Here is a 72,089-nt window from a genome sequence, read left to right as displayed (position 1 = left end):
AAGAGAGCTACGGTCATCACAATGAGCATCATCGCGATGAAACTGGTCTTCATCCGGTTCCTCCTCCACTCCCTCCTCTCTCTCGCTAGATAGCGCGCGTATCTAGCTTCCGCCTCCGCCCTAGTGGTGTACCCTTTATAACTGTTACCGCTGAAACGGTGAACCTGTCTCCGACACTCCTCCCGGTCGTCGTAGACTCCGGGAACCTTACCCTTGTACACGACATACGACGACATCTCTATGCACTAGCCAAACAAAACATTAGTAGCAATTCACAGACAATACATAAGCAATATATAAGTATGCAACAAAAGGATCGGAAGAGAAAAGCAAGACATTAATAGCACGATTCATGGTCCTGCTAATAAATAGCATCGATTACATATAAGTTGAGCGACTGTCCAAACCAAAGAGACATACAAGTTCATTAACGTTTAATTACAACATGAGCTAACCGATATTTCAGAACTACATAGCATCACTACTTTCGACTCGACTCAGGGACCGGAGCTTGGATGAAGCCGCCGTCTGTCGTGATGGTCATGAAATCGCGAGCGTTGTCAGCCTGCATTTGTAGCGTTGTTTCTATCTCACTGTTGGACGGTTGATATCTGAGGTAGAACTGCCCCGAGGTACGAAGGACATCTTGATGGATTATTTCCGCAAACTCCGACTGGATGCGAAAGAATTCTTGTCTGATGTCCGCATCCTGGATTGCCGACAAGCATGCGGCCCAATCTTTGAGATTATTTGGTAGCAGAAGGTGATTATGGTCCCGTACGATCGCCCGCATGTGATGGAGGGCATAGTAGGCATCCTTCTGACCGCCAGGCGGCTGCTTGACGCAGGGGAACGTCGTATTGTGGGTGAACACGTGCTTGCCGTACCTGCGAACTGGCCTGCTGAAGGTGCCTCCAGATCTGGCGTAGCCGGGGAGAACATCATCAAGAACTTTCTTGATATTTGTGTAGTCTTTCTTCGACTGACGGTCTGAGTCAAAATACGTGGCCATGGAATATTTCGGGCTTAAGAGGATGAGTGTGCAATGTGTGTCACTGCACGAAACACGGAATGTTAGAAAAAAAAGAACGATCGAAATCTAAGAAATCATATGTTACGAGGCGGTGAGGGGATGACTTACTCGGGAAAGTAAGGCACGAGGAAGTTATCCTTATCTGGGTTTGCCAGAATGACGCCTTAGAGGTATGAACTCGCGACTTGCCGGTCCCCAGCGCTGCCCAAGATCTTGGCACGCATGTAGAAGGGGTCGACTATCACGATGTCCGGGATCTTGTCTCTAATGATCCACATCTCCATACTCAGCGAAAATAGCCGAACGAAGGTGTAGTGCAGCGGATGAAGGTTAAACATAGCGAAGATGTCATCAAACCGCAGGACGATCGTACCACCGATGGCGTTATCCACAAGGCCCTTGCCCTCTGGCACCTTGGCCACGAAAACCGGGTATGCCACATCATTCTCGGAGAGACGCCGCTTCTCCAAAGAAAGAACATTGTCATGCAGACTCCACATAGCACCGGTTGCAGCATTGAGCAGATTAGTCGGTAGCATCGGCCTACCCGCCACATGCACCCTCCTCGAGATATCCTTAGGTGAAGGTGGACCGTCCTGAGCACGGATCGTACTCGGTGCCGGCTGGCTCGCACCCTTGTTAGTCTTTCTTTTCCGTCCCTTCTTCTTCTGCTGTAATGGGATCGAGTTCTGCTCAGAGACCGCCTTCTTGAGTGTGTTGGGGCTGATAATATTTTGCACCTCGGCTATCTGAGGCTCGGTGACGGCGGCAGCTGGAGGCGTCTCCTGAGAACTAAACGCCAGACGACGCGTGTTGCAATTGGGTTTCTCCGCGGTACCATCTAGATCGCGATCGTCTTTTGCAGGGTTGGGTTCTTGAGAAGGAGGCCCCAAGAATACGTCATCGTACCCATGTTCGTTGAAGTACTTATCGACGTTGGTAAATGTACCGTCGTCGTCGTCGTGCGGATCTTGTGCCATATGCATGTCCGGATCCTGTGCCATATGCACGTCCGGCATGTCCGGTAGCGTTGCGGGGGTCTTGCCATGGCTTGGCACCGGCACAACTGGCGGTGTTGTCTGTGGGGTGGTGTCCCCCGGCCCCCAAACGAATCTGGCTCTTCGGCCAAAGCATGGGCCAGCTTATGCAGGCGCTGAGGGTCATCACATCATCTTCGTCGGCCCCATGGGGTCGATACGGAGGTAACATGTCGTCGAAGCCCAGCAGCACCCTAACCAGTTGAACCCTATAAACGGTGGGTGGCATCGGATTACCGTGGAACACGCGGCTGCCCGGTTGAATGATTCTGCCCTTGGCGACATCGACCAACTCGTCGTTCACGAAGTGCAGGAGAGTGCACGGAACGTCGGCGGCGCCCTACGAAAACATGTAGGGCGTCAGGGATGCCCAGTCAAAGGCAAGGAGATGAAGTCATCGACCAAGAGGCTTAATTAGTTACCGTGATGGCGTCGAGCTCAGCTAATGTCGAGGCACCGCCAACGACGGGCGTGCAATTGACGGAGGGGCCGCTTGCTGCCGAGGTGCCGGCCGGCTTATTCTTCCCACACCCGGGTGCATTAAGCTGCAATGTCGGCGCCGCCGCGGGAGACACCAATGCCGCCTCCGCCGGAGACACCAATGGCGCCGCCGCGGGAGACACCAATGCCGCCTCCGCCGGAGACACCAATGGTGCCGCCGGCGCGTTGCGCGAGTTGCTGCCCGTGAAGCTGGGAATCGGGGGCGGCCACTGTTGGCTGCCCGCCACCCACGCCTGCAGCCCAGAAACCAAGGTAGGTATAATGGCGGTGATCGTCGCTCCCAGTTGGTATTGCACTTGCTCTTCGACCATCTCCGGAATCCGCGCCACTTGTGCCTTGAGTTGTTCAACCTCGCGCTGCTGGCTTTCCGAGTTGGTCTTTCTCTCCTTTCGCCCAGCGGTATAGTATTCCGACCATTTCCTGGACAAGCCTTTGCTGGCCACACGACCAGCTGACGACGGCTTACTGAGCTTATCCTTGTTTTTCATTATGTTCAACGCCCTATTTAAAGGGGTGTCGAAAGGGGAGCTCTGAGACAACCCCGCGCTACTGCTTTCAGTGTCCTGCGGAAGGAACGTGAACCATTTAGAAATTTGGCTTCATTAACTAGAATGCAACCATATATGGAGCTAATTACGTGGGGGTGTATTCCTTACCAGAACTTTCTCAAGCGCCTTGGTCTTTGGATCTGTGGTAAGCTCCTTGGTTACCGGGTCAATCTTGTACCGGGCCCTGATATACTTCCTGGTCTGCTTGTCACGATATTTCTCGAAGCGGGGCGGTAGGCCTTGCTCGGCACGCTCCGCGTCCTCCTTGTCCCATATAGGTTCCGCCACTCTGTAACCGCCGGGACCGAGTTTGTGGACCCCTAAGTTCAAGTCCCGCATATCTTTCCCCCACTGACTTGATTCCTCGGATGCGTTGCTCTCTCACTTGATCTTGAACTCCCGGTAGTCATCTTCGCTGATCGAAGGATTTTTCTCCTTGATCTTCTCATAACTATCACCTTTTTCAATCATGCTCTTCACCGCGCCTCTCCAAGTAGCGAGGGCCTTCCTCATCTTCGTGAGGGCGGCACTGTTCACTTTATTGTGACACCCCAAAATTTTGACCTTGTTTTATTTATTAAAATTTTGCCAGGAAATAAAACTTTCCCATTTGTCAAGATTTACCCTTTTTTGTTACTGTGGATTTTTACTTCAAGTGGAAAACTTTCAAAAGGCATTGTTGGACTTATATGCCCTCTTTATAAAAATAATTCTTTATCAGGGGATTTATTTGCATAATTGTTTCTCAGAGCTTTATTCTTTTAAAATGATCTTTCAAAAAAAAATTGGAGCCTGTTTTGCACTGCAACCATTTGACAAATATATTTAAAATTTCCACCAAAATTTGGGGATGTCATGTGATATTTTCACATAACTTTTATGCAAAAATATCTTCTGGTTATTGGAGATTTTGAGCTTTACATCAATTTTTCAAATCTGGTCCAGTAGGCATCTTTGCACTACAACCTATTTAAATATTCCTTTAAAAATTCTTCCAAGTGTTTGGAGATGTCAGTGGCTGCATACAATTCAACTCTATGCAGAAACCCAGTGTTGTTCTTTGGAAAATTTGAGTGAATCACCCTCTTTTTCATTCTGGTCCAATCTGGTGATTTGTACTGCAGCCCTATTTTGTTTTGCTCTAGTGACCCTGAGCTTTTTCCTGCTTGTAGCCCTCCCTACCAAACCCTTATGTCCAGGAGATTGGACCCATTGGAGAATTTTAAGTGCATGCAATGAGCTCTTGTTTTTCGTGTCCAAAACTGGAGTTTTGCAAAACTTGCACTACCAAGTTCCTGGTTCTGCCCAAATGATCTTACCATCTTCTTCTGGATCTAAAGAGACCCTGATGTGCACAGTCAGTTTTGGGCATGTTTCCTAGTTTGCACTGTGATCTTGCTCCAATGACCTGGCAACCCTGTCCACTAAACTCCCAGCTATCTTTATCCTAGTTCTGTAAATTGCCAGCTCCACCCTCGCGCTCTAGACCGCCCTGGCATTTCGCCGAGCATGTTCCGTGCGTGCTCTGGAAGCGCCCAGAGCGCATGTTTTGCACGCGCGCGTACTAAGCCGCCGCGTCGCACTGCTGCACTCGACGCGACCCGTCCCTGGCCCCTGCTCGCCCGCTGAACCGCGCACTAGCGTCGCCCACTCCCCACGCCACCTCTGGCGCCCTGCAGCGCTGCTGGCAGAGCGTTTGGCGGCACGCCGGCGTTGGCAGCGAGCCTCTGCCATGGTCGGCGCCGCCCAAACCACACCAACGCACCAGCTGCCCCCATGAACAGCTCGGTCTTATCCCGAAGCTCGTCGGCACGCGCTCGTCGCCGCCACGTCGCCCTGCAGTTACAGCACGGCTGTCGCCGGCGATCTTATCCCCAGCCGCCACGGTGCAACCTCGAGAGCCTATATAAGGGGTCCCCGAACTCGTGCAAGACCTCAGGCGACCTCAGACTCTTCCCCTAGTTCTCCCCAAGCAGTGGATTGGCCCGGAGAGGCCCTCTTCCCCAACTCCGGCCGGTTCGGCCGCCGCTGCGCTTCGGTGCAATACGCCGCAGCCAGAACCTCCCCCGCCCAACCAACGCCACCAGTAGCTTCCCCTTGTCCTTGCGGAGCTGCCCAGCAACCCAACCTCGATCGGAGACCACCGGAGCCCAAAAACCACTTCACCACCGTAGCCCCCTCTGTCGCGGAGCTCGCCGCCGGCGACTCCTCCCACCTCCGACGACCCAGCAACCATCGAGAGGACCGCCCCAGTCTGGCCGTTCCATCCCCGCCCTCGGGTGCCCGTGTGGAGCTGCCGTTCGTCGCCGGCGATCGCCGGAGTCCCGCTCCCGTCGGGCAGAGGAGAGGAGGGAGAGGGGAGAACGGTCAAACCTGACCAGTGGGCCCTCTGGACCCACTGTCAGTGACCCACGCGCCGTCTCCTCTGTTTAAGTGATAGCGCAAAGTCCCGAGTACGTCTCCTCTGCTGCGAAAGCGTATTTCTTCCGAAACGTTTTCTTTTCTGGTTTTATTTAAAAACAGAAGTTTGACTGATCTTTGACTGGCTATAACTTTTAAAATAAAACTCCAAATGAGTTGATTCTTTTTCCTACCTCTCTCAAATTTCATCTAGTTTATTTTAAGATTTATTTCAAAAATATTTGAGACAAATTTTTGTACTGTGTTTGAAATATTTGTCATTTGAATATTTCTCAAAATAGGATTTTGGAGAGAAGGGAAAGCTTTCAAAAAGTGCATCCTTTGCATACTCTTGAAGGCAAGCATTTCTAAACTCTGGCATAATATTTTTGTGTGGTGTTTTGATACGGTTACCACACCACTTGGACCTTGGAGTATGCGTTATCTTTATGTAACGATAAAGTCTCGCGCATGAGTGCATTTTGGAGATGCTTTGTGATTAGCAATAGGTATGCTGGTGATTTTGATCACCCTCGTGAGCTTCTCATGCATACCGGGAGGAAGCCGGGAAAATCGTGGTCTTGGGTAGACACGAGCTTGTCCCTAGTTCCTCGTCGAGACGAGTATGTCCGGTATGGCATGGTGAGGCTTGATGAGTGGTGATTTTATCAGTTAAGGGTAACATTGTTGGTTATGCTGATCATTCGGAGAATTCTTGGACCACCTGAGTCGGTCATAGGACGAGTCTTGATCAGTAACTTCCCTTTTTGTTTGTACCACCACTTGTCCCCGTCGCAGACGGGGTATGGTTCAGTAAGTTGTCAACCCCTTACCAAAGCACACACCGTACAGAGAGGCCATGGTGGAAGATACCGGGTGCATCCGGTAGGCATGCCGCCTGGTCCGGGGGCATGGGTGTTTTCGGTTGGGACCGAGAGGGGGGCACCCCTTAGAGCGCGCGTATATAATTTGATCCCATGCTACGTCGAGGTTGTAGCCTCCCCACTTAGAGTTTTGCTTGGCAGGTGTCGTGGGTGATTCCAGACACCGGTGAGTTGAGCTGGTGTGTGCAGGTCAGGCGTGTTTTCAATTAAAAGGCCGTAGGCGGAATTAGTCCCGATGGACTAAATAAATCCGTTACTCGTGGGAAAAGAGTACACCCTCTGCAGAGGTCATATCTTTTTGGATAGCCATGTTCATGGGTAAGGACCACAGTCTGAGTTGAATCTAGTAACGGTATTCGGATGGAGAACGAATTAGCTAGAACTCAGTGACGGTTTTCGGATGGAGATACGTCTAACTGGATCATAGTAACGGTATTCGGATGGAGAACGAATTAGCTAGAACTTAGTGACGGTCTTCGGATGGAGAAACGGCTAGACTAGATTTTGTTTATGACCTGTGACATCGGAGGATAATGTTTTATTTTTATTGTTATTATGGACTAACCATTTACATTATAAATTTTTATTGTGTATCCCTGGGATGGTTCTACCTCCTGGATATTCACTGTGATTATTCTTATATAAGCCCTTTATGTGTTGTCGCTCAGACGCCCGACTGCGGCATGCTTGTTGTTTATTTATCCTTTATAAGCCCTTTATGTGGTGTCGCTCAGACGCCCGACTGCGGCATGCTTGTTGTTTATTTATCCTTTATAAGCCCTTTATGTGGTGTCGCTCAGACGCCCGACTGCGGCATGCTTGTTGTTTATTTATCCTTTATAAGCCCTTTATGTGGTGTCGCTCAGACGCCCGACTGCGGCATTGTTAATTTATTTGCAACCTTCCGAGGAGTCCTTTCAGACACTCGGCCAGTGCATTCTATTTCTACCACCGTATTGCATGTTCATATTCTCTCTGCATACGAGCATCACAGACTTTCGTGGCAGACGTTGTGATCATAAATATTTTCAGAGCAGGATTGCCTCTTATTATATTATACCCGCGTTTCTTAATGTTTACGAGTGCATTCAAACGTACTCACTGGCTTGTCCCTGGCTATTGTCTTGGCCAGATTCCTTGCTTGGATATAGGCATCGCGATGACAGCCCTGGATCCTACGCTACGACGATAGCAGCCTCGCGAAGATAGGAGTTATCCTGGTCAGCTGTTCTTGTGGGAAATGGAGTCCCATAGACGCAGATGAACCTCAAACCGCTTCCGCCATCAACCTCTAGAAAACCAAGTGTTGTACTCCCAGGCCACAATGGTCTTGTACTACATATTTTGTCCTTGCTTGGAATTCTTGTATCAAGTTGGTGCCTCATCAGCTAACAGTAATCCTGGGGCTGGTGACCACAAAGGCCGTTTTTTTTCTAGGAAATTATATCCCGAAAATTCGGTCGTGACAGACTTGGTATCAAAGCCAGGTTGACCATTGGCTAACCCTACTTAGCCAGGTCGATAAACCTAGGTTAACTGAACCACCAGACCTTAGCCTAACCCCGGTCAAGCTTCCCGCGTAAGATAGCTCCACAGTGACCCGACGCCTTTCGGCGGACGGTGCCCAACCTATCAGCCTAGCCCGTCGATCACGCGCCAGTAACCAACACCCAACCCGTCTCTATCGCAAGCGTGCCGAGGAAGACTCCGTCCCCTTTCCTATAAAAAGGGCACGTTAGCCTCAACCCAGCACAGCACAGCCCCTTCCCCAAAACCAAGCCACGATGCCTGGTCCCATTGTTCACAATGAGACCACAGGAACCAACCTTGGAGGTTTTGTGACCGTGCTCGCAAACCTCACCCGCCGTGCCTATGCGTTAGAGGAGCCTCTTGAGTATGTTGTGTACCAAGGACCCATGTACGGTGAGAGCCGTCAGTACTGGGCCACTGTGGATATCTATGGTAGGGGTCTGTCGCCAGAACGCCCCTACAGGTTCACTGGAAGGACAACTTCCTTTGAGCCACAATCCATCCAACTGGCAGCCCGAGAAGCTATGGTTCAACTCCGGCACTTGTCACCCAGAGTTAACTGTCGCTCGTTCTACTACTACCCCAGTCGTGACGGGTATGGTAGGCCGCCCCAGGTTGCCAACGAAGATCACGAGATAGATCCTGCACTGTTGCATCTGGTGCGCTATGTAAGCGCACTAGAGCAACTGTTTGATCAGGTCACCCTCGATCTGATCGCAGCTCGTGGAGAACTGGTTCGCCGAGCCCCGGCAAGGAGAGAAGCGGAGCCCGACGTCGACAACCTAGTCGTGCTGTTCGGACACCCGATCGATCCCTTGAGGTCTGCGCCAGCCATCAACCAGAGTGCTTTGGTGACCCCAGAAGCGCTTCATCGCCTATTGGGAGCTCAATCCAACGGGATTGTGGCCAACAACCCCCGCGATGGTCATCACCACTACCCCGACCCTACAGCCCCTCAACCTCAACCAGCAAATCCCGACGGTGAGACCCGTGGAGAAGCATCGGCGTCCGCAAGGCCAGCCTACTTAGACATTAACGAAGTGGACTAAGTCGCTCGAGTAGTATCGAGCCTTAGTTTTCCTACGCTTTGTAATGTTGTGTGGTCTTGTATCGCTTTCATTAAATGATGTCTGCTTGAGCACCCCTGTTTTGAAGTAGTAGCTATGCATATGTACGTTGGCGTACCGTGCATTTCTTTAAATCTCGGGCGCAGCTACCAAGGCCAACCCCGACAACACCCACAGTATTGCGTCACATTTATGTGATATGTATATCTGTGGCTTTGACCCGAGAACAGGATCGACATCCAGTTACCCTTCATCCCGGTAGGTAACCCAGCCCCAATGCTATATAAAGGCCACCTCGTGACCTTGCCGAGCACCCCTCACCTTGTGCACAACTCTCACAGCCATTCCTTTGCCATGCCGACCCCTAGTATTTATCTGAGGACCCCAGATGCAACCCCAGGAAGTTTCGTTAAATTATTGTGGGACTTTACCTGCAGCACCATGAGTGCCACCCATCCACCCCAGTACGAGTTGCTCAAATCGAGGATCACCCCTTCCACCTCGAAATATTGGGCAGTGGTGCACATCCCTCCCGCATACCCAAACCAAGACCCAACGGAAGTCTCCTTCGTGGGGAAATCCATGCCGACTCCGCATATGGCCATAGAAGCTGCTGCGTACAAGGCCCTCACTCGCCTTCGATTCGCGGTACCCTATGCCAGCGAACAAGGATATTATTATTTTCCGAGTCGTGCAGCACCCGGAGAAGTGGCATCTTTTCCCGGTGGGCGAATTGAGAGAGATCCAGTACTAGCCAACCTTGCCCAATACGTTATCGCTCAGGAGCGTCTGACTCAGCGGGTAATGGGCTATCTCCAGAGCCTCGCTGATTTAAATCCTCGGATCGCTATTGGCAGACCACTGAGGCCTGACCAGGTAGAGCGCATTCATCGACTGGTCAACCCGCTTCCCCCGATAGCAGAGGAGTGTGCCCCAGTACCAGAGGCATTTTCTCAGGACCCTGTCTTTTTGCCGTTTTCTTTGTAAACGTCACCGCTGTGTTTATTATCCCAATGTTTATTTGTGAGTTGTAACTTGCGCGTGGCATCCAAAAATTTGTGCGTTGGGTCAGTTTTTCTTTGTTTTCATATTTTTGAGCAGTTTTTCTGCTGTTAAATTTGTTTAAACAAATTTTCGCTCGCGATAAATTTGGTAATGAGTTTTCTTCCCCCGAGTTGCTGCAGCGCATATATCTTCGCGACATAGATTTTTATTCGCGCAGCATCGTAACAGCAGACTCACTGCCTCAACCACTCGCCCTCATGCACATGTTACAAATCCTCGTACACATTTTTGCGCCTAACTGATCACACCCGAGGACACCACAGTGTCAGTGAGAGAGATTTGTGAGTGATCATTCGGGTGCAAGCTGCCCCAGCGCACCAACAGCAGTCCGCCCTCGACGCCGCACCTAATCCACGTGATCGCCGCCACCGTGAAGAGCTAACACTCGAGCGGCAGCATCACGACGATCATCCAGGATCATCGCGCACAAGAGCACGGATAACCCCAGCAGCACCGCCAAACCTCCACTCACCAGGACCACATACCAGTCCGGCATCGCCTCCGCCATTAGAGCCTCGTCTCAAGCTCCTTCTAACAGCAATGGAGGAGAAGGAAGGAGGAGTAGGAGCGAGGCCAGATGTGAGGAAGAAGAGAGGAGCACCACGATCATTTTATAGCTCGAGATCGGTGTACGGTGGGCGAGGTCCACCAGCGCCACTCGTCACTCGATCGCCGGTGTTCGGAGGTGAGTCCGCGAGCAGTGCCGACAGCGCACTGGCCCGCGAGGTGAGTGCACGTTGCACCGGCAGCTAGCACGCCGCGCACTACCACGGTACGGCCTAGAAGCCCTACGAGCTAGGCATCGCCGGTGGAGGAAGCGCGGGAGAGCACGCGAGAGAGAAGAGAGAGCCAGAGGTAGAAGAAGAGGCCGACAGTGGGCCCTGGGCCCACCTGTCAGCCAGAGAGAGCACTGTGCTCTCGCGTGCGACCAGCGTATTTTAGTAATTTAGAATTTATTCTAAATTAATGTATCCTCGTAGAAATATCTCGTTTTCCCCGACCTTGGATTTTGCCACGCTACACCAGTGTACCACCCTGTGGTTTTTCACCACTTATTGCCCTCTCACTGTAGCCGCTTTGTTTTTGCACAGTTGAGTGATTTCTTTTGATAAAAACAATATTTGTTCAAAACAGTTTTTAACAAATCTCGAGGACGAGATTTTCCTTAAGGGGGGTAGTGTTGTGACACCCCAAAATTTTGACCTTGTTTTATTTATTAAAATTTTGCCAGGAAATAAAACTTTCCCATTTGTCAAGATTTACCCTTTTTTGTTACTGTGGATTTTTACTTCAAGTGGAAAACTTTCAAAAGGCATTGTTGGACTTATATGCCCTCTTTATAAAAACAATTCTTTATCAGGGGATTTATTTGCATAATTGTTTCTCAGAGCTTTATTCTTTTAAAATGATCTTTCAAAAAAATTTGGAGCCTGTTTTGCACTGCAACCATTTGACAAATATATTTAAAATTTCCACCAAAATTTGGGGATGTCATGTGATATTTTCACATCACTTTTATGCAAAAATATCTTCTGGTTATTGGAGATTTTGAGCTTTACATCAATTTTTCAAATCTGGTCCAGTAGGCATCTTTGCACTACAACCTATTTAAATATTCCTTTAAAAATTCTTCCGAGTGTTTGGAGATGTCAGTGGATGCATACAAATCAACTCTATGCAAAAACCCAGTGTTGTTCTTTGGAAAATTTGAGTGAATCACCCTCTTTTTCATTCTGGTCCAATCTGGTGATTTGTACTGCAGCCCTATTTTGTTTTGCTCTAGTGACCCTGAGCTTTTTCCTGCTTGTAGCCCTCCCTACCAATCCCTTAAGTCCAGGAGATTGGACCCATTGGAGAATTTTAAGTGCATGCAATGAGCTCTTGTTTTTCGTGTCCAAAACTGGAGTTTTGCAAAACTTGCACTAACAAGTTCCTGGTTCTGCCCAAATGATCTTACCATCTTCTTCTGCATCTAAAGAGACCCTGATCTGGAGATTTTGGCCACTCCAAGAGTTGCCTAGATGCCTTTGGCATTCTGTCGAACACTTGGTGTGCACAGTCAGTTTTGGGCATGTTTCCTAGTTTGCACTGTGCTCTTGCTCCAATGACCTGGCAACCCTGTCCACTAAACTCCCAGCTATCTTTATCCTAGTTCTGTAAATTGCCAGCTCCACCCTCGTGCTCTAGACCGCCCTGGCATTTCGCCGAGCATGTTCCGTGCATGCTCTGGACGCGCCCAGAGCGCACGTTTTGCACGCGCGCGCACTGATCTGGCAGAGCGTTTGGCGGCACGCCGGCGTCGGCAGCGAGCCTCTGCCATGGTTGGTGCCGCCCAAACCACACCAACGCGCCAGCTGCCCCCATGAATAGCTCGGTCTTATCCCGAAGCTCGTCGGCACACGCTCGTCACCGCCACGTCGCCCTGCAGTTACAGCACGGCTGTCGCCGGTGATCTTATCCCCAGCCGCCGCGGTCCAACCTCGAGAGCCTATATAAGGGGTCCCCGAACTCGTGCAAGACCTCAGGCGACCTCAGACTCTTCCCCTAGTTCTCCCCAAGAAGTGGATTGGCCCGGAGAGGCCCTCTTCCCCAACTCCGACCGGTTCAGCCGCCGCTGCGCTCCGGTGCAATACGCCGCAGCCAGAACCTCCCCCGCCCAACCAACGCCACCAGTAGCTTCCCCTTGTCCTTGCGGAGCTGCCCAGCAACCCAACCTCGATCGGAGACCACCGGAGCCCAAAAACCACTTCACCACCGTAGCCCCCTCCGCCGCGGAGCTCGCCGCCGGCGACTCTTCCCACCTCCGACGACCCAGCGACCACCGAGAGGACCGCCCCAGTCTGGCCATTCCATCCCCGCCCTCAGGTGCCCGTGTGGAGCTGCCGTTCGTCGCCGGCGATCGCCGGAGTCCCGCTCCCGTCGGGCAGAGGAGAGGAGGGAGAGGGGAGAACGGTCAAACCTGACCAGTGGGCCCTCTGGACCCACTGTCAGTGACCCACGCGCCGTCTCCTCTGTTTAAGTGATAGCGCAAAGTCCCGAGTACGTCTCCTCTGCTGCGAAAGCGTATTTCTTCCGAAACGTTTTCTTTTCTGGTTTTATTTAAAAACAGAAGTTTGACTGATCTTTGACTGGCTATAACTTTTAAAATAAAACTCCAAATGAGTTGATTCTTTTTCCTACCTCTCTCAAATTTCATCTAGTTTATTTTAAGATTTATTTCAAAAATATTTGAGACAACGTTTTGTACTGTGTTTGAAATATTTGTCATTTGAATATTTCTCAAAATAGGATTTTGGAGAGAAGGGAAAGCTTTCAAAAAGTGCATCCTTTGCATACTCTTGAAGGCAAGCATTTCTGAACTCTGGCATAATATTTTTGTGTGGTGTTTTGATATGGTTACCACACCACTTGGACCTTGGAGTATGCGTTATCTTTATGTAACGATAAAGTCTCGCGCATGAGTGCATTTTGGAGATGCTTTGTGATTAGCAATAGGTATGCTGGTGATTTTGATCACCCTCGTGAGCTTCTCATGCATACTGGGAGGAAGCCGGGAAAATCGTGGTCTTGGGTAGACACGAGCTTGTCCCTAGTTCCTCGTCGAGACGAGTATGTCCGGTATGGCATGGTGAGGCTTGATGAGTGGTGATTTTATCAGTTAAGGGTAACATTGTTGGTTATGCTGATCATTCCGAGAATTCTTGGACCACCTGAGTCGGTCATAGGACGAGTCTTGATCAGTAACTTCCCTTTTTGTTTGTACCACCAATTGTCCCCGTCGCAGATGGGGTATGGTTCAGTAAGTTGTCAACCCCTTACCAAAGCACACACCGTACAGAGAGGCCATGGTGGAAGATACCGGGTGCATCCGGTAGGCATGCCGCCTGGTCCGGGGGCATGGGTGTTTCCGGTTGGGACCGAGAGGGGGGCACCCCTTAGAGCGCGCGTATATAATTTGATCCCATGCTACGTCGAGGTTGTAGCCTCCCCACTTAGAGTTTTGCTTGGCAGGTGTCGTGGGTGATTCCAGACACCGGTGAGTTGAGCTGGGGTGTGCAGGTCAGGCGTGTTTTCAATTAAAAGGCCGTAGGCGGAATTAGTCCCGATGGACTAAATAAATCCGTTACTCGTGGGAAAAGAGTACACCCTCTGCAGAGGTCATATCTTTTTGGATAGCCATGTTCATGGGTAAGGACCACAGTCTGAGTTGAATCTAGTAACGGTATTGGGATGGAGAACGAATTAGCTAGAACTCAGTGACGGTTTTCGGATGGAGATACGGCTAACTGGATCATAGTAACGGTATTCGGATGGAGAACGAATTAGCTAGAACTTAGTGACGGTCTTCGGATGGAGAAACGGCTAGACTAGATTTTGTTTATGACCTGTGACATCGGAGGATAATGTTTTATTTTTATTGTTATTATGGACTAACCATTTACATTATATATTTTTATTGTGTATCCCTGGGATGGTTCTACCTCCTGGATATTCACTGTGATTATTCTTATATAAGCCCTTTATGTGGTATCGCTCAGACGCCCGACTGCGGCATGCTTGTTGTTTATTTATCCTTTATAAGCCCTTTATGTGGTGTCGCTCAGACGCCCGACTGCGGCATGCTTGTTGTTTATTTATCCTTTATAAGCCCTTTATGTGGTGTCACTCAGACGCCCGACTGCGGCATGCTTGTTGTTTATTTATCCTTTATAAGCCCTTTATGTGGTGTCGCTCAGACGCCCGACTGCGGCATTGTTAATTTATTTGCAACCTTTCGAGGAGTCCTTTCAGACACTCGGCCAGTGCATTCTATTTCTACCACCGTATTGCATGTTCATATTCTCTCTGCATACGAGCATCACAGACTTTCGTGGCAGACGTTGTGATCATAAATATTTTCAGAGCAGGATTGCCTCTTATTATATTATACCCGCGTTTCTTAATGTTTGCGAGTGCATTCAAACGTACTCACTGGCTTGTCCCTGGCTATTGTCTTGGCCAGATTCCTTGCTTGGATATAGGCATCGTGATGACAGCCCCGGATCCTACACTACGACGATAGCAGCCTCGCGAAGATAGGAGTTATCCTGGTCAGCTGTTCTTGTGGGAAATGGAGTCCCATAGACGCAGATGAACCTCAAACCGCTTCCGCCATCAACCTCTAGAAAACCAAGTGTTGTACTCCCAGGCCACAATGGTCTTGTACTACATATTTTGTCCTTGCTTGGAATTCTTGTATCAAGTTGGTGCCTCATCAGCTAACAGTAATCCTGGGGCTGGTGAGCACAAAGGCCGTTTTTTTTTGGGAAATTATATCCCGAAAATCCGGTCGTGACATTTATTCCCTGAGAGGCGTGTGTTTGCGAAGTCACCGGGGAACTTGTATCATTTGTGCAGCTTCGTGAAGAGGAGGTTGCGCAAATTCCCTCGGTCACGATGCCTTAGGTTCTCGGTGTTGATCGAGACGGTGCTCCGGAGAATGCACCCGAGCTGTCCCGCGTACCCCTTGACTATTTCTTTGGACGCCGTTGGATGCCCCTCGGAGGACACTTTATTAAATTCCTCCTTGACAGTGCCGAGCATGTTCGGGCACCGGTCCTTCCGTTGCCTCTTCGGTTGGCTGCCATCTGTGCGTGCGCTGCCATCATCAGTGGTGGCATCCTCGGCGGCACCATCAGTGGTGTCATCCCCGACGCCACTAGGGGTTGTGTAGTCAGGATCGGTGTCTTCCGCGACGTCCTCATAGCGGTGAGGTTCTTACTCCATCTCCTGGGACAGCTCCCAGAATGCCTTGCCCGACCCGCCGGCCTCATCGTTGTGGGCCATGTTTCGCTCTAAATAGGAAAAAAATTGGTCAAAAAGTTGGTTATTGTCAAGGAACAAGATCATGGTCTCATCATTTAGGGTTTTTTGACACCGAGGCATCCTAAAAGCTAAGCTTTTATCATTTAGGGTTTGTCGACGCCGAGGCACCCTAAAAGCCTAAGCTTTCATCATTTAGGTTTTTATCGACACCGAGGCAATCTAAAAGCCAAGGTTTTATCATTTAGTGTTTGTCGACGCTGAGGCCCATGCATAACACAAGAGGTAGTTGATCCTAATTAATTAAGTACTAAGATACCCCGGTCCATGCATTACTCGCAAGTACCCCATATGTCCTATTTTTACCAAAGTCATGCTAAAATTCACGAAAAAATTCAGCATGACCTTTGCTGAAAATACGACATATGGAGTACCCGAATTTGCCGGAACGGAAGTTAATCGACATTTCGGCAAAATCAAGGGCCTCTCGGGGTACCTGCAAAATCATCACGACACGATGGTCAGAGACAAAACCCAGCAAACTAGCACCACAATGTGCCTCTACTTTCATATGGATGAAAGGCCACAGACCATATGGTCCTCTGCTTTCATATGGACAAAAATCAGCTCAACTTATGTGAGCTTCCATTCCAGATCTAATAGGTCACCCAACAAAAAATCATCAATAGTTTAGCAAGTATGTACCCTCAAGAATGAACATATAGCAATATCTGTTGTCCCCCCATAACATACGGAAATCAAAATCAGCTCAACTTAGATGAAAATTGCCTTTGCTGCATGGAATAGAACATAACGTAAGGAGGTGTTGCAACAACGTATATACTTTATCACATTATAAGTCCTCACACCATCAACTATGACAAAATCTGAGAGTATAAGTCTGGTTACATTCACCCAAGTCCAAACATAAAATTCTGTCCAACATAGTACAACCCACTTTGATAATTTCATAGGATTTAATATACCGAACGAAACCTGACAAGTGATATGTGTTTTAAGTATCTACAGAACAGCCTCTAAAATTTTCATGTTGTAACTTTATTTTAATACCACCTCTAACAGGGCCTAATCTCCCATATCAAAATACTGTACCCAGGAACATATATTTCGGGACAGCAAACTAAACTGATAGCTGCTCTCAAACCGTACATCCAAATGACACAAATAAATACTCTAAAGAAACCTTGAAACTTTATCTAAAACTTATGTAAAGGGGCCAACTCAAAATTCTGAGCCTAGCTAACTCATTTTTCAGATATAAGCTTGCTGTCCAGATTTGACAGTGCAGTTTTTAACCGAACCAAGTTCAGTTTACAGCCAGAGTCACCCCACGATCCAGATTTTCTCTAAAAGGCAACCAACATCTCGCAATATTGCTCATGAATGGGTTATCATCCCTAACTAATTTGGTTAAACAAAGGATCTAGCATAAAATAGGGCTGCTATGCACCTTACATGGATGTTACAAAAACACCGGAAATCCAAGTTCAGTACATGAAACACTCACTAGGTACTAGTTTGAGCTCACGTAACAAGCCAAGGGTTGAGTTTAGCTCCTATTGACTTAGCTCCCCACTTCTCTCATGTATAAGTAGAAGGCTAGTGAATTAAAAATACAACTAGCTGTAGATTATTAACCCAATACGAATCACAGATAAATAAATTCTGGAGTTATGCTCACAACAGAAATATATGCGCCGGTGTGCAATGACAAAATTCTGGAGTTATGCTATGCAATCTAGAATGTAGTCTAAGGGGAACTAACTAGTAGCAGCTCATTTAGAACACATGTGAGTACTTCAATGGAAATAGCAACATCAGGAAGAAAAGAAGGAACATTGTCCCACAGTAGCAACAGCAGGTGTTCAATTAGTCAAGCAGCAGGAACACAAAAGCAAAGCATGGTAATTAAAAAGAAACAAATTGGAAAGAACATAAGAAGTATACACCATCAGAACAATCACCCCGTCTCTGCATCTAGGATAAGAACACACACGCCTAATCGGTACAACAATAAGTCAAGAATTAACGGACCCTGGAACTCAAGAATTGACAGAGGGCCAACAAGAAGTGGCAGAGGGCCAAGAATTGACAGAGTATAACAAGAGAGCAAGAGCAACGCAGGTGACAGAACAGAGGAACCGATCTGAACTAGCACGATAAAGTAACATTGCTCCCCATCTCCGGCCGTAATCCAAATTGGGCGATACGGCTGGGCGCGGCCCGAGCGTAGTGGAGGTGCGGTCGCGGTGCGGTGAGCGCGCCAGGGCGCGGCCAGGGGCCGAGGGGAGCACAGCCACGGGGGCGGCAACCAGGAGCTGGGGCGCGGTGGTGCGACAGTCTACGGCAACGAAATCGAAGGGGGGAAAGGGGAACCGGTGTAGCTCACCGAGAGGAAGACGATGGCGAGCTCATGCGAGGCCGGGGTTGACGAGGTGACGCGGATCGACGGTGAGGCCGCGGTGGCCGGAGGTGGAAGAAGACCTCGATCCGCACGACGCAGAGTCGTCGAGCTCGAACGCGTGGCCGTAGATGACGTAGAAGAACACTGCAGAGCTCCTGGACTCCTTGGTGGGGTGCGGGGACGATAGTGGTCGCGGGGACGATGCGGTGACTGCGACGACCTAGTCGGGTGAAGTAGCGCGAGGGGAGGGGAAGTGGGGAGGTGCTAGGGTTTGCACAGGGGTCTGGCTCGGCCTTATCCAACAGGGGAGCCGGAGCGGGTGTGGAGCGGGCGCGAGGGTCGTCGGAGCCGGCGGGGGGGTCGTCGGAGCAGGTGTGGCGAGGGAGGGAAGGGGGATCTGGCGAGGGAGAGGGAAGGGCGATCGGGCGAAGGGGTATCCAACTAGAGGGGGGAATGTTAGTAATGGCGCACCATCTAGGGGTGCGCCATAAAAACACTGATAGCAATGGCGCACCATCCTCTGGTGCGCCATTAGTAACTTTTTTTCTGATAGCAATGGCGCACCCTCCTCTCGTGCGCCATTAGTAACTTTTTTTTCATTATTTTTTGTTGCATCTAATAATTTGTTTTTTATCAAATTTGTTATTTTCATGAGGACTAGAACAGAAGATATCATCAAATTTGTTTTTTTTAATATCATCAAATTTGTTTTTTTATTTTTAATTGAAAATATCATCAAATTTGTTATTTGAAAATATCATTGAATTTGTTATTTAAAAATATCATCAATATTTTTTTTAGATTTTTAGTTGCATTCATTTGTGAATTGGTAAAACATTTATGAATATGAAAAAATATCATCAAATTTGAAAAAAATATTCATGAATTCAAAAAGTGCCCATGAAATTTAAAAATATTCATGAGTTTAAAAAATATTAACAAATTCAATATTCATGAGGACTAGAACAGAAGAAATATCATTTCAAAATGTCGAAATACAATCGAGAAATGAAGACTACGATTTAAATACAATCGATCTTAGCTAGCTATCTTTTCACAATCTTCTTGCCCTTCTTTTTCGCAAATGGAGTTCTTCTGTGGAATGGACGTCCTTTAGGTAGGGTGGTCCTGCTTCTTCTTGTGGTGTATGGCACTTCATCGTCGTCGTCATGTTCCATCTTCGGGTCGCCGTACTTGTCGAAGTCTTGCTCATTGGCGACTCCATCCATTCCGATGATCTTTCTTTTGCCTCTCCTCACGACAACACGACTGGGCTTTGACGGGTCGGTAATGAAGAAGCATTGGTCCACTTGGGAAGACAGTACCCATGGCTCATTTTTCGCGGTGACGTTTGCGCCCGCGTTCTTGGATTTGGCTTCGGGTATAACCATGGTGGTGAAATACCGGTCTTCTTTTAGGACGCTCTTGGCCCATATGACACGGAACATCGGGACCTTCTCTCCAGTGTAGCTCAGCTCCCAGATCTCCTCGATCCTTCCGTAGTATCTGTCCTTGTCGTTACCAGTGTAGGATTCCATCGTTACCCCGGAGTTCTGATAACCATCGCTCTTCATGTCCTTGTCCTCAGTGTAGAATGTGTAGCCATTGATATCGTACGCCTCATAGGTCATCAGGTTGTGCTCAGCGCCCTGTGACAAGGCGAATATGAGTTTTTCTTCCGCGGAAGAATCCTCATGTAAAGGGTACGACAAAAGCTTCTCCTTGAACCAATGCGTGAAACATGAGTTGTGCTCTTCAATTATATCTCCGTGCGTCCTCTGTTGGCCTCGGTCATTGTATGTCTTCTCAATAAAGGTTTTGTGCTCTACCACCCAAGGATCGACCACGTCTATGTGTTGTAGCGCGACTAGGTTTGCTCTTTCAAAGTCGGCGAGTCGACCCTCGAAGTCGACATGCATTTCGCGGCGACCCTCGCGGTGACCGCATCCAGCAAGCCTGTCGAGGTGCCTGTTGACGGGCAGACCAACGGGGTTCTCGATGCCTAGATAATTCGTGTAGTACGAGATGCACTCTTCGGTCAGAAAGCCCCTGGCTATGCTTCCCTCTGGACGTGACATGTTGCAAACTTATCCTTTGATGACACCATTCATCCTTTCGAACGGCATTATGCTGTGCAGGAACTTCGGCCCGAGTTGGATGATATCCTCCATGATATGGACCAGCAGATGCACCATAACATCGAAGAATGCAGGCGGGAAGTACATCTCAAGCTCGCATAGTATCACCACGATCTCTTCCTGTAGCCTTCTGAGTTGCCTCACGCCAACCGACTTCCGCGAGATGACATCGAAAAAGTTGCATAGGCCAAATAGCGTTTCATGGACGTGTGCGTCAATGATCCCACGGATTGCAACTGGAAGTATCTGCGTCATCAGCACGTGACAGTCGTGAGACTTCATCCCGCTGAACTTCTGCTTCGCTGAGTGTAGGTATCTGCTTAGCTTCCCCGCGTAACTGTAAGGAAGTTTTACTCCTATGAGGCAGGTGAAAAACTGCTCGATCTCCTCGTGACTTAGAGTGAAGCATGCAGGAGGGTAGTCATTTTCGGTCTTCTTGGCCTTTTTTCCTTTGCGACGACTTTCCGTGTCCTGCTTCGCCTCATCATCATCATCATTAGCGTGAAGCTCCTCCCTGATGCCCATTGATTTCAAGTCTGCCCTTGCTTTCAGCCCATCTTTGGTCCTCTCTGGCATGTTGAGCAGGGTACCAAGCAGACTCTCGCACACGTTCTTCGTGATATGCATGACATCAAGGCTGTGAGGCACACGTTGGATCTTCCAGTACGGCAAGTCCCAGAAAACAGACCTCGTTTTCCATACCTTCAGCAGCGGCTCTGGCGCCTTTCGCTTCTTTCCCGGCTCTGGCGCCTTTTGCTTCTTTCCCGGCAGTGGGCAATCTTTCCAATTTTTCAACAGCTCATCTATTTCCTCGCCGCTCCTCGTACGCGGGCGTCTTCGGGGTTTGGTTTCACCATCGAACAGATCCTTGCGTTTTCTCCATGGGTCATCGTCGCGAAGCCACCTTCAATGTCCCATGAACACGGTTTTCGAAGACTCGGGATCTCTATCTAGCTGGCGATACGTTGTGTCATCCATGCACCTGATGCATCCAGAAAATCCATGGACCACCTGCCCCACGAGATATCCGTAACCGAGATAGTCGTGCACCGTCGTGAGCAGTGCGGCTCTCATAGGGAAATATTCTTTCTCTGCGGCGTCCCACGTATTGGCTGGCGTTTTCCACAGCGTGTCTAGCTCCTCTTTCAGCAGCCCCAGATACAGATTGATGTCGTTCCCTGGTTGTTTCGGCCATTCAATTAGCATACTCATGTGAATGTACTTCCTCTTCATGCACAACCAGGGGGAAGGTTGTACATCCACACAAACACAGGCCAGGTGCTATGTGTGCTTCTTTGGCTGCCAAACGGATTGACTCCATCGGTGCTCGCGCCCAGCACGATGTTCCTTGGATCGTTCCCAAATTTTGGGTGTTCGAAGTTCAACGCTTGCCACTGGCTCGCATCCTTAGGGTGACTCAGCATCTTATCTTTTTTATTTATCTCCGAATCATTTCCGTCATCTTCTCGCTTCTTCTCCTCCCTATCCGCGTGCCAACACAGGAGCTTTGCTAGCTTAGGGTCTGCGAAATACCGCTGCAGACGAGGAGTGATCGGAAAGTACCACACCACTTTTCGAGGAGCTTTCTTCCTCTTCTTGTATCGAGTGACGCCGCACACCAGACATATGGTAGACTCCGTGTGCTCGTCCCGATAAATGATGCAATTGTTCATGCACACATGGTATTTCACGTGCGGTAAATCCAGAGGACACACGATTTTCTTCGCCTCCTCGAAACTGGTCGGGCACTTGTTCCCCTTGGGAAGACGTTCGTGCCAGAATGACATGTTCTCGTCGAATCATGCGTCGGTCATTTTGTGTTTTACCTTCATCTCCAGAGCCATGAGCGTTACTTTCAGGCGGGTATCCCCGGGCCTGCATCCTTCATACAATGGAGTAACCGCGTCTATCTCCAGTTGATCCAGCTTGGCTTTCTCTCGGGCGGCAGCTCTTGCGTTATCCGTCTGCTTGAGAAGAAGCTCTTGAATATGAGGGTCCTGCACCCAGCCCATCGATGGTCCATCGTCGTCTGCTCCGGCATCTTCATCTTCATGCTCATGCCCTTCGTCTTGATCTTCCTCATAATCATGTCCTGCATCTTCTACATGATGACTGTGTACAGCATCTCCGTCGTGATCATGTCCTGGAGATTCTTCGTCTTCTCGCCCACCCTCGCCGCGGTGGTTGTCTTGCTGCCCTTCCTCATTTCTTGCCCGGCCCCCATGGACGACTTCATAGTCATCTTCATCACCTTGCCACGGATAGCCATCCATGAAACCACGCAAGAGCAGGTGGTCCCGCACCTGCCCGGAATCCGGGTCCGCAATAAGGCTCTTCAGCTTGCATCTTCGACACGGGCATCTTATCTCCGTCTCGTTCTTTTGAAGCATCTCGGCCTTCGCGGAGCTCAAAAACCTATTCACGATGCCTTCGGTCATCGTGCGGACCATGGTCGACTGCGGGGTAGAGCAAAATGATACTTTAGAACCAAGAAAAAAATTGGCATGACTTTGCCTAAAAATAGGACCAAAAAGAATGCATAGTGCCAAATTCTCGCCGAAACGGAAATGAATCAACATTCCGGCAAAATATTGGCAACTATCGCATTTCAAATACCGGTACCTGCAAACACAAACATATATGCAACACCACAAACATATGCAACACCACAAACATACGTAGATCTAGCTAGGCCATAAAAAGTGCATGTGCACCTTGTTGGAGGGAGAAAAAAGTAGATCTACAACATAAAGAAAGCTTTCCCCTTACTTACCTATCAAAAAAAGGTAATTTAACCACTTAATTTGGGGGAATCTATGGTGCAAATGAGGTGAGGAGGAGGAGGCAGCCGAGACAAGCTTGGAGGAGGAGGTGGAGAGAATGAAGTGGGGAAAGTGAGTGTGGTAGGTGGCTGTCCAAAATATCTAGCTGGTCTCAGGTTACTAACGGCGCACCACCTAAACATGCGCCATTAGTAACCAGTTAGGGGTGCGCCATTACTAGTTTTGCAAAAAAAAAATATTGTCAGTAGTGGCGCACAGTGGTTGTGATGCGCCATTACTAGTTTGAACTAGTAATGGCGCACTTCACCCTGGTGCGCCATTACTACTTTTGAAAAAAAAGTAAAAAAATTGTCAGTAGTGGCGCACAGAGCGTGTGGTGCGCCATTACTAGTTAAAACTAGTAATGGCGCAATGTGCCCTGGTGCGCCATTAATAGTTTTGGAAAAATAAAAAAATAAAATTTGCTAGTAATGGCGCACCGTGTGTCTGGTGCGCCATTAGTAATGAGGACACTAATGGCGCACCTGTATCTGGTGCGCCACTGCTATATAGCAGTGGCGCACCACATACATGGTGCGCCATTAATGTCCATATCAGCTATAGCCCTTTTCCTAGTAGTGGCAAGGCTACGTTTGGGCTTATGTGAGAATGGGGCGAGTGGTGGAGGGGGGAAGTGAGGTAAGTTAGATGCCATGGGCACAGAAATACAAATGCCAATACGAAAACTCTCTATACGGAGAACATAGTGCTACTTTGAAGCACAAGTGTGTATAAAGGATATTAGTGTGCCTTCCTTTTATTTTTCTCTTGTTTTTTGGTGGGCTCTTTGGCCTATTTTTTATCTCACATGTAGAGGTACACTCTAATGGACACCACAGTTTTATTTACTTGCAACTCAGAAATGAAAATGATGACTACAAATGAATGCCTCTGCCGGTGTACCTGGACGTGCAATGATCTAGCGTAACATGTAAATCAATGATGAATAGTGGCCTTGCCACAATTATCATGCCAGCTCTTTATGATGATGCATACAAAGCAAAATGATAATGAATACATAAGTCATGTGATGAATTGTCAGGAACCGCAACCAGACATTAGTTACAAGGAAACCTTGAGGAATGGAGCTACCAACCACAGAATTATCTCGAGGAACGGTAGAGATTGTCAATGGATCAAGGGAATAACGGACCAAAGTACCCAAGGATACATGTGATATTGTCCTAGCCAAAACAATGAACCCCATACATGGAGGTGGAATTTAAAAGAAACCCCAAATCCTAACATTTCTAGCCTCTCCAGATCTCGGGACGAGATGTCTTTTAAGGGTGGTAGTCTGTCACATCCCAGGTTTTTCTCAAATCTGAAATGTTTAAAATTTCACAGGGAATTAAAAAAATTCTGAAAAAACCCACGCTTAGAATTGTTTTTTTACTTATTTGACTACTCGAAAGGGTTAAAGGCCCTGTGTAACTAGTTGAAACCTAAGCCAAAGAAATCAGAAAGCTAAAAAAAGAACCCTAAATGGGTAAAATACAAAAAGAATATTCTCATAAGAAATGAACAAACAATATTAAAAAAATTGCAAGATGGTTCTAGAAAACCAAACCAAGGAATTTCAAAAGAAAAGCCAAATAGGAAAATTAAAATGTAATCAGAGAATATTGAACAAAGCCTAGAAGTAAATTGGCCGAAAATATTAGCCCAAAAGGCCCAAATAAAATGTTCACCAACTCATGAAAATTCCAAATAGATCTTAGAGAAAGTTTGGTTTTGGAATAAAATTGAAATTCAAATCAAATTCTAATTTACAGAACAAGACAGAGGAGAAAAGGAAATAAAAGAAGAACTTAACCCTAACCTAGACCTACCTGGTCGACCCTGCCGAACTACCTACTCAGCCCACCTAAGCCTCAAAGAACCAGTACACCCACATTTTATCGCAGCCGTTGGATCGAGATCCAGCGACCAGCATAGCGCCCGCATAGTTTGAAGTGACAATGAACTTGGTGAGTGTCCAGCGCCCAAGGATGCCATTATATGGCAAGTCAAACTCTGCGAAATCAAAATGGACGCACTCCATGCAGTAGTTACTTGGTTCCTCGAAGGTAATGAGATTTTCCAAGGGGTGGCCAGGGGTCAGGCCAAGTAAGGGTTGTGTTGGTCGTAGGCGTTGCAATGAGATCGTCATCTTTTCACCGGGTTACACATTGCGAGAAAGACCACCAACGGGAAGTTTCTGACCGAAGATGTGTTCATCGGGTTGTAAGAGGGGTCAAACATAATTGGCACCTCCGACCACCTAAGTAGCTTTACACCTCCAGCACTTGGAGCAACGGCGTTCACCTTCCTCTTCACCAGCTTGAGCTGTGATACAAGGCGAGGAGGGATGCGCTTGCATGGATGTAGGCCGTGCCCCGGGCCTCCTAGAAATAGTGATAACTGTTCCACCCTTTGTTGTTATTGTTTTCACCGGGTTTGTAGTCACAGGGCGGTTGGTTCTTATCTCAAGCACCCCGTCCATCATGATAGCCCCCGTTGTTTCCGCACATGCCTCCTGACCTGGCCCGACCATCGCCTCGGTTGTTCTATACTTTGTCGCGGTTGATACGTCTCCAACGTATCTATAATTTTTGATTGTTCCATGCTGTTATATTATCAATCTTGGATGTTTTACAATCATTTATAGTCATTTTATATCATTTTTTTGATACTAACCTATTGACATAGTGCCAAGTGCCAGTTGCTGTTTGTTTCCATGTTTTTTATATCGCAGAAAATCAATATCAGACGGAGTCCAAATGCCCCGAAACTTTATGGAGATTTTTTATGGGCCAGAAGGAACACGACGGGCCCTGGTTGCGCCTGGGGGGTGCCCCGAGGGGGGGCACAATGCACCAGGGCGCGCCAGGAGGCCCAGGCGCGCCCTGGTGGGTTGTGCCCACCTCGGGTGCCCCCGGACCGCCTCTTTGCTCTATAAATACCCCAATATTCCAGAAACCCTGGTACAATCGATTAAATATTCATCCAGCCGCCGCAGAGTCCAGAACCACCAGATCCAATCTGGACACCATCTCGGATGGGGTTACCAACCTCCATTGGTGCCTCTCCGATGATGCGTGAGTAGTTCTTTGTAGACCTTCGGGTCCGTAGTTAGTAGCTTGATGGCTTTATCTCTCTCGCTGGATTCCAAATACAATGGTCTCTTGGAGATCCATATGATGTAACTCTTTTGCGGTGTGTTTGTTGGGATCAATGAACTTTCAGTTTATAATCAGATCTATCTTTTTATATCCATGAAAGTTATTTGAGTTTCTTTGATCTCTTATATGCATGATTGCTTATAGCCTCGTATTTCTTCTCTGGTATTTGGGTTTTGTTTGGCCAGCTTGATCTATTTATCTTGCAATGGGAAGGGTGCTTTGTAGTGGGTTTGATCTTACAGTGCTTGATCCCAGTGAAAGAAAGGGAAACGACACGTATGTATCGTTGCTACTAAGGATAAAACGATGGGGTCTATCTCTACATAGATAGATCTTGTCTACATCATGTCATCGTTCTTATTGCATTACTCCATTTCTTCATGAACTTAATACACTAAATGCATGCTGGATAGCGGTCGATGTGTGGAGTAATAGTAGTAGATGCAGGCAGGAGTCGGTCTACTAATCTTGGACGTGATGCCTATATAGTGATCATCGCCTGGATATCGTCATAATTATTTGAAGTTCTATCAATTGCCCAACAGTAATTTGTCCACCCACCGTTTGCTATTTTTCTCGAGAGAAGCCACTAGTGAAACCTACGGCCCCCGGGTCTTCTTTCTCATATATTTGCCTTTGCGATCTACTTTTTTCTTGCATTTATTTTCAGATCTATTAAACCAAAAATACCTTGCTGCACTTTTTCTTTATTTATTTTATTTGGCGTTTGATCTATCAATTTACTACAAATTTATCTCACGTCCGTTTGCCAATTGAGGCGCCGTACCCCGAAGGGGATTGACATCCCCTTTAACACGTCAGGTTACGAGGATTGGTTATCTGTGTGTAGGGGTTGTTTACGTTGTGTTGCTCGGTTCTCCTACTGGTTCTTAACCTTGGTTTCATATCTGAGGGAAATACCTACCACCGCTGTGCTGCATCATCCCTTCCTCTTTAGGGAAATACCGACATAGCTTCAAGCGCCATCAAAAGAAATTTTGGCGTCGTTGCCGGGGAGGATCAAATCAAGATATTATCCCGTCAACGCACCAATTTTTGGCACCGTTGCCGGGGAGGATCAAGTCAAGATATTCTCCCATCAATGCACCAATTTCTGGCGCCGTTGCCGGGGAGGATCTTCAACATACACCAGGTTCCTAATCACAAATCTCATCCCCTCGCAACGTACATCATTTGCCATTTGCCTCTCGTTTTCCTCTCCCCCACTTCACAAAATTTGTCGTTTTATTCGCCTCTCTTTTCTGTTCGCCGTTTTTCTTGCCGGATCTGTTTTTGTGTGCACTCTTGTTTGCGTAGTCATGATGCCTCAAAGAAATTATTATGATGTTCCTTACCCAAATTTTTTGTTTCAAATTGAGAAAAGTACTAAGGAATATATGACTACACAATTTAAGCATAATAAGTATTTTACTGAAGAACTTAAGGAGCACTCCATTGTGCTTGATGCTATTACAAAACAACTTGATGATATCAGTAGAGAAGTTTGCAATCTCCAATCTAAGTATGCTTTTGCCGAAAGTTCGCTAGGAAAAATATGCGATGCACGAGCTACCTTAGTAAATCAAATGGCCGCTAAACCAATATCGTTAGAAGGCAAAAGTGATGAAGATCTTAAAATGATTGGTGTTTCTTATATTGATTCCTTGTTTATCAAAGTTAAGATTGATGAAAAACGGACTGGAGAAGAGTCAACTTTAGGTAGAAGGCGTCCCAATATTTCGGAGGGTGAACATCTTGTTGAGAAAATTAATGAAAGTGGGTTTGGAGAGGTCAAAACTTTAACTAGTGATGTGCCCACTCTTTTGGATTACAAAGACTTTAATTATGATAGTTGCTCTTTGATTGATTGTATTTCTTTGTTGCAATCCATGATAAATTCACCCCATGCTTATGAACAAAATAAAGCTTTTACTAAACATATTGTTGATGCTATGATGAAAGCTCTTGAAGAAATATTGGAATTAGAAGTTTCAATTCCTAGAAAATGCATGATGAATGGGAACCTACTATCAAAGTCAAGATTAAAGATTATGAGTGTTTTGCTTTGTGTGACTTGGGTGCTAGTGTTTCTACAATTCCGAAATCTTCATGTGATGTGCTTGGTCTTACTAACCTTGAAGAATGTTCTTTGAATTTGCACTTGGCGGATTCTACTATTAAAAAGCCTATGAGAAGAATTAATGGTGTTCTTATTCTTTCAAATAGGAATTATGTGCCCATAGATTTTATTGTTCTTGATATTGATTGCAATCCGTCTTGTCCAATTATTCTTGGTAGACCGTTTTTACACACTATCTATGACGTGATTGATATGAAAGAAGGCAATATTAAGTTCCAATTTCCTTTGAGGAAGGGTATGGAACACTTTCCTAGAACTAGAATTAAGCCACCTTATGAATCAATCATGAGGGCATCTTATGGATCTCGAACCAAAGATGACAAAACTTAGATCCTTGCTTTATGCCTAGCTAAGGGCGTAAAACTATAGCGCTTGTTGGGAGGCAACCCAATGAATAAAATTTATTTTTTCTTTTTGCTTTCTTTTCTTGAGTGTTAACACAATTATGCTACTGTTATGATTGTGTTTTTTTGTTTTAATTAGTGTTTGTGCCAAGTAGAACCGATAGGATCTTCTTGGGTGATAGTTGTTTGATGTTGCTGAAAAAGACAGAAACTTTGCACTCACGAAACTAATTCTCATTTTTTATTAGAAAGTGCTTTTTCCATAATTATTTTTGCAGAGAATTAATATACAAATTGATCAGGTCGTCCTATTTTTTCAGAATTTTTGGAGTTCCAGAAGTTTTCGTCTAAGTCGGATTGCTACAGACTGTTCTGTTTTGACAGATTCTATTTTCTTTGTGTTGTGTGCTTATTTTGATGGATCTATGGTTTTCTTTGATGAGTTTTTGCCATATAAAAGTTGGAATACAGTAGATATAATACAAAAACAAAATATGAATTGGTTTGGTACAGTACTTATAGTAGTGATTTGCTTTCTTACACTAACGGATCTCACGAAGGTTTTGTTGAGTTTTGTGTGATTGAAGTTTTCAAATTCTGGGTTATCTTATGATGGATGAAGGAATAAAGGATAGAAGAGCCTAAGCTCGGGGATGCCCTGTCATCCCAAGCTATTATCCAAAGATGAGCAACCAACTAAGCTTGGGGATGCCCCCGAGTGGCATCCCCTCTTTTTTAACGACCATCGGTATTTTACTTGAAGCTATATTTTTATTCGTCACATAATATGTGTTTTGCTTGGAGCGTCTTGTATGATATGAGTCTTTTCTTGTTTTACTTTTTTTTTTAAGTCTTGATCCCTTGCTGGACACACCTATTTGAGAGATCCAAATTTATGTCATGACTTGTTAGAATTGTTTTCTATGCTTCACTTAAATTTTTATGAGCAATGGACTTGCTCTAGTGCCTCACTTATATCTTTTTGAGCACGGTGTGCTTAGTATTTTTGAAGAAATGCTCTCTTGATTCACTTAGATTTATTTGAGAGTTAGTAAAATTTTCAAGAAATTCTCTCTTGCTTCACTTAAATTATTTTGAGAGAAAGAAAAAGAATTATGCTCATGATCTTCACTTATATTTGTTTGAGCTTATGAAAAGCTCACATGAAAATTAATCCCAAAGTGATAGATATCCAAGAAGGATATAATAAAAACTTTCATGAAGATCATTGGACAAAATAAACTTGATTCTTAGTAATAGTTTTGAGATATGATGATGTGATATGTGAGTTATGTTGGTGAGTAATTATGCTTTAGTAAGAATATTGGTGTTAAGGTTTGTGATTCCCTATGCAAGTACGAAAGTAAATAGTCATGCAATGAAATTATATCCTACTTGTGGTGCATTATTGGTATTATTTATGCTTAATGCTTGCTTATGAGATTATCTATTTCTTGGTTGGTCGCTTCTCAATCTTTTGCTAGCCTTCCTTTTGCACTAAGTATGATCTCTACTTGTGCATCCAAAACCCTTAAACCAGTTTTGCCACATGAGTCCACTATACCTACCTATATGCGGTATTCTTTTGCCGTTCTGAGCAAATTTGTATGTGTCATCTCTAATTTTCAAAATAAACTTCTCTTTTGTGTGTTTGTTTCGCTCGCGGAGCGGTGAAGGGTGGCTAATATTTTCCATGCTAGATGTGTTATTCTCACGATGAGTGTTATTCACTTGTTATTGCACGAGAGTAAGGCAAAGGTATTAGGGATGTCCAGTCCCGAAATGCAAAAAAAATCAATTTACTTTATAATGTCAAATAATAAATTCCTTGGAAAGTGTTGGTATGGAGGGCAACCGTGGATACGGCTAGCCATGGAAAGTGAAAGTATGGTGGAAAAAGGAATAAACTTTATTTTCTGTTTGGGAATCGCCTATGATATATCTAGCATGGAAAGTGTTCGGAACTCTAAGTCGTTTTCGTTGGTGGGATGGATACACCTCCCAGAATGTTTTTATCTCTATGTTTTTCGCTTTGAGCTCTGGCACCTCTACAAATCCCCACTTCCCTCTGCGAAGGGCCTTTCTTTTACTTTATGCATTTTTTTTGAGTCTCCATCTTCTCTCATAAAAGCACCAACTAGGAGGCAATATGATCGTACTTAAGTATTGGATGTAGCTAATATTCGAGTGTGTTTCAAGAATGGATCAATGTTTGAGCATGAGGGGCTAGGGATAACTTATTTTAGCGTTGATATTTTGAAAGACATGGTTGCTTGTTGATATGCTTGAGTATCTAAATTATCATGTCAAAACTAGACTATTGCTTTGAAAAACTGAAGTCCAAATGTCCATGCTAAAAAGAAAAGAAATATGATATGACATGTTAGGCAGCATTCCACATCAAAAATTCTGTTTTTATCACTTACCTACTCGAGGATAAGTAGGAGTTAAGCTTGGGGATGATGATACGTCTCCAACGTATCTATAATTTTTGATTGTTCCATGCTGTTATATTATCAATCTTGGATGTTTTACAATCATTTATAGTTTTTTATATCATTTTTTGCTACTAACCTATTGACATAGTTCCAAGTGCCAGTTGCTGTTCTTTTCCATGTTTTTTACATCGCAGAAAATCAATATCAGACGGAGTCCAAATGCCCCGAAACTTTACAGAGAACTTTTATGGGCCAGAAGGAACACAATGGGCTCTGGCTGCGCCTGGGGGCGCCCCGAGGGTGGCACAACCCACCACGGCGCGCCCTGGTGGGTTGTGCCCACCTCGGGTGCCCCCCGGACCGCCTCTTTGCTCTATAAATACCCCAATATTCCAGAAACCCTAGTACGATCGACGAAATATTCATCAAGCCGCCGCAGAGTCCAGAACCACCAGATCCAATCTAGACACCATCTCGGATGGGGTTCACCACCTCCATTGGTGCCTCTCCGATGATGCGTGAGTAGTTCTTTGTAGACCTTCGGGTCCGTAGTTAGTAGCTAGATGGCTCTCTCTCTCTCTCTCTCTCTCTCTCTCTCTCTCTCTCTCTCGCTGGATCCTCAATACAATGGTATCTTGGAGATCCAGATGATGTAACTCTTCTGCGGTGTGTTTGTTGGGATCGATGAACTTTGAGTTTATGATCAGATCTATCTTTTTATATCCATGAAAGTTATTTGAGTTTCTTTGATCTCTTATATGCATGATTGCTTATAGCCTCGTATTTCTTCTCTGATATTTGGGTTTTGTTTGGCCAGCTTGATCTATTTATCTTGCAATGGGAAGATGTGCTTTGTAGTGGGTTTGATCTTACGGTGCTTGATCCCAGTGACAGTAAGGGAAACGACACGTATGTATCGTTGCTACTAAGGATGAAATGATGGGGTCTATCTCTACATAGATAGATCTTGTCTACATCATCTCATCATTTTTATTGCATTACTCTATTTCTCCATGAACTTAATACACTAGATGCATGCTGGATAGCGGTCGATGTGTGGAGTAATAGTACTAGATGCAGGCAGGAGTCGGTCTACTAATCTTGGACGTGATGCCTATATAATGATCATTGCCTGGATATCGACATAATTATTTGAAGTTCTATCAATTGCCCAACAGTAATTTTTTCACCCACCGTTTGCTATTTTTCTCGAGAGAAGCCACTAGTGAAACCTACGGCCCCCGGGTCTTCTTTCTCATATATTTGCCTTTGCGATCTACTTTTTCCTTGCATTTATTTTTAGATCTATTAAACCAAAAATACAAAAATACCTTGCTGCAATTTTTCTTTATTTATTTTATTTGGCGTTCGATCTATCAATTTACTATAAATTTATCTCACGTCCGTTTGCCACTTGAGGCGCCGTACCCCGAAAGGGATTGACAACCCCTTTAACACGTCAGGTTGCGAGGATTTGTTATCTATGTGTAGGGGTTGTTTACGTTGTGTTGCTTGGTTCTCCTACTGATTCGATAACCTTGGTTTCATATCTGAGGGAAATACCTACCGCCGATGTGCTGCATCATCCCTTCCTCTTTGGGGAAATACCGATGTAGCTTCAAGCGACATCAGCGGTCACCATGGTTCTCCCCTCGGTCTCTATGATACTCACCGCAGTCTTCACGGTAGTCACGGTGGTTATGGTGCTCGTCGTAGAGGGCTGCCATTGTCCTTCTATGATATTCTGCACTTATATAAACTCTAAGGGGTCATGCTGGTATGTGCGATGTATCTTGCACCATTTTTAGGCGCCTACCACGGGGACGTTGCCAGACCTCCCACCATCCTTAGGGGCCGGACAAAGAGGCTTGCTAGTGTCGGTCTTTGCAACCAGAACTATCTTTGTCTTCCGACTTTTTTGCTTTTCGGCCTGACATGAAGAGCCATCACCATTGCTGTCTCTCACACATAGGGGTCAGTCTCGCAACTCGATGATCTTCCTCCATTTGTCGCTAAGCAAAATAGTTTGGCGATGGTGAGGATGGTCTTGGTTCCCAATTTCTTTTGCATCTTCTGTCTCGCACGCTCAAGTGAATGGCGATCATGATGGCTTGCAGGGAGATTCTCATAATGGTATTACACACTTCACTGAAGCACTCAATATACCAATGTAGTGTCTCTCCTGAGCGTTAGGTAACTGAGATGAGATTGCCCTCCACGCGTTCGTGCCTTCTGGTGCCCTGGAAGTTGGTGACAAAATGGTCACTTTACTCCTTCCATGAGCTGATAGATGATGGAGGCAAGTTTATGGGCCAAGACTGGGATGGCCCCTTCAAGACCAGCGGGAGCTAATTTTCCATCACCTTTACGTGCCCTCCACTGTTACGTGTATAGCAGTAGCGAACGGTTTTTAGCAGCCGCCATTGCTAGTTTTTCAAAATAGCTGTGGCGGGTGCCTCGCAGTGCCCACCACTCATTTGATTTCACCTATAAGCCTTTTGCTAGTAGTGTTCTAGAGGCCTCAGAGAATATCTCTTTGAATCGTAGGGGAAAATATATCCCATCTTGGTCAATCAATGCTTCTCCCGACATGTTTCATGACTAACCCGAAGGCTACCCTTATAACTACCCAGTTATGAAGTAATGTATGATAGACCCTACGTAAGTCAATTCACATCCCAAGTACATGCGAGGATCTCAGGTCTAGGACATGGCATATATACTGTACCTAAGACTAACAAATGAGAATATCTCGCTGCGTCTTAATGTGGATCTCCCCAATTCGGTGATCCCCATCCCCGAGTATATACTATCGGGTTAGCATCTCTACCCCCGTGACTTGTGAAACATAGTCATTAATCGAATCGTATACTTATCAAAGGATATGTGTCCGCATAACTTATCTACTAGTGGCCATTAGAACAATCATCATACAATCTATAATCTCACAAATAAGTCACATACTTATTGATATACATCAGGGATGGTATTCAAAGACAATACAAATAACTCACGAATACATAAGAAGATAACATCACATGATCGCCTCTAGGACATATTTCCAACATTGCCCACCCACGGTATGTGAAGACTTTCAATCCATAAATAATTTTTTTATTTCTGCTTGAGTTATTTTCCTAAATGTTGACCCACTATGCTTTTCAGACTCTTTTTGGCTTCACCTTGATGCCTCCCCTACCAAAGAATGACATCAAGAATTATCCGTGCTTCGCCTCCCCGACTGGGGATGATAGTGTGTGCGGCACCGGAAGAAACTCTGGGGCTGGTGAGGCAGCTGCAGCGTGGGCGAGGGAAACATCCTTCGTCGTGTCGTGAGGATCTATGGTATTATCAAGATGATTTTGGTTTATTTGATTTCAGTGTTTGATTGTGATCCATCACCCATGCGTGGTAGTCCATCTTGGACATGAGTGATGTAGGGGACTGGTGATGTGGTTTTGCATGTCACTTATTTGATCATATGTGTGATTACTCACAAGTTTGGTTGTGTGGTTGTTTACCCATGCCGTACGTATTACTTGTTGTCTAATTTAAGGGCCCCAACAACTTGATCTGATTCCTATGTGGGTAAGCACACAACATCCAATGAAGCAATAACCTTTAGATCAAGTCTAATAAGGTACAGTCAGCAGGCTGTAAGGATTAAAATCAATAGTGGAGCTACATCGTTAGTTGAAGGGGCCATGGCCCCCAGCCTCGTTAAAATATGTGAAAGATTTGGAGAAATAAAGTCTTTCGCACCCCCTCCCCCCAAACACCTTTATTTTGGACCCCCCAAAGGATCTAAGCAAGCTCTGCCACTGATTGAAATATTATATTTTGGATGAGAGATAAGGGAAGCGGACTGTAGATTAATAGCCACATGCAACACGAGCTCCAATAAACATTATGAGAGCATAAGATGCGTTAGATATTAATAAAGTAGTACTTCTTAGGGCATCTCCAAGGTGGACCCACAAAAACCGCCCACATCTGTATGGACCGCGTTGTCCGGACCACCAAAGCCATCCAACATGGGCATGTATCAGTCCGCGGCGCGGTACGGACACGATTTTGGCCACAAACCAGGGACAAAAGTGGGGCAGATTTGCGGGAGTCCGGACCGAACCCACGCCCGCTTTTGACCGCCCTAGCCTACCAAAATCCCTCCTTCCTCCCACGCGCGCATCCCACTTGGCGCCAGCTCCCCGCATTCATGCTGTTGTAGAGCGCGCCGTTCCACATTGAAGGTGGCTCAGGGCAGACGCGACCTCTCACTGCCTCGCCATTGAAGCGACTCGCCGGTCGAGGGCGCTGCCTGTTGCACGCCCGGCTGAACACACCTCCTCGTTGCAGTCATACGCCTCCATTAAACCCGTGTGGAAGCTGAGAAACCTACTCTGGCCACACGTCCGCTCATGAGCGGGCCGACATTAAACGCAACGCCGTCCGAGCTTCTCTCGTCCGTCCTCTATTTAAACAAGGCCAGACGTCGGGCAAGAACCACACCCCTCCGCCGCTCCCCCATCTCCTCCTTTTCGACTCTTCCGATGGCTTCTGAAGAGGAGTTCTCTGCAATACAAGCCGGCTGGGTGTTCTGCCGAGCCCGCCGGAAACGAGCGAGGCAGCTCGCTGCTCCAGCTCCTGCGCCTGACCCGACAGAGCAAATTGCCGCCCCAAGTCGCCGCGTGGTTCAACAACTCTCCGCTCCAGGCCAACTTGACGTGGAGTGGCGAGTTGCTCCACACTGGCACAACGGGGAGAAAGGGTGGCACGGGCATCGCCGCATCTAGTGCTTGCGACACCGCCATCTGCCGTCGACGCGTGCATAGCCGCGCCATGCACGCAGAGAAAGAAGCCGGCTGTGCAGATGTGGACGAGATGGCGGCCAGCACATCCAAGCCCGTCGCCATCATCGAGGAGAAGTAAAACACGGGAGGCCGCCGCCGCTGTGTCCCAGGAAAGGCACCGCCGGATACCGACAAGTTCTCCTTTATCTCACACCATCCTGGGCACCCGCCCGAGCTCGACGGAAGCACCCTTCCCCTCCCGTTGTACCGCCCTCTTTGTCGCTCCGATGAGCGGCGCAACCGGACATAGGGAAGATACGAGGGAAGAACTTGCATCTCGGGCTCTCGGCAGTCTGTTTATTCCGGGCTGCCGGACATGGGGAGGACAAGCCGCGACTGGTCATAGACTAGTGTAGTGTATCCGTGTCGTAGGAGTGGAGCTCTGCGCGACCATACGTGCACATAGTTTTAGCTTTTTAGTTGAAAATATGTCCAACATGTAACTGTTTTCGTCCCGTTTGTATGAATCCGTCATGTTTGTACGAAATCTAGCCGTGTTTGCATGAATTTTATCCGGTTTGTTGGGAAAAAGTTTGAAATGTATGCGGCTAGCATTGGATGTCGACCTCCCGCATCCATGTCCGCGGACTGGTCCCCCTGTCCGCGGACAGATGCGGGAGGATTTTTGCGGGTTGTCATTAAAGATGCCCTTAGTAACTACCTTAGATGTTGATTATGAGGTTCACTATAGAAGATGTACCAACTCCATATAGACGGTTGTTGGCTATACTATTAGGGCATCCCCAAGGTGGGCCCACAAATCGCCCGCATCCGTCATGTCCGCGCTGTCCCGGCCGAGGAAGACATCCAACACGGGCATGTATTGGTCCGTGGGGCGGTCTGGACATGATTTCTTCTGCAAATTGGAGACAAAGTGGGGGAGGTTCGCGGGAGTCCGGACACTCGAAACATAGGACTTCGATACCCCCACCCAAACCCCCCCTCCCGGTCCCATTTCCTTCCACTCCTTTCGTTCTCCACCTTGCTTTGCATCCGCACCCTCCACCTCCACCGCCGCTCCGGCCGCCACAGAGGCATTGCCGGACGTCTGCAACCAGCACCGACGCGCCAGCTCGCCGTTACAACGGAGCTTTCCACCCTGGAGCCATATGTACCCAGGTAGACTCCGCCCCATGTCGACGACCTCCATGCATGGCTGGCACCACGCCCGATAGGTGTTCGGTCAAATGCCATTGAGCTTATTTTCAAATGCTATGCTATTTGTTAGAGTACGCAGGGTGCTCAGTTACTCGACCATGGAGGATGAGTTGTTGTGCGATGCGTGGCTGGCTGTATCCGTGGATTTCGTAAGTAGGAGCAGAGGGGAGCCCGTATGGGAGCAAGTGCATGAAAAGTTTCACGCACGAAAAGCACACTGCGTCCTACGACATGTACATCATTCAACCACCCAAAGTGAGGTCGTTGTCGTATCGTTGGCACGCTGTCTAGATCAGCATCACCAAGTTTTGCGACGTGGTTCATCAGGTTGAGGCAAGGTGGCCATTGCACGCGGCAGAGGACGAGATCGTAAGTTTTTCTTCCTCTTGCTCAACTTGTTGATTGATTCATTCACTCAGTGTTGGTCTACACGTTATATGTAGCCCGCACGCTCTGCCATGGTGTAACATAGGATAGAGGGACGGTCATTTATGTGCACACACCGTTGGATGAAGCTGAAGAGAGAGTATGTGTGAGACGACATGATCCGTTCATGAATTTCGTCCGATTTGTTAAAATGCGGGATGAAATGGATGTGGCTAGCATTGAATGTGGTCCTTCTACATTCGTGTCTGTGGACTGATCCCTTCATCCACAGACGGATGTGAGAGGAAAGATGCCCTTAGTCATGCAAAACGAATAGTGCACGAGAAGCACGACGGCACTTAAGGCCTTTGTCCGATCTACCTATCTTAATTCCCAAGCCAACCATGACATTTGTAATTAGCACCGCTAGCTAGCCACTAGGTCATACTTGGAGGTGATATACGATACATGCATGGTGAACAGTACCACGCCGTGAAAAGACAGCCCGCTTTAAACAGTTTTATGGACGAACATCGAAGGACTTATCGTCTTTAGCTATAGCACCAGTACATACGCGGTACAAGCACTCTTTTCTGAAGTATCAAAGGACTGTACCGCCGGTGGTGCTGCTGGTCCATCGGTCGTGTCAAATGTCTAATACTGTCTGCTCCCATCAAGTTTCACGTACCGTGGTCTACCGGCCAGCACGTACCAAGCTAGAAATATGTGTTCATATATGTTTTTGCTCTTTGATATTCCTTTTAATTATTCTCAATTAAAAGAGGCACACACTTTCGTTCAAAATAGTTTTCTCTTAGTTTTGCCGATCGACCTTTCGTTTACATGCACATAGACAACTATCCGTGGCATTCTTGCTTTTGCATTTGAAAGTCGAATCGGGATAACAAATAGGTAAAATTTGATGCTTCTGCATTTTTTTCCTCACTATCCCATTTGTATTTTCTATGTTAATAAGAACTGGACATAAGGAAGAGAAATGAAAAGGAGAAGAAAAAACCTGAGTGGAGATGACCAGTTGTAAGCTTATGCCAATATTTTTATTTTTACACGAGAAATGCAAACCTGAACTCCTGACCAGATGTATCTGAAATCCAGGCGAGAAGCATAGTTCACCGAAGTCTTTGCATGTCGGCACTGCCATATTTGTAAAAATAAATTACACGGTTACTTGTGCTGAAACTAATGATCGATGGACCAGCTCGGTAGACAGGACTAGAGGCTTTCTTCTTCATGCCTAGCTACGTAAAGCAACACTGGTCTTGTGACCGCCCTAGATGAGATGTGATATGATATGATCGTCCGTGTTATGAATCGACGTGATATATATGACATTTATTAATTAGCAGAGGGTCGTAGCTCGCTACAGCCAACTAAATGCAATTAAGCCACTAATCAAGTTGGCGACACATGAATAAATATATGGTTAGTTATAGTTAAGTAAGGTATAATACAACTCTACTCCTTTGTACTACCTGTGGCAGCCTCTCGATCGTACGAGTGGGGTGTTGTACTAGTGGTGGGTAGTTGCTGTAGTAGGAGAAACGCGAACAGTAAGCACGGCGTTGGCTGGCTGTAGTACAATGTCTAGCTGTACGTGTACTTTGCTGGCCAAATAATTGTATTAAACGGCAATACCGGTATGCAACTGTCATTGGTGTGCACATACGGACGTGGTACACGTCCATGCATATCGCCCACTCGGTCGATGCATGGCTGCCCGGTACGGGCCGTACGGTACCGGGACACATGCAGGAACCGTATGTACAGCAGTACACGGTTAAAATATGTAGGTCAGCCTGGGTAGGGTTAAAGCTGAAAAGGCGCAGCTCTTGTCATCGGGCAATCTCGTGCATGCCCGCAATGTGCCGACGACGACGCCAGCATGCCGTCATGCAAGCATGCGCACGAGTGCCGCTGCTTTTACGGCTAGTTGGACTTGGCCATGCCATGTAGCTATAGCTAGGCAGGTAGGAGTATCTAGCAGCTTGATTATTATAGCGTCTCTTTTCCTTGGCTTTACCGTGGGGCGTGGATCCGATTCGGGCCGTACGTAGTACGTACGTGGGCGTCGCGCACAGCTGCGGCGACGGCGACGTGCCGCGGAAAAGTCGAGCCCGCCCGCGCATGCAGACGACGCGGCGGGGACCCCCGGCCGAGCCCGCGGCGCACATTGCACGCAGGCGCGCGCGCTAGTCCACCCATGGCCATGCATGCACGTGGTGAGCTGGCCGTCCACTCCACTCCGTCGCGCGCGCCCACGAGCGACGATGCTCCCGCCGGCGACCATTCCTTTGTTTCTGCAACCTGCCCACGCGTCCACATCGTGCTGAGTGGCCTGGCACGGGGGTGTATTTGTTCGGTTCGATTCGATCGTGTCTGCGTTATCCGCGGACGCGCGCGCCAGCTCGGCCGGCGCGTCCTTGTCGCTCGCGTCCGACGGTCGGCCGGTATAAAACGGCCTCACGGGCGGGTGGATATGTCGTAGGGCCAACAACACCGACGGTTTTAACGCACGAAACTGCTGTGCACACGACGAGTAGTGCGCACTGTTGAGTATTTGTTGAGTATTATGTTTAGTTAGGAAATACTTCCTCCGTTCTAAAATAGATGACCCAACTTTGTACTACTAATATTATAAAGTTGGGTCATCTATTTTGGAACGGAGGGAGTATGAGATATATGTCCTGGCTTGTATTGTGCTTCAAGTTGATCATTTACTTTTATATATATGCCCACGAGGCTCGAGCAATACAACAATTATTTCATCAACCCCTCTCTTCCTTCTAATATGGTATCAGAGTCAAGAGGTCTTGAGTTCAAGAGCCACACGCGTGAGGGGGAGTTTTGATATATAATGTTCTGCCTAGTTTTTTTCATTAGATCAGTTTTTTTATTGCATTGGCTAGAGCATGCATTTCTGCACGCACGACAGGATGGCACATCTAGCACTGATCTGCCATGCATGAACGTTCTGTACGATCAGCCTTGCCTGCTCTTGCGCATATGCCATGTTTTCACCCGCCTCCGGTATATTCTCTCGGTTTAATCACAACCGGACAGCTTTGTGAGCCTAGTTCACGTGTGTGTCGAATTAGACGCACACTCACAACAGGAATTCAGGTCCTTGTTTTTCTCTACTGCGGCATGGCATGTGTTCTCCTTTATTGTTAAGTTGCCTGAAATCTCGGTAACCTTTTCAAGCCTCTGGATAAAATCCAACGGTTCATATCTCATCTAACTTTGTAATAAATTACATGCTAAATTTTGCAGCGGACAACTTTCGTAGATGGGAGATACATGGGGTGATTATAGTGCTGCATGGGGTGATTCATGAACTAAGGGAAAAAGCAGAGGAGAGGGGGTGATATTTAAGATTAATTTGGAGAAAGCTCATGACACGATGAACTTGGACTTCCTCGGGGAGTTCTTAGAACAAAAGATTTTGCACTAACTAGATTTATAGGACTATGAAAACTGTTAGGGAAGGACACACTGCTTTTAATATAAAGGGGGAGAGGGGGTTCTTCAATACTCATAGGCGAGTGAGGCAGGGGGAATTTCTCCCTTACTATTTAACTTTGTGGTAGATGACCTCGCTCTCATATTAAGTAATGCTAAACTTGCTAGGGTGATGCCTCGACTCATTGAGCATGGACTTACTCAACTTCAGTATGCCGATGGCACTATTATCCCTGTGAAGACATCTAACACTAATATCCTCCACCTGGAAATATTCCTTGCCGCTTTGAGTCCATGCCTGGATGAAGATTGACTACCACAAAAGTGAACTGCTAGTGATTAGTGGGCATAGCAAGGAGAAACAAAGCATTGCTAAACTACAAAATGAGGGGGGGAGGGGGGCTGAGGTCATGAGCCATGTTCTAAGATCTACTCTGCGTGATCGTGAATCCAAGCAATACCGCATTATTGTTTGGTGATTAAGGTAAGGACTAGTATGGATCACCAGGACTTGATCTAGTCTCTCATTTGGATGATATGTCTCCCTCTCGTACCGTTTCTTTGCTCCTGCCCACGACCTAGACGATAATACATGGGTGATCTACCATATTCCACAGCGAAACAGAGGGGTCCATTTCTCTCTGTCTGTCGTTTCGACAATGGAGAAAATGGGAACCCTAGGGTTTCCTTTTGGTGGTGGAAGGGTTAGGATTAAATTTAGAATGTGTCTCCAGTCAGTGGTGGCGAGACTATGTCGCCGCCATCAAGTCTCCCTGCCTCACCCGCATTCCGGAGGTGCTTCTTCGTATCGTCAGGAGGCATGCGGAAGGTTGTGTCTCATGTGGAATAAGGTCTTAATTCTACAGGTTTGTCTCGGTCGTGTTGTCCCCTGGAGCAGACAATGTGGTTCTGCGTCTTGGTCCTTTGAATCCAGTTTCGTCCAACGAAGGTTCACAATCTCGGACTCGTTGGGGGTGGGGATCCATATGCCCTGTCGAGTGCTTCCTTCTCTGAGGAAATTATTAGCTATGTAGACACGGCCACTGGCGTCTTCTATTCTACATCGATGACTTCCTAGACACTGTATATACAAGCTCTTGGGTTTTAACAAGTTTTCTCCACTAAGATGAAGGCTTGGAGGGGGCAATGAGCTTTGCTCGTGAAGGAAATATGCCGTAGAGGCAATAATAAAGTTGTTATTTATATTTCCTTATATCATGATAAATATTTATTATTCATGCTAGAATTGTATTAACCGGAAACTTAGTACATGTGTGAATACATAGACAAACATAGTGTCACTAGTATGCCTCTACTTGACTAGCTCGTTGAATCAAAGATGGTTAAGTTTCCTAGCCATAGACATGATTTGTCATTTGATTAACGGGATCACATCATTAGAGAATGATGTGATTGACTTGACCCATTCCGTTAGCTTAGCACTTGATCATTTAGTATGTTGCTATTGCTTTCTTCATGATTTATACATGTACTTATGACTATGAGATTATGCAACTCCCGTTTACCGAAGGAACACTTTGTGTGCAACCAAACGTCACAACGTAAATGGGTGATTAGAAAGGTGCTCTACAGGTGTCTCCGAAGGTACTTCTTGAGTTGGCGTATATCGAGATTAGGATTTGTCACTCCGATTGTCGGAGAGGTATCTCTGGGCCCACTCGGTAATACACATCACTATAAGCCTTGCAAGCATTGTAACTAATGAGTTAGTTGCGGAATGATGTATTACGGAACGAGTAAAGAGACTTGCCGGTAACGATATTGAACTAGGTCCATTGAGATACCGACGATCGAATCTCGGGCAAGTAACATACCAATGACAAAGGGAACAACGTATGTTGTTATGCGGTTTGACCGATAAAGATCTTCGTAGAATATGTGCGAGCCAATATGAGCATCCAGGTTTCGCTATTGGTTATTGACCGGAGACGTGTCTCGGTCATGTCTACATAGTTCTCGAATCCGTAGGGTCCGCATGCTTAAAGTTTGGTGACGATCGGTATTATGAATTTTTGTGTTTTGATGTACCGAAGGTAGTTCGGAGTCCCGGATATGATCACGAACATGACGAGGAGTCTCGAAATGGTCGAGACGTAAAGATCGATATATTGGACGACTATATTCGGACACCGGAAGTGTTCCGGGTGGTTTCGGAGAAAACCAAAGTGCCGGAGGGTTACCGGAACCCCCCCGGGAGAAATAATGGGCCTTATGGGCCTTAGTGGAGAGAGAGAGGGCTGGCCTAGGGCAGGCCGCATGCCCCTCCCCCTCTGGTCCGAATTGGACTAGGAGAGGGGGGGGGGCAACCCCCCTTTCCTTCTCCCTCTCCCCCTTTCTTTCCCCCTCCTAGTAGGAGTAGGAAAGAGGGGAGTCCTACTCCTACTAGGAGGAGGACTCCTCCTCTTGGTGCGCCATAGAGGGCCGGCCGGCTTTCCCCCCTTGCTCCTTTATATACGGGGGCAGGGGGGCACCTCTAGACACACAAGTTGATCAGTTGATCTCTCCCAACTGTGTGCGGTGCCCCCCTCCACCATAATACACCTCGATCATATTGTAGCAGTGCTTAGGCGAAGCCCTGCGTCGGTAGCAACATCATCATCGTCATCACGACGTGGTGCTGACGAAACTCTCCGGCGAAGCTCTGCTGGATCGGAGCTCGCGGGACGTCATCGAGTTGAACGTGTGCTGAACTCGGAGGTGCCGTGCGTTCGGTACTTGGATCGGTCGGATCATGAAGACGTACGACTACATCAACCACATTGTGCTAGCGCTTCCGCTTTCGGTCTACGAGGGTACGTGGACACACTGCCCCCTCTCGTTGCTATGCATCACCATGATCCTGCGCGTGCGTAGGAATTTTTTTGAAATTACTACGTTCCCCAACAGTGGTATCAGAGCCAGGTTTATGCGTAGATGTTATATGCACGAGTAGAACACAAGTGAGTTGTGGGCGATACAAGTCATACTGCTTACCAGCATGTCATACTTTGATTCGGCGGTATTTTTGGATGAAGCGGCCCGGACCGATATTACGCGTACGCTTACGCGAGACTAGTTCTACCGACGTGCTTTGCACACAGGTGGCTGGCGGGTGTCAGTTTCTCCAACTTTAGTTGAATCGACTGTGGCTACGCCTGGTCCTTGTGAAGGTTAAAACAACACATACTTAACGAAATATCGTTGTGGTTTTGATGCGTAGGTAAGAACGGTTCTTGCTAAGCCCGTAGCAGCCACGTAAAACTTGCAACAACAAAGTAGAGGACGTCTAACTTGTTTTTGCAGGGCTTGTTGTGATGTGATATGGTCAAGACGTGATGAGATATAAGTTGTTGTATGAGATGATCATGTTTTGTTGAAATTATCGGCAACTGGCAGAAGCCTTATGGTTGTCTCTTTATTGCATAAGATGCAAGCACCAAATAATTGCTTTACTTTATCGCTATGCGATAGCAATAGTTGCAAGAGCAATAGTTGGCGATACGACCATGTAACGACACGTTGATAGAGATCAAGATGATGGAGATCATGGTGTCATGCCGGTGACGATGGAGATCATGACGGTACTTTGGAGATGGAGATCAAAGGCGCAAGATGATCATGGCCATATCATGTCACATTTTTTGATTGCATGTGATGTTTATCTTTTATGCATCTTATTCTGCTTTGATTGACGGTAGCATTATAAGATGATCTCTCACTAAATTTCAAGGTAAAAGTGTTCTCCCTAAGTATGCACCGTTGCCAAAGTTCGGCATGCCGAGACACCACGTGATGATCGGGTGTGATAAGCTCAACGTTCATCTACAACAGGTGTAAGACAGTTTTGCACACGCAGAATACTCGGGTTAAACTTGACGAGCCTAGCATATGCAGATATGGCCTCGGAACACTGAGACCGAAAGGTCGAGCGTGAATCATATAGTAGATACGATCAACATAGTGATGTTCACCATTGAAAACTACTCCATCTCACGTGATGATCGGACATGGTTTAGTTGATATGGATCACGTGATCACTTAGATGATTAGAGGGATGTCTATCTAAGTGGGAGTTCTTAAGTAATATGATTAATTGAACTTTAATTTATCATGAACTTAGTCCTGATAGTATTAGCATATCTATGTTGTAGATCAATACCTCGCATTTAGCTCCCCTGTTTTATTTTTTATATGTTCCTAGAGATAAATAAGTTGAAAAATGTTAGTAGCAATGATGCGTACTAGCTCTGTGATATGAGGGCTATCCTCATTGCTGCACAGAAGTATTATGTTCTTGATGCACCGCAAGGTGACAGACCTATTGCAGGAGCAGATACAGACGTTATGAACGTTTGACAAAGCTCAGTGTGATGACTACTTGATAGTTTAATGCACCATGCTTTACGGCTTAGAACCGGAACATCAAAAACGTTTTGAACGCCACGGAGCATATAAGATGTTCCAAGAGTTGAAATTAGTATTTCAGACTCATGCCCATGTCGAAAGGTATGAGACCTTTGACAAGTACTTTTCCTACAAGATGGAGGAGAATTGCTCAGCTAGTGAGCATGTGCTCAGAATGTCTGAGTACTACAATCACTTGAATCAAGTGGGAGTTAATCTCCAGATAAGATAGTGATTGACAGAGTTCTAGTCACTATCACCAAGTTACTAGAACTTCGTGATGAACTATACTATGCAAGGGATAACGGAGATGATTCCCAAGCTCTTCGTAATGCTGAAATCGACGAAGGTAGAAATCAAGAAAAGCATCAAGTCTTGATGGTTGACAAGACCACTAGTTTCAAGAAAAGGGCAAAGGGAAGAAGGGGAACTTCAAGAAGAACGGCAAGCAAGTTGCTGCTCAAGTGAAGAAACCCAAGTCTAGACCTAAGCCTGAGACTGTGTGCCTCTACTACAAAGGGACTGCTCACTGGAAGCGGAACTACCCCAAGTATTTGGCGGATAAGAAGGATGGCAAAGTGAACAAGGGTATATTTGATATACATGTTATTGATGTGTACTTTACTAGTGTTTATAGGAACCCCTCAGTATTTGATACTAGTTCAGTTGCTAAGATTAGTAACTCGAAACGGGAGTTGCAGGATGAACAGAGACTAGTTAAGGGTGAAGTAACGATGTGTGTTGGAAGTGGTTCCAAGATTGATATGATCATAATCGCACACTCCCTGTACTTTCAGGATTAGTGCTGAACCTAAATAAATGTTATTTGGTGTTTGCGTTAAGCATGAATATGATTTGATCATGTTTATAGCAATACAGTTATTCATTTAAAGACAGAGAATAATTGTTGTTCTGTTTACATGAATAAAACCTTCAATGGTCATACACCCAAGGTGAATAGTTTATTGAATCTCGATCGTAGTGATGCACATATTCATAATATTGAAGCCAAAAGATGCAAAGTTAATAATGATAGTGCAACTTATTTGTGGCACTGCCGTTTAGGTCATATTGGTGTAAAGCGCATGAAGAAAATCCATGCTGATGGGCTTTTGGAATCACTTGATTATGAATCAGGTGATGCTTGTGAACCATGCCTCATGGGAAAGATGACTATGACTCCGTTCTCCGGAACAATGGAGCAAGCAACAGACTTATTGGAAATAATACATATTGATGTATGCAGTCCGATGAGTGCTGAGGCTCGCGGCAGGTATCATTATTTTCTGACATTCACAGATGATTTGAGCATATATGGGTATATCTACTTGATGAAACATAAATCTGAAACATTTGAAAAGTTCAAAAAAATTTAGAGTGAAGTGGAAAATCATCGTAACAAGAAAATAAAGTTTCTACGATCTGATCGTGGAGGAGAATATTTGAGTTACGAGGTTGGTCTTCATTTCTAAAAATGGATCCTTTCTAGAGAAGGAGTTTCTCTCGAAAGAAGTGAGTGGGAGGAAAGTAGAACTTGATGAGGTAACTGTACCTGCTCCCTTATTCGAAAGTAGTTCATCACAGAAATTTGTTCATGTGACTCCTACACCCATTAGTGAGGAAGCTAATGATGATGATCATGTAACTTCAGATCAAGTTACTACCGAACCTCGTAGGTAAACTAGAGTGAGATCCGCACCAGAGTAGTACGGGAATCCTGTTCTGGAGGTCATGTTACTTGACCATGACGAACCTACGAACTATGAGGAAGTGATGATGAGCCCAGATTCCGCAAAATGGCTTGAGGCCATGAAATCTGAGATGGGATCCATGTATGAGAACAAAGTGTGAACTTTGGTTGACTTGCCCGATGATCGGCAAGCCATAGAAAATAAATGGATCTTTCAAGAGGAAGACAGACGCTGATAGTAGTGTTACTATCTACAAAGCTAGACTTGTTGAAAAAAGGTTTTTGACAAAGTTCAAGGTGTTGACTACGATGAGATTTTCTCACTCGTAGCGATGCTTAAGTCTGTCCGAATCATGTTAGCAAATTGCCACATTTTATGAAATCTGGCAAATCGATGTCAAAACTACATTCCTTAATGGATTTCTTAAAGAAGAGTTGTATATGATGCAACCAGAAGGTTTTGTCGATCCTAAAGGTGCTAACAAAATGTGCAAGCTCCAGCAATCCATCTATGGACTGGTGCAAGCATCTCGGAGTTGGAATATACGCTTTGATGAGTTGATCAAAGCATATAGTTTTATACACATTTGCAGTGAAGCCTGTATTTACAAGAAAGTGAGTGGGAGCACTATAGCATTTCTGATAAATATATGTGAATGACATATTGTTGATCAGAAATAATGTGGAATTTTCTGGAAAGCATAAAAGGAGTATTTGAAAGGAGTTTTTCAAAGAAAGACCTCGGTGAAGCTGCTTACATATTGAGCATCAAGATCTATAGAGATAGATCAAGACGCTTGATAAGTTTTTTCAATGAGTACTTACCTTCACAAGGTTTTGAAGTAGTTCAAAATGGAACAGTCAAAGAAAGAGTTATTGCCTGTGTTACAAGGTGTGAAAGTGAGTAAGACTCAAAGCCCGACCACAGCAGAAGATAGAAAGAGAATGAAAGTCATTCCCTATGCCTCAGCCATAGGTTCTATAAAGTATGCCATGATGTGTACCAGACCTATTGTATACCTTACACTGAGTTTGGCAAAGGAGTACAATAGTGATCTAGGAGTAGATCACTAAACAGCGGTCAAAATTATCCTTAGTAGAATAAGGATATGTTTCTTGATTATGGAGGTGACAAAAGGTTCGTCATAAAGGGTTACGTCGATGCAAGTTCTGACACTGATCCAGATGACTCTAAGTCTTAATCTGGATACATATTGAAAGTGGGAGCAATTAGCTAAAATAGCTCCGTGCAGAGCATTGTAGACATAGAAATTTGCAAAATACATACGGATCTGAATTTTGGCAGACCCGTTGATTAAACTTCTCTCACAAGCAAAACATGATCACACCTTAGTACTCTTTGGGTGTTAATCACATAGCGATGTGAACTAGATTACTGACTCTAGTAAACCCTTTGAGTGTTGGTCATATGGCGATGTGAACTATGGGTGTTAATCACATAGTGATGTGAACTATTGATGTTAAATCACATGGCGATGTGAACTAGATTATTGACTCTAGTGCAAGTGGGAGACTGAAGGAAATATGCCCTAGAGGCAATAATAAAGTTGTTATTTATATTTCCTTATATCATGATAAATGTTTATTATTCATGCTAGAATTGTATTAACCGGAAACTTAGTACATGTGTGAATACATAGACAAACAGAGTGTCACTAGTATGCCTCTACTTGACTAGCTCGTTGAATCAAAGATGGTTAAGTTTCCTAGCTATAGACATGATTTTTCATTTGATTAACGGGATCACATCATTAGAGAATGATGTGATTGACTTGACCCATTCCGTTAGCTTAGCACTTGATCATTTAGTATGTTGCTATTGCTTTCTTCATGACATATACATGTTCCTATGACTATGAGATTATGCAACTCCCGTTTACCGGAGGAACACTTTGTGTGCGACCAAACGTCACAACGTAAATAGGTGATTATAAAGGTGCTCTACAGGTGTCTCCGAAGGTACTTGTTGAGTTGGCGTATATCGAGATTAGGATTTGTCACTCCGATTGTCGGAGAGGTATCTCTGGGCCCACTCGGTAATACACATCACTATAAGCCTTGCAAGCATTGTAACTAATGAGTTAGTTGCGGAATGATGTATTACGGAACGAGTAAAGAGACTTGCCGGCAAAGAGATTGAACTAGGTATTGAGATACCGACGATCGAATCTCGGGCAAGTAACATACCAATGACAAAGGGAACAACGTATGTTGTTATGCGGTTTGACCGATAAAGATCTTCGTAGAATATGTGGGCCAATATGAGCATCCAGGTTCCGCTATTGGTTATTGAACGAGACGTGTCTCGGTCATGTCTACATAGTTCTCGAACCCGTAGGGTCCGCACGCTTAATGTTCGGTGAAGATCGGTATTATGAGTTTTTGTGTTTTGATGTACCGAAGGTAGTTCGAAGTCCCGGATATGATCACGAACATGACGAGGAGTCTCTAAATGGTCGATACGTAAAGATCGATATATTGGACGACTATATTCGGACACCGGAAGTGTTCCGGGTGGATTCGAAGAAAACCGGAGTGCCGGAGGGTTACCGGAACCCCCCGGGAGAAATAATGGGCCTTATGGGCCTTAGTGGAGAGAGAGAGGGCTGGCCTAGGGCAGGCCGCGCGCCCCTCCCCCTCTGGTCCAAATTGGACTAGGAGAGGGGGGCGGCGCCCCCCTTTCCTTCTCCCTCTCCCCCTTCCTTTCCCCCTCCTAGTAGGAGTAGGAAAGAGGTGAGTCCTACTACTAATAGGAGGAGGACTCCTCCTGCTGGCGCGCCATAGAGGGCCGGCCGGCCTCCCCCTTGCTCCTTTATATACGGGGACAGGGGGGCACCTCTAGACACACAAGTTGATCAGTTGATCTCTCCCAACTGTGTGCGGTGCCCCCCTCCACCATATACACCTCGATCATATCGTAGCAGTGCTTAGGCGAAGCCCTGCGTCGGTAGCACCATCATCATCGTCATCACACCGTCGTGCTGATGAAACTGTCCGGCGAAGCTCTGCTGGATCGGAGCTCGTGGGACGTCATCGAGTTGAACGTGTGCTGAACTCGGAGGTGCCGTGCGTTCGGTACTTGGATCGGTCGGACCGTGAAGACGTACGACTACATCAACCGCATTGTGCTAACGCTTCCGCTTTCGGTCTACGAGGTTACGTGGACACACTCTCCCCTCTCGTTGCTATGCATCACCATGATCCTGCGTGTGCGGAGGAACTTTTTTGAAATTACTACGCTCCCCAACAGCTCGTGACACACAATGGATGGATACATGATGAAGAAGACCGTGGCAGCCCCAAGGACGTGGATATTTTTTAATTCCTTTAAGGGTATTTGCTAATTAATACATGGACTTTGTCCTTTCCTTGATTTCTTGCAAAATGGGGAAGTTTCCTTTTACTTAGTTAGCCATGCTTGTGACTGATCATAAATTAAGGAATGAATAATGTGGGGCGGGAGTGGATCAAAAAGTGTCAAGGCGAATGGATCCTTCGTAGAGTAGGTACCTTTCTGTTGGAGGAAGGGCAGTCTTATATAATGCTTGTTTAGAAAAAAACCTGTATCAAATGGGCTTCTACCTTTTTGCGGAGGGTGCTAACTCTGATCTGGATAGTGTGAGGACCGGACTCTTTTGATATGGATGTGGTAATAACTTCAATACCATATGATGAACTGGGAGAAATTTTAAAAGCCAAATTATTTTGGGGGCCATGGGTATAACCAATTCCAGAATTATCAACATATCCCTCCTAGTGAGGATTTGGAAATTGTTCCAACCTAGTAATTCCTTGCTAGCCCATTTTGAGGAAGAATGTAGATGCTCTCAATTATGGGATGACCTATAGCAAGTTAGGCAATGGCTGAAAATGGGCTATAATTTCAGGTGGTAATGAGCAAAGCATCAAGTTCTGACATGACTGCCGGGGCCTTAAGATAACACTTAGATTTGGGTTCCCTTACCTTTTTAATGTGGTGGTTGATCCAGACGTTTATGTTGCTAATTGCTATGAGTGGGAACAATGGGATATCAAGTTCAAACGACCCTTTGTTTATTTTGGGATTGATGAATGGGGTGAGCCTATGCAACCATAGGAGTGGGGGGTATATTCGTATTGATGAATGTACCCCTCCCGCAACACCAATGACGGCGGCTCCAGCGAAGGGCGAGACAACGACGTCGGGTGCCGCGTGCTAGGCATTGGGGGAGGGTGAAGAAAGGGAATTTGGGGGGGGGGGGGTGGAGGGGCATTGGCTTTGCCCCCTCATGCGAGAGGGTACACGTGGGCCTGACCCAGCACTAGCGGGTGTAAAAGAGGCCCGCCACAAGAAACACAACTGTCAGTGGAGGATGTTGCTATCGCTTGTTAGTGGCTTACATTACCAGTGGAGGGTAATTTTGGGGGCATGCCACTGCTATTTTTTTCTTCATTTTTTTGTAATCATATGGTTTAGTGTTTTTGGCGTATATTTTCGTTCCCATTTTTATGGGGTTTAAGTTGCATCATAATAAGGTTCATGGAAACATTTGTCATTTCTGGGGTTGATTTGCAATTTTTTAAGTATTAAATACATTCCTAGCTATTAAAAGCAGCAAAATGTTTTTATTTAAAAATAGATTTAAATGAAATCTAAAAACGATAAAACTTGGCATGGTATCGTGATATTACCCCTAGAGGGTGTGCTAAAAATTGAGAGAGTTATGAAAAAAAACTCGATGCACTTCGTGTAGAAACTAGAGAGACTCTTGAGAAGTAACATGGTTTATAGGGAAACTGTCGAGGTTTGAATGGGAACTCAAATTTTATTCATCCTTTCCCCTTCAAACTTTTTTGATATTTAATATACATCAGTGCAAGTTCCATTTCATATTTTTTGATATTTAATGTGCAGAAATATTTTAGATTTTTGAGTGCAACATAAATATATAAAATTCCCCCAAAAACATAAATATATAAAATGATTTTTTCGCTTATTTGGTGCAGCCCAAATATATAAAATAAAAATCCAATAAGCTATATTGTTTTAAATAGTTATGTTGCACCAAAAAATCTGGAAAACAATCTTACATTTAATTCTTATGCTTCGTTGATCTGCTTAGGTGCAGGTTTATATGTTGTTCTGTGTGGGAGAGAAAAAATGGAGAAAATTATATGCACGAATATCAACACAAAAAGTGGATGGCCTGCAATTCGTCAAGAAAAAATAAGAGTACGAAGAAAAGAAAAGCAACATAAAGAAGACAAGTCCAATCAGCCTTGTGATGTGTCGCACCAAACAGTGACACTTTCCGTTCAGCATACTGCTGACACTATGTAACAGTTATCAGGGCATGGTTTCTAGAAGATACTAGGTGAAATCGCATCGTAACTGTCCTCCAGATCTGAATTACGGTGACAATACTCACGCCAACCAAAATTTAATTTATTTTTTTTTTTGCGAAAAACTCATGCCAACCAAATTAATGCACATGCATAACCCTGGACGTGTACCAATCACAGGGGCCATAGATAGATATATTACATCAAAAAGGAGAGGAATGTGTGTGTAAAGCACCCAGTGCATGCATGCAGGCACTTCCTAGATAGCCTTTTTCTCAGTGGAGCTTGATATGTTCTCGTGTTCCATCACTACCTAGCTAGCCTCCAGGTTGAATAAAGGTGACTAATTAGCTAGCTGCATGAGAACTATGCCATGCATGAATGGTTGCTGTCTTAATGAAAGAAAGATATTTGGATATATTGTTATGCCGCACCTATTGTGGGAAATGCAGGTTCAGTCAGGTGTCGCACCAACTTTGTTCGATGTAACAGCGGGATTATTGCTTGAGTTATGAACTTTTTTACTGAGAAAATGAGAGACAAAATAAGTCATATGGCGAGCAGAATTAGTGCAGAAAATGGAACTGCGGAACCAGCAGCAGTAGCAACAAAAGAATCATCGACAAAGAGAGCACTAGAGTGCTGCAACTACGTACAGACAGGAGACTTGCCATTTAAAAAAATGGAAGGCTTGTTAGACAGGAGCACTAGAGAATTCGGAGAACAAGAAACCGCCGGCAGTTTGCTTGATCTTCTCACCAGTTTCTCGGCACATTAAACCTAGCTATATGCACCTTATACTTGCTAAGATTATACTAGCTGATAAGATATGCATTTTAACCCCCGAATGGTCCTTCCGTAATCTGATTGCAAACAGTATTTCATCAAGCCAAAGACAAGTCCTCTTTTGCATGCCCATAAAGAAAGATTTAAAAGCATGCATACAACGCAATGGTCCTGCCAATAGTGGTGTCCATGTATATGCCCTTGAGTGGATGGCAGGAGAGTCAAGTAGGCTGCAAGCCTGCAAACAAAGAAGAATTCCATGCTTCCCTGGCCCTACTTGCCCTCTCTCACAATAACAACATGCGCAGCTAGCTACAGACGGGCCATGGAGTTATGGTGGGACAATCTTGTGTTAGGTTAGTACTAAAAAATAGTGTGGCCCGTTAAGTGCATATATACACATGACGTGTGTGTGTGCAGGGACATGCATTTCGATGGTTGCACGCAATTCCTTTTATTTATACCGTTGAGCAACAAACTGGCAAATTTGACTCTTAGTGCATCCTCAAGGCGCCCGTAAAGGCCCGGACCATGCGGTCCAAACACTTGTTGCCATCCAACACGGTCTTCTAAATGTCCATGGATCAGACCGCATGTTTGCTTTTCTACAAGCCGGAAGCAAATTTGAAGGAGCTTTGCAGGAGTCCTAATACCATGCGGGAGTCCGCTTGGCCAACTGTCCGTTGGACCACATGTGCTCACAGCCTATGATTTGTCCTCTAGGCCCGCTCATCTCATCTCTGATGTTCGGATTTGATGCATGTTTAAGAGGCAGGGTTAGATGGCCGGGTCCCTTATCGTGTCCGCGGATGGATAGTGTATCCATTTTCGGGGATAGCGGTGGAGATGCCCTTCCATCTCTCCCTCATCTAGCTCCTTTATTTATTTCCGTCTGCCAACCTTGAGTATGGCCATTGTCATAGAGTCTGCCGTTGTGGCCACCCTTGGGCAATGGTCGGTTACAAATTCTGGCATGTTATGTCCTTGTGATGTCTTGCCACACACCTATTGCTCTAATCCTCGAGGCATCATTAAGTTATCAATGACGCCCCAGTAAATCCACACACCAGTTATAACTAGCAAAAATATTAGTGGCATGCGGTCCAAAGAACATGCCACTAGTTAGGTCCACTAAAAAGAGGGCCCGACATAGATTACTAGTAGCGTGTGGACCAAAGAGCACACCGCCAGTCTGTTAGGCCCGCTTTTGAGCCCCACTTACTAGTGACGTGTCCTCAAGCATGCATGCCACCAGTGCTTACCTTAGTAGTGGCATGCGGGTTTAGGATGCGCACCACTAGTAACTATTGTTGAGTGAGCTTCTAGGTCCCACTTACTACTGGCGTGCCCTTCGGGCGCCGCCACTAGTAAGTGGCTTGTCCAAAACAGTGTGCACCATTACACCAACCACAAGTGGCTTACACTTATAACTGATACGTCCATTTTGCATCATGTTTTCTTACTGTTATTTATAATGTTTTTATTCATAATAATGTTTTTTGGAGTAATTATAATGCCTTTTCTCTCATAATATGCAAGGTATACATAAAGAGGGAGAATTTCTGCAGCTGGAAATCTGGAACTGGAAAAGCTACGTTAGGCTACCTATTCTGCACAACTCCAAACAAACTGAAACTTCACAGAGATTTTTATGGAATATTTGAGGAATATTGGAGCAAATAACTACCATAGGGGACCCACCAGGTGGGCACAACCCACCTGGGCGCGCCAGGGAGCCCAGGCGCGCCCCGATGGGTTGTGCTCACCCAGGCCCACCTCCGGTGCCCATCTTCTGGTCTATAGGTCATTTTGACCTGGAAAAAATAAAGAGAGGACTTTCGGGACGGAGTGCCACCGCCTCGAGGCGAAACTTGGGAAGGAGCACTTTTGCCCTCCGGCGGAGCGATTTCGCCGGGGGAACTTCCCTCCCGGAGGGGGAAATCATCGTCATCATCATCACCAATAACTCTTCCATCTTGGGAAGGGCAATCTCCATCAACATCTTCAACAGCACCATCTCATCTCAAACCCTACTTCATCTCTTGTGTTCAATCTTGTTACCGGAACTATAGATTGGTGCTTGTGGGTGACTAGTAGTGTTGATTACATCTTGTAGTTGATTACTATATGGTTTATTTGGTGGAAGATTATATGTTCAGATCCAACATGCTATTTAATACCCCTCTAATCATGAGCATGTTTATAATTTTTGAGTAGTTACTTGTGTTCTTGAGGTCACGGGAGAAATCATGTTTCAAGTAATCATGTGAACTTGATATGTGTTCGATATTTTGATAGTATGTATGTTGTGATTCCCTTAGTGGTGTCATGTGAACGTCGACTACATGACACTTCACTATATTTGGGCCTAAGGGAATGCACTGTGGAGTAGCAATTAGATGGTGGGTTGTGAGAGTGACAAAAGCTTAAACCCCACTTTATGCGCTATTCCGTAAGGGACCGATTGGATCCAGAAGTTTAATGCTATGGTTAGAATTTATTCTTAATACTTTCATTGTAGTTTCGGATGCTCGCGGGAGGGTTAATCATAAGTAGGAGGTTTGTTCAAGTAAGAAAACACCTAAGCATCGGTCCACCCACATATCAAATTATCAAAGTACCGAACACGAATTAAACCAACATGATGAAAGTGACTAGCCGAAATTCCCGTGTACCCTCAAGAACACTTTGCTTATCATAAGAGACAGTTTTGGCCTGTCCTTTTCCTCAAAAGGGTTGGGCTACCTTGCTGCACTTTTGTTACTACTATCGTTACTTGCTTGTTACAAATTACCTTGCTATCAAACTACTCTACTACTTACAATTTCAACACTTGCAGACATTACCTTGCTGAAAACCACTTGTCATTTCCTTCTGCTCCTCGTTGGGTTCGACACTCTTACTTATCGAAAAGAGCTACAATTAATCCCCCATACTTGTTGGTCATCAAGGCTATTTTCTAGCGCCGTTGCTGGGCAGTGAAGCGCCTTTGGTAAGTGGAATTTGGTAAGGAAACATTTATATAGTGTGCTGAAATTTATTGTCACTTGTTACTATGGAAAACAATCCTTTGAGGGGCTTGTTCGGGGTATCTTCACATCGACCGGAACCACAATTAGCTACCCCTCAACTTGCTGCACCTACTGAAAATATTGAATATGAAATTCCTTCGGGTATGATAGAACAACTTCTAGCTAATCCTTATGCAGGAGATGGAGCCATGCATCCTGATATGCACTTTATATATGTAGAACAAATTTTTGGATTGTTCATGCTTGCAGGTTTACCCGGAGATGAAGTTATGAAGAAGGTTTTTGATACGTCTCCAACGTATCTATTTTTTCTTCCGCTTTTCCTCTTGTTTTGGACTCTAATTTGCATGATTTGAATGAAACTAACCCCGGACTGACACTGTTTCCAGCAGAACTACAATGGTGTTGTTTTTGTGCAGAAATAAAACTTCTCGGAATGGAACGAAACTTTGCAAGGAATTTTTATATAATAAAATAGAATTTCTGGAGCCAAGATCCACCGGAGAGGGGCCCCTAGGCGGGCACAACCCACCAGGGCGCGCCCCTCTCCTGGCGCGCCCAGGTGGGTTGTACCCACTTGGTGGCCCCGCAGACGACCCCCGTGATACTATAAAATCACATATTTCCAGAAAAAAAATCAGGGAGAAAGAATTATCATGATCCACGAGACGGAACCGCCGCCAAGCCCTGCTCTTCCTCGGGAGGGCAGATCTGGAGTCCGTTTGGGGCTCCGGAGAGGGGGATCTTTGTTCTTCGTCATCACCAACCCTTCTCCATCGCCAATTCCAGTAGGCTCGCTGGTCGGTGAGGAGTTGGATGAGATTCATCATGTAATCGAGTTAGTTTTGTTAGGGCTTGAGCCCTAGTATCCACTATGTTCTTAGATTGATGTTGCTATGACTTTGCTATGCTTGTCACTTTGGGCCCGGGTGCCATGAACTCAGATCTGAACCGTTTATGAATTCATCATTATATCCATGTTTTAGATCCGATCTTGCAAGTTATAGTCACCTACTATGGTTATGATCCGACAACCCCGGAGTGACAACAACCGGGCCCACTCTCGGTGATGACCGTAGTTTTAGGAGTTCATGTATTCACTATGTGTTAATGCTTTGTTCTGGTTCTCTATTAAAAGGAGGCATTAATATCCCTTAGTTTCCAATATGGACCCCGCTGCCACGGGGGGGTAGGACAAAAGATGTCATGCAAGTTCTTTTAATAAAGCATGTATGACTATTTACGGAATACATGCCTACATTATATCGATGAACTGGAGCTAGTGTCGTATCGTCCTAGGTTATAACTTTCACATGATGAATATCATCCAACAAGTCACCGATCCAATGCCTACGAATTTATCTTATATTGTTTCTGCTAAGTTACTACTGCTATCATCACTGTTACACTTGCTACAAAATTACTACTATCAATGTTACTATTACCGTTGCTGCTGTCACTACTATCAAAACTATCAAACTACTTTGCTACTGATTACTTGTTGCAAATAATTAATCTCCAGGTGTGGTTGAATTGACAACTCAGCTGCTAATACCTTCAAATATTCTTTGGCCCCCCCTGTGTCGAATCTATAAATTTGGGTTGAATACTCTACCCTCGAAAATTGTTGCGATCCCCTATACTTGTGGGTTATCAAGACCTTTTTCTGGCGCCGTTGCCGCGGAGCATAGCTATATTTGTTGAGTCACTTGGGATTATTATCATATTATCACTATGAAGAATCTGAAGGATCCAAAGACTAAGATTTATCCCTCAAAGACGAGGGGAGGTAAGGAACTGCCATCCAGTTCTGCTTTAGATTCACCTTCTGTTATGAGTAAACTTGCAACACCACCACATGCTATCAATTTTGATATATCACAAGTTATTGATGATGCTACTTCTACTATGAATGATGCTTATGATGATGCTAGTACCTTGCTTGCTAATGATGATGTGCCACTTGGTGAATTTCTTGATGAACAACTATGTTTGTTGAATCTGATGATGAGGTTGAAACTAAAACTCCTAAAACACCTGCTAGAACTAGCCTTCTTAGATATGAATTGCCTAAGGTACTGGAAGGTTATGTTATGAGTGAACAAACAACTAGAGATATTCTTGCTTGTAATGATAGAGATGATCTAGAGAAATTACTACACAAGTATAAAGAAAAATCTCTGAATGCTAGAATGAAATGTGATCCTAAGTTTGCTACTTCACCTATATTTATTGATGATAAGGATTATGAATTCTCTGTCAACCCAGAGTTAATTACTTTGGTTGAATCGGATCCTTTTCATGGTTATGAAACTGAAACTGTTGTGGCACATCTTACTAAGTTGAATGATATAGCCACCCTTTTTACTCATGATGAGAAAACTCGCTACTACTTTATTCTCAAATCATTTCCTTTCTCATTAGAGGGTGATGCTAAAGCTTGGTACAAAACTCTTGCTCCTGGTTGTGTGCGTAGTCCCCAGGATATGACTTATTACTTCTCTGGAAAATATTTTCCTGCTCATAAGAAACAAGCTGCCTTACAGGAAATATTTAACTTTGTGCAAATTAAAGAAGAGAGTCTCTCACAAGCTTGGGGGAGGCTTTGCCAGTTACTTAATGCTTTGTCTGATCATCCTCTTAAAAAATGAAATACTTGATATCTTCTATAATGGACTAACCGATGCTTCTAGGGACTTCCTAGATAGTTGTGCCGGTTGTGTTTTCAGGAAACGAACTGTTGGACAAGCTGAAGAATTATTGAATAATATATTGAAAAATTATGATGATTGGACTATTCCTGAACCAGCGCTTAAACCCACTCCGAAGAAGAGGGGTATATTATATTTCAGTCCTGAAGATATGCAAGAGGCAAAGAAATCTATTAAGGAAAAAGGTATTAAAGCTGAGGACGTTAAAAATTTACCTCCTATTGAAGAAATACATGGGCTTAATATACCAGCACTGCCTAAGGTGGTAGAGGTAAATTCTCTTATGAAGTTCAATGATAATGATAATCTTCACAATATGCATCCTAGTCAATGCCTTTATGAGTTTGAAAACTATATTAGAAAACAAGATCACTTCAATGCAAATGTTATGAAACAATTGAAATATAATTCTAATATGATTGCTCACTTGAGTGACTTGTTATTTAGAATATCAAATGATGTTAGAGGTGTGGGAAAACGTGCTTCTATGGTTCAAACTCAGTTAGAACAAGTTGCTAAATCTCAAAGAGAATTACTTGATGAAATGAATCATAATATGCATGACTTTGCTATTAGAGTTGCAACTAGAGGAGGTAAAATCACCCAGGAACCACTTTATCCAGAGGGACACCCAAAAAGAATTGAACAAGATTCACAAAGAAATAACACTAGTGCACCTAGTCCTTCTAAAAAGAAAAAGAAAAAGAAAAATGATAGGACTTTGCATACTTCTAGTGAACCTGAAATAGGAAAACCTCCTGATAATGATAATGAAACTTCTATCTCTGATGCTGAAACTCAATCTGGTAATGAACACTCACCTAGTGATAACGAAAAAGATAATGATGAGGTTCATGAAGACTCTCAACCAAATAATGAAAAAGAATGAGATAATGATGTTTAGATAGAACCACCTATTGATCTTGATATTCCACAACCTAAAAATAAAAGATATGATAAAAGAGACTTCATTGGTAGAAAACACGGTAAAGAAAGAGAACCGTGGGTTCAAAAACCTATGCCTTTTCCACCCAAGTCAACTGAAAAGAAAGATGATGAAGAATTTGAACACTTTGCTGAAATGCTGAGGCCAGTCTTTTTCCGTACTCGCTTGACTGATATCTTGAAGATGCCTTGATACGTCTCCAACGTATCTATAACTTTGATTGTTCCATGCTATATTATATTCTGTTTTGGACATTAATGGGCTTTATTATACACTTTTATATTATTTTTGGGACTAACCTATTAACCGGAGGCCCAACCCAGAATTGCTGTTTTTTGCCTATTTCAGAGTTTCGCAGAAAAAGAATATCAAACGGAGTCCAAACTGAATGAAAACTTCGGGAACGTGATTTTCAGAACAACGTGATCCAGAGGACTTGGACCCTACGTCAAGACATCAACCAGGAAGGCACGAGGTAGGGGGGCGCGCCTACCACCCTGGGCGCGCCCTCCACCCTCGTGGGCCCCACGTTGCTCCACCAACGTACTTCTTCCTCCTATATATACCTACGTACCCCCAAACTACCAGATACGGAGCCAAAAACCTAATTCCACCGCCGCAACCTTCTGTACCCATGAGATCCCATCTTGGGGCCTTTTCCGGAGCTCCGCCGGAGGGGGCATCGATCACGGAGGGCTTCTACATCAACACCATAGCCTCTCCGATGATGTGTGAGTAGTTTACCTCAGACCTTCGGGTCCATAGTTATTAGCTAGATGGCTTCTTCTCTCTTTTTGGATCTCAATACAATGTTCTCCCCCTCTCTTGTGGAGATCTATTTGATGTAATCTTCATTTGCGGTGTGTTTGTTGAGACTGCTGAATTGTGGGTTTATGATCAAGTTTATCTATGAACAATATTTGAATCTCCTCTGAATTCTTTTATGTATGATTGGTTATCTTTGCAAGTCTCTTCGAATTATCAGTTTGATTTGGCATACTAGATTGATCTTTCTTGCAATGGGAGAAGTGCTTAGCTTTGGGTTCAATCTTGCGGTGTCCTTTCCCAGTGACAGTAGGGGCAGCAAGGCACGTATTGTATTGTTGCCATAGAGGATAACAAGATGGGGTTTATATCATATTGCATGAGTTTATCCCTCTACATCATGTCATCTTACTTAAAGCGTTACTCTGTTCTTTTGAACTTAATACTCTAGATGCATGCTGGATAGCGGTCGATGTGTGGAGTAATAGTAGTATATGCAGGCAGGAGTCGGTCTACTTGTCTCGGACATGATGCCTATATACATGATCATACCTAGATATTCTCATAATTATGCTCAATTCTGTCAATTGCTCAACAGTAATTTGTTCACCCACGGTAATACTTATGCTCTTGAGAGAAGCCACTAGTGAAACCTATGGCCCCCGGGTCTAGCTTCCATACTATTAATCTTCCAACACTTAGCTATTTTTATTGCCTTTTATTTTACTTTGCATCTTTATCATAAAAATACCAAAAATATTATCTTATCATATCTATCAGATCTCACTCTCGTAAGTGACCGTGAAGGGATTGAAAACCCGTTTATTGCGTTGGTTGCGAGGATTTATTTGTTTGTGTAGGTGCGAGGGACTCGTGCGTGGTCTCCTACTGGATTGATACCTTGGTTCTCAAAAACTGAGGGAAATACTTACGCTACTTTGCTGCATCACCCTTTCCTCTTCAAGGGAAAACCAACGCAGTGCTCAAGAGGTAGCAAGAAGGATTTCTGGCACCGTTGCCGGGGAGATTCGCACCAAGTCAAGTCAAGATTTGATTTCCCGTCAACAAGCCATTTCTGGCGCCGTTGCCGGGGAGTCTACGCAAAAGTCAACATACCAAGTACCCATCACAAACCCTTATCTCCCGCATTACATTATTTGCCATTTGCCTCTCGTTTTCCTCTCCCCCACTTCACCCTTGCCGTTTTATTCACCCTCTCTTTTCCGTTCGCCTCTTTTTCGCTTGCTTCTTGTTTGCTCATGTGTTGGATTGCTTGCTTGTCACGATGGCTCAAGATAATACCAAATTGTGTGACTTTACCAATACCAACAATAATTATTTTCTTAGCACTTCGATTGCTCCTCTTACTGATACTGAATCTTGTGAAATCAATACTGCTTTATTGAATCTTGTCATGAAAGATCAATTCGCCGGCCTTCCTAGTGAAGATGCCACTACCCATCTAAATAGCTTCGTTGATTTATGTGATATGCAAAAGAAGAAAGATGTGGATAATGATATTTTTAAATTGAAGCTATTTCCTTTTTCGCTTATAGATCGTGCTAAAGCTTGGTTTTCGTCTTTGCCTAAAAATAGTATTGACTCTTGGAATAAGTGCAAAGATGCTTTTATCTCTAAGTATTTTCCTCCCGCTAAGATCATCTCTCTTAGAAAGGATATTATGAATTTTAAGCAACTTGATCATGAACATGTTGCACAAGCTTGGGAGAGGATGAAATTAATGATACGTAATTGCCCTACTCACGGTTGAATTTATGGATGATTATACAAAAATTTTATGCCGGATTGAATTTTGCTTCTAGAAATCTTTTAGATTCGGCCCCGGGAGGCACTTTTATAGAAATCACTTTAGGAGAAGCTACTAAACTCCTAGATAATATTATGGTTAATTATTCTCAATGGCACACTGAAAGATCCACTAATAAAAAAGTGCATGCGATAGAAGAAATTAATGTTTTGAGTAGAAAGATGGATGAACTTATGAAATTATTTGCTACTAAAAGTGTTTCTTCTGATCCTAATGATATGCCTTTGTCTACTTTGATTGAGAATAATAATGAATCTATGGATGTGAATTTTGTTGGTAGGAATAATTTTGGTAACAACGCGTATAGAGGAAACTTTAATCCTAGGCCGTATCCTAGTAATTCCTCTAATAATTATGGTAATTCCTACAACAATTCTTATGGAAATTTTAATAAGATGCCTCTTGAATTTGAGACTAGTGTTAAGGAGTTTATGAATTCGCAAAATAATTTCAATGCTTTGCTTGAAGACAAATTGCTTAAAGTTGATGAATTGGCTAGGAACGTTGATAGAATTTCTCTTGATGTTGATTCTTTGAAACTTAGATCTATTCCTCCTAAGCATAATATCAATGAGTCTCTCAAAGCCATGAGAATGTCCATTGATGAGTGCAAAGAAAGAACCGCTAGGATGCGTGCTAAGAAAGATTGCTTTGTGAAAGCGTGTTCTTCTAGTTTCTATGAAAATAAAGATGAAGATCTAAAAGTTATTGATGTGTCCCCTATTAAATCTTTGTTTTGCAATATGAATCTTGATAATGATGGGACTGAATATGATCCACCTTTACCTAGAAGGCGTTCCAAAAATTATGAGTTTTTAGATCTTGATCCAAAAATTGGTAAAAGTGGGATTGAAGAGATCAAAACTCTAGATATTAATGAACCCACTATTTTGGATTTCAAGGAATTTAATCATGATAATTGCTCTTTGATAGATTGTATTTCCTTGTTGCAATACGTGCTAAATTCTCCTCATGCTTATAGTCAAAATAAAGCTTTTACTAAACATATCGTTGATGCTTTGATGCAATCTTATGAAGAAAAACTTGAGTTGGAAGTTTCTATCCCTAGAAAACTTTATGATGAGTGGGAACCTACTATTAAAATTAAAATTAAACATCATGAATGCTATGCTTTGTGTGATTTGGGTGCTAGTGTTTTCACGATTCCAAAAACTTTGTGTGATTTGCTAGGTTTCCATGAATTTGATGATTGCTCTTTAAACTTGCACCTTGCGGATTCCACCATTAAGAAACCTATGGGAAGAATTAATGATGTTCTTATTGTTGCAAATAGAAATTATGTGCCCGTAGATTTTATTGTTCTTGATATAGATTGCAATCCTTCATGTCCTATTATTTTTTTTAGACCTTTCCTTAGAACGATTGGTGCAATTATTGATATGAAGGAAGGGAATATTAGATTCCAATTTCCGTTAAGGAAAGGCATGGAACACTTCCCCAGAAAGAAAATAAAATTACCTTATGAATCTATTATGAGATCCACTTATGGATTTCCTACCAAAGATGGCAATACCTAGATCTATCCTTGCTTTTATGCCTAGCTAGGGGCGTCAAACGATAGCGCTTGTTGGGAGGCAACCCAATTTTATTTTTAGTTTTTTTGCTTTTTGCTTCTGTTGAGGAACAAATATTTGATCTAGCCTCTGGTTAGATGTGTTTTTATGTTTTAGTTAGTGTCTGTGCCAAGTTAAACCTATATGATCTTCTTGGATGATAGTTATTTGATCTTGCTGAAAATTACAGAAACTTTCTGTTCACGAAAATAATTTTTAAAAATCACCCGAACGCGATAAAATATTGATTCCAATTGCTGCTGATCAATAAACAAATTGTCTAGGTCGTCCTATTTTGGCTGAAATTTTGGAGTTCCAGAAGTTTGCGTTAGTTACATATTACTACAGACTGTTCTGTTTTTGAAAGATTCTGTTTTTCGTGTGTTGTTTGCTTATTTTGATGAATCTATGGCTAGTAAAATAGTTTATAAACCATAGATAAGTTGGAATACAGTAGGTTTAACACCAATATAAATAAATAATGAGTTCATTATAGTACCTTGAAGTGGTGTTTTGTTTTCTTTGGCTAACGGAGCTCACGAGATTTTCTGTAAAGTTTTGTGTTGTGAAGTTTTCAAGTTTTGGGTAAAAGATTTGATGGATTATGGAACAAGGAGTGGCAAGAGCCTAAGCTTTGGGATGCCCATGGCACCCAAGATAATCTAAGGACACCTAAAAGCCAAAGCTTGGGGATGCCCCGGAAGGCATCCCCTCTTTCGTCTACTTCCATCGGTAACTTTACTTGGAGCTATATTTTTATTCACCACATGATATGTGTTTTGCTTGGAGCGTCTTGTATTATTTGAGTCTTTGTTTGTTAGTTTGCCACAATCATCCTTGCTGTACACACCTTTTGAGAGAGACACACATGATTTGGAAATTGTTAGAATACTCTATGTGCTTCACTTATATCTTTTGAGTTATATAGTTTTTGCTCTAGTGCTTCACTTATATCTTTTAGAGCACGGTGGTGGTTTTGATTTATAGAAACTATTGTTCTCTCATGCTTCACTTAGATTATTTTGAGATTCCTACAAAACAGCATGGTAGTTTGCTTTAATTATGATAGGCATTCAAGATTAGTAAAAAAAAATTATGAGTGTATTGAATACTATGAGAAGTTTGATACTTGATAATTGTTTTGAGATATGGAGATGATGATATTAGAGTCATGCTAGTTGAGTAGTTGTGAATTTGAGGAATACTTGTGTTAAAGTTTGTGATTCCCGTAGCATGCACGTATGGTGAACCGTTATGTCATGAAGTCGGAGCATGATTTATTTATTGATTGTCTTCCTTATGAGATGCGGTCGGGGACGAGCGATGGTCTTTTCCTACCAATCTATCCCCCTAGGAGCATGCGCGTAATACTTTGCTTCGATAACTTGTAGATTTTTGCAATAAATATATGAGTTCTTTATGACTAATGTTGAGTCCATGGATTATACGCACTTTCTTCCTTCCACCATTGCTAGCCTCTCTAATACCGCGCACTTTTCGCCGGTATCATACACCCACCATATACCTTCCTCAAAACAGCCACCATACCTACCTATTATGGCATTTCCATAGCCATTCCGAGATATATTGCCATGCAACATACCACCGTTCCATTTACTATGACACGTTCCATCATTGTCATATTGCTTTGCATGATCATGTAGTTGACATTGTATTTGTGGCAAAGCCACAGTTCATAATTCTTTCATACATGTCACTCTTGATTCATTGCGTATCCCGGTACACCGCCGGAGGCATTCACATAGAGTTATATTTTGTTCTAAGTATTGAGTTGTAATTGTTGAGTTGTAATTAAATAAAAGTGTGATGATCATCATTTTTAGAGCATTGTCCCAAGTGAGGAAAGGCTGATGGAGACTATGATTCCCCCACAAGTCGGGATGAGACTCCGGACAAAAAATAAAAAAAAGAAAAGAAAAAAGAGGCCATGAAAAAGAGAAAATGCCCAAAAAAATGAGAGAAAAAGAGAGAAGGGACAATGTTACTATCCTCTTACCACACTTGTGCTTCAAAGTAGCACCATGATCTTCATGATAGAGAGTCTCTTATGATATCACTTTCATATACTAGTGGGAAATTTTCATTATAGAAATTGGCTTGTATATTCCAATGATGTGCTTCCTCAAAATGCCCTAGGTCTTCGTGAGCAAGCGAGTTGGATGCACACCCACTTAGTTCCTTTTGTTGAGCTTTCATATACTTATAGCTCTAGTGCATCCGTTGCATGACAATCCCTACTAACTCACATTGATATCTATTAATGGGCATATCCATAGCCCGTTGATACGCCTAGTTGATGTGAGACTATCTTCTCCTTTTTGTCTTCTCCACAACCACCAGTACTGGAATTAGCTTATTTGTCGTCTGCCAGTTCTTTGTCGTCCGCTTACAGAAAACGGACGACAAAGAATATGCTGATGGCAAAGAATGTCTTTGCCATCAGCCTGTTCTTTGCCGTCCGCTGGCTGACGGCAAAGAGTGAGCTGGCCCCCCACTAACGAGCTAATTGGAAAAAACTTAACGGCCTCCTCCTTGCCGTCTGCTAGCAAACGGCAAAGAGAAAACAAAGCGGACGACAAAGGGTGGGCGGACGGCAAAGAAGTAACCTAACTAACGGCCGAGCCCCACTCCGCCCCTTCCTCTCTCTGTTTCTCTCCCTCTCTCCTCCTCGATGACCAGAGCAGCCCCCGCCGCCCGCCGCCGCCCCCACCACCACCCGCCGCCACCGCCACCCTCCGCCGCTTGCCCCGTCGACCCAGCACCCCGCCGCCCCCACGCGCCGACGCCTCGTCGCCCCACCACCCCGGCGCCCCACCACGTCGCCGCCCGACCGCCCCCACCGCCCCACCGCCCCGGCGCCCCGCTGCCCCCACCACCCCGGCGCCCCGCCGCCCCCACCACCCGGCGCCACCGCGGCCCCATTGCCCCCGCCTCCCTGCCGGCTCGGCGCCAGCGCTCACCTCCCCGGCGCCACCGTCGCCCCCGTCGCCGCCGCTCCGGTGAGTTTTTTTTTTCTGTTTTTTGCTGTTTAATTCTTAGTGTTAGATTTAGTGCTAGATATGTCTTACTGTTAGATTTAGTGTTAGATTCAGTTTGGTTTTAGTGCTAGAATATGTAGAAGGGGAAGAAGAAGAAGAAGAAGAAGAAGAGGGGAGAAGGGAGGAAGAGGAGGAGGGAGAAGAAGAAAGAAAAGAAGAGGAAACCCTAAACCCTAGTTTTAATTATAGTTTTACTTTAGTTTTAGTTTCAGTTTAGTTTTAGTTTTATTTTTAGTTTAGTTTATTTTAGATTAGTTTTAGTTTTAGTTCAGAAGAAGAAGAAGAGTAGAAGGAGGAGGAGGAGGGAGGAAGAGGAGGAGGGAGAAGAAGAAAGAAAAGAAGAAGAAGAAGAAAGAAGAAGAAGAAGAAGAAGAAGAAGAAGAAAGAAAGAAAGAAAGGAAGAAGAGGAGGAGGAGGAGGAGGAGGGAGGAAGAGGAGGAGGAGAAGAAGAGAAGAAAAGGCTGTCACGTGCCCCGACCCCGGCCCCGACACCCCGACCCCGACACGCCACCACGACACCCCGGCCCGACACCCCGACCCCGACCCCCGACCCCCGACACCCTGACACCACACCCCGACCCCGACCCTGACACCCCGACCCCGACACCCCAACCCCGAAAGAGCACCCCAACAGGGTCATATATTTGTGAATTATGAGTTAGGTCATATATTTTTCGATTTTGTTATGAGAAACATCATATATAATTGTGTTGATCGGGTAGATTTAAACATCATTTATATTTTTTGATTTTGTTATGAAAAACATCATATATTATTATTCATGTCGATATTTTTTTATGTTGTATTAATTTTGTTTACTCTTTGTCATGGCAGGTATTGAAAGATGGTGGGCGCTGGTCCGGAGCGCTCCGAGGCCCCTTCTTCGTCGGCGCGTGGTGGGAGGTCTTCCATTCCACCCGCACAAATCCGTCGAGCATTGCTAGACAGTATGGAGACACCGCCGGGCCCTTCTTCGTCAACCGCGGTGCCCAACAGGGGACAAGGAAAGGGAGGGAAGAAGAGAGGAGCTGGAGCACATGGTCGCGGGAGAGGAGGTAGGGTGACTGCTAGGGTGCCTTCCTCGCTGCCACCCCCAGTTGTTTCACCCGAGCACGTGACTGCTAGGGTTGACTCGTCCGAGGAGGAGGCTACACGGACTCCGGTCCATGAGCCTTGGGTCCACGGGCCTTCGGCAGACGAGAGTTGGGCCCATGAGACCCCGGACGAGCACATGTCTGGATGGGGTACCTGGCCGGATCAGCCTGTGGGCCCGAGTGGCCATGCTGATGATGGCGGGGAGCCGACTGATATTGAGGAGGAGGGGGCACCGTCTACCAGCGTGGTTGTACACGGCTCCCGTCCGTGCCGGCAACCCGCGAGCAGAGGTGGTTGATTTTCCCCGATGGGGAGAGATAAGTGCATTTAATATTTTTGTACCTTCTGCATTCACGTTTCTTCAAATATCTAATGCATTGGCCTTGTCATGCTGCAGGGGTTGGGACCACCATGAGAAGGTCCGCCGGCCGAACTCCGTCCTTGGAGTGCTTTGCCGGCAAAACTTCCTGGGGTTTGTCACGTTGCCTGGTGAGGGTCGGCTTCCAGAGCTTGGATTGAGCTGGGAGCACTACTTGGCTGCCCCGGCCCCGCCGGGTGAGATTATCGACGGTGTCTTGTGCGACAGGAGGGCAGACGTGGTGATCAGAAAGTTCTGGGTAATTTCTCCTTTACACAATTAAAAATCTTCAACTAGCTAGTTATTAATTGTACTAATCAATATTGTCTCATTTGATTGCAGACATTCTACATGTGTGAGGAGGGATATGAGGAGGAGGCGGCAAATGTTATCGAGAACGTCTGCAAGCGCCTACTACAGAACTTACGGCACGAGGCTCGGGTGCAGGCTATTCGAGACTACTACGCCTTGCGTGGTATCAAGAAGCCCAAGCCGGCGTGCCGCGAGAAGTTCCTGAGTAAGGAGCAGTACATGAAGGTAATTCTTAAGGCCTTGTACTTACTTCCTTCATTTAGTAATTCATAGTCGTAGCGCTCAAGTTTCTATTTGCTAACTTAGGCGCCTCCGAGATGGTGTGCGGATCGGATGGATTGTTGGGAGGTGTTGGTCAATGAGTGGTGCTCAAAAGAATGGCTAGCCGTCCACAACGCGGCCAAGGACAAACTTGCCCAAATGGAAGGTGTGCCACACCATCAAGGCAGCTCCAACTTATATCAGTTCGGGCGGAACTGGGTATGTGGTTTGCTTCATGATTCATGCAATTCATTCATCATGCTAGCTTGAGCCCTTTAATTACTAATTTACGTTGTTTCTCTCTTTCAGGCACGCTATAATAAGGCGGATAAGGTGCCAGAGGTGTACGACCTCTATGCCATGGCCCATACTGCCTCTTACAAGAAAGTCAAGGCATTCTCTTCGTCTGACCTCAATGATGCAAACAACTTCACCAACATCTCCTCCCACAACAAGCTCGTGAAATATAGAGATCAAGGGAAGGCGAGGAAAGGGGAGGACTTTAACCCGAGCCAGGGTCCCATTGATCCAGAGCTGGTGATGATAGCTGGTGGCGGGAGGTCCCATGGCTCGATAGCCATTGGAGATGGACTTATCCGTTGTCCTAGCACTCTCCTGAAGATCAAGGCGCGCCAGTCGAAATCCGCTCCTGAGATAAGGCCTCGTGAACGGCCAGTCCAACTCACCTTCAAGGTTAGTTATACGTACTCAGTTATCTTTCTCCATTACATTGTGTGCGCTTCCATCAATGATTACAAATGCTAACGAGGAGTGGTGTTGTAGGCTGCTATATAGAGTGAGAGAGATAGAACGGAGAAACTTCTGTCGGAGGCGGCGGAGAGGCAGCGGGAGTTGGAGGAGAGGACGACAAAGATGTTGGAGGAGGAGAGGGCACGGAATGACATGCAGGCAAGGGCAATGTACGAGCTCCTTGTGGTAAGTTTCTTCCGTTGATTAGCCAAAACATTCATGTAGTGTTTGTCTCATTACTAACTAGTATGACTGAGTCGTCAAAACCAAATGTGCAGTCTGTGTGCGAGAAGTCCGGTCAGACCGCTCCGCGATGCCAGAGATTGCTCCTGGGACGACGGTGAGTTTAATTTGAATGGACACTACTTTCTAGTCTTAAGATTTGAGTGTCATCATGCTAACGAGACATTGAAAATGATCTTTGGTGCAGCGTAACTCCAGACAAGCATCGCACGATCCTTCTCCAACTACCGGCACGAGCCAGCCCGCTCCCACACCTCCATGATCACGGTAAGTTTCTCTAGTGTTTTGCTTAACAAATGCATAAAGACCTAGACTTAGATTTATTTCCTCCAAAATGACTTAATAAGCTTACTGACCTCCAAAACCATCCATTTTACCTAAGTTAGCTCTAATACGATCTATACTTAGCTTTGTTTCCTCCAAAATGACCAAAGTTAGCTCTAATATGCTTAGTTAACTAGGTTTGCTCAATAATGACATGTACTTAGCTTACTTATGTCAAAAATGGCATAATTAGCTTAGTTAGCTCATAAACGATCCATTTTACCTAAGTTAGTTCTAAAATGATCCATTTTACCTTAGTTAGCTCATAAACGATCCATTTTACCTAAGTTAGCTCTAAAATTACCCATTTTACCTTACTTAGCTCATAAATGATCCATTTTACCCAAGTTAGCTCTAAAATAACCCATTTAACCTAGGTTAGCTCCAAAATGATCCATCTTACCTAGGTTAGCTCTAAAATGATGCATTTTACCTAAGTTAGCTCATAAGCGATCCATTTCACCTAGGCTAGCTCATAAACGATCCATTTCACCTAAGTTAGCTCACAAACGATCAATTTCACCTAAATTAGCTCATAAATGTCATATGTTCTTCTTCTTCTTCTTCATTTTCTTCTTCTTCTTCTTCTTCTTCTTCTAATCTTCTTCTTCTAACTTTCTTATTTCCCATTTTGCAGAATTCATTCGCTTCACGAAAGCTTGCATAGATGGAGTGCTTGTTTGGATGAACTATGTTTCTTTTGTATCGATGAACTATGCATGTATGGTAGGATGACACTATTGTAATATGTATGGTTGGATGCATGTATGTGGAACTTGCTATGTATGGTTGATGGAACTATGCATGTATGATGAAATTATATGTGTTGGATATCTCATATGTTTGTTGTGAACTTGCCATGTGAAATATATATATGTATCATCTATTTGCTGTGAAAATGGTTGGCTATAAGAAAAAAAAGAGGCAATGCAGGCTCTTTGCCGTCTGCCACCGACGGCAACGGGCTCTTTGCCGTCCGCGGCGGACAGCAAAGAAGCCACGTGGCAACCACCTGTGCTTCCTGGCAGCTGACCCATTTGGTCAGTTTGCCTACAGTGGCAGACGACAAAGGCTTGATGCTCTTTGCCGTCAGCCACGGACGGCAAAGACTGTCGTTAGCCACCTAACGGACTAACAGCGAATTTATTGCCGTCGGCTTTCTTTGCCGTTCGCCGCTGATGGCAAAGGCTCCTTTGCCGTCCACGTGAGGAAGCAGACGGCAAAGAAGGTCTTTGCGGATCCTTTCTTTGCCGGCGCCTTTTGCCATCCGCGGCAGACGACAAAGGCCTTTGCCGTCCGCCTTCCATGCCTTTGCCGTCTGCCTTGGCAGACGGCAAAGTAGCTGATTCCTGTAGTGCACCATTCTATTCCACATATAGTGCTATGTCCATGGCTCACGCTCATGTATTGCGTGAA

Source organism: Triticum aestivum, chromosome 1D, assembly GCF_018294505.1.
Source record: "Triticum aestivum cultivar Chinese Spring chromosome 1D, IWGSC CS RefSeq v2.1, whole genome shotgun sequence".
NCBI lineage: Eukaryota > Viridiplantae > Streptophyta > Magnoliopsida > Poales > Poaceae > Triticum > Triticum aestivum.
This window is presented reverse-complemented; position numbering follows the sequence as displayed.